The sequence below is a fragment of the Emydura macquarii genome, unplaced genomic scaffold (assembly GCF_026122565.2).
Source record: "Emydura macquarii macquarii isolate MOO-44397 ecotype Brisbane River unplaced genomic scaffold, CSIRO-AGI_Emac_v2 contig_2681, whole genome shotgun sequence".
Classification (NCBI taxonomy): Eukaryota; Metazoa; Chordata; order Testudines; family Chelidae; genus Emydura; species Emydura macquarii.
The window spans coordinates 2,119,913-2,192,001 of record NW_027132818.1 but is presented as its reverse complement, the minus strand read 5'-3'; the positions used below and the strand labels follow the sequence as shown (position 1 = coordinate 2,192,001).

The 72,089-nt window shown below is 41.9% G+C and overlaps 1 protein-coding gene and 1 long non-coding RNA gene across 6 annotated transcripts; one reads left to right on the top strand and one right to left on the bottom strand.

Annotated features, from left to right (window-relative positions):
* Positions 1–4,205: 4,205 nt before the first annotated feature.
* LOC137164704 (uncharacterized) lies at positions 4,206–9,002 on the bottom strand. Of its 2 annotated transcripts, XR_010923171.1 has the most exons (3): positions 8,849–9,002; positions 4,797–4,890; positions 4,206–4,292 (listed from the first exon to the last, which is right to left on the bottom strand). It is a non-coding gene; the product is annotated as an uncharacterized lncRNA (long non-coding RNA). The 2 variants fall into 2 exon arrangements; XR_010923172.1 differs by lacking the exons at positions 4,206–4,292; positions 4,797–4,890 and adding an exon at positions 7,455–7,789.
* A 19,597-nt stretch (positions 9,003–28,599) lies between these two features.
* Positions 28,600–62,469, top strand: IFNAR2 (interferon alpha and beta receptor subunit 2). Of its 4 annotated transcripts, none has more exons than XM_067565595.1 (9): positions 28,663–28,684; positions 39,044–39,136; positions 44,444–44,485; positions 44,825–44,954; positions 46,795–46,970; positions 49,902–50,062; positions 52,547–52,712; positions 53,063–53,184; positions 58,776–62,469. In XM_067565595.1, the coding sequence occupies exons 2-9, from the start codon at positions 39,097–39,099 to the stop codon at positions 59,430–59,432; spliced, it is 1,494 nt and encodes a 497-aa protein (XP_067421696.1). In that variant the 5' UTR covers positions 28,663–28,684; positions 39,044–39,096; the 3' UTR covers positions 59,433–62,469. The 4 variants fall into 4 exon arrangements, with proteins under 4 accessions (XP_067421698.1, XP_067421696.1, XP_067421697.1 ...); XM_067565596.1 differs by lacking the exon at positions 28,663–28,684 and adding an exon at positions 30,845–31,099 and having other exon boundaries at positions 46,798–46,970; XM_067565594.1 differs by lacking the exon at positions 28,663–28,684 and adding an exon at positions 30,846–31,099.
* Positions 62,470–72,089: the final 9,620 nt, after the last annotated feature.

Below are 72,089 nucleotides of genomic sequence, written 5' to 3'. Positions count from 1 at the left end.
TCTTAAAAAAACCAAAACCCACCGAACATTAGAAAGTGTAACCTTAATTTTCAACAAGCAATTAAAGGTTTCTTGGCTGAAGCAAGAGAGATTCTTTCAGCCCTAAATGAAAGTTAATGAAGTTTTTCTATCTAGTAAATTCCTTCATTTTTTCCAAATCCATCAAGTTATCCAGAATATCCCTCCTTCTTTTCTAATAAACTCAGTAGAATAGATGTTCTCCTTCTCCATTTTATGTAAGCATACATCAGAGTTATGAAAGGACACCCCACATAGGAAAATATATCAAATCAAATGTGGAATTTACAGGTCATTTATTAATTTATTTATTTTAGTTCCAGTGAGTCCAAAATAAATTGGGAAAATATCCAGGAAAAGAGCCCATCTCCCTTCTGGGACATCTTTTATCTCCCAAGCACCTTATCCGATTAGCTTCACATTTTCTAGAGCAATTTATGACATAAGATCATGATTTTGACATTTTAGGTGGATCTATTTCAGACTGGAAGCACTGGATGGAGTCAAAATTGGGTTTAAGTGAAGCCTTATTTCAGCCTTAACCATGAAGAAACTAGCATGTCTGCAATACATCAGAGAATTTCAGCTCTTCCATTTATCTTCCTCAGCATCCGTAAAAAGGTATCATACAACTCATGATCATTAAGGATTCATTATACGTACCTCTCTTCTTCTATCTTTTGTTTTCATTGTCACAGTGTAATTCTTTGTCTATCTATTTGCTGTAAATTATTGGCTAATGCACTTGGGGTCTTTAAAGGGACTGTTTACTCAGAGTCAATAATGCATTCATTCTGAAGGCATTAATGCTCTTACATATACTAAGAGGAACAATTTCAGAGTGCTGCACAAATCCCCCAGTATTGTTCATGGGATTTGTGTACAAAATTGTGTTTACACCTCCTTGGAAATATACCCTTAATTCCATTATGTATGGTAATGAGAATGCAGTATGCTAACACTTCTATGGTTAGTAGCCCAATGACTTTTAAGAGAATATACTTTTTATGTCATTGTTGTGTACTAATTAGGTAGCCAGTTGGCTCTAGCCTTGGATACAGGGAAAAGCCTAGCTGCAACTGAAGAATTTCCTTAGCTCAGCTATGGTGGAAGAGACATAATCCAGCTGGAACAATACATTGAAAACCACACAAGCACATGTGACAACACTGTAGGGACAAAGGAACTTCTGGCCCTTGTAGCCAAGAAATTCCTCCACCCCCAGTTGTTTGTATATTTCTTGTGCTATAGATTCAAGACATGTGGCCAAGTACCCTGAAGAAGAGATCTTGTATATAATAGTTGACATACAAGTTCTCTCTAAAAAACTTAGAAAGCTGTTTCAACAATTATTCCCCTCAGAATCATGGGAAAGTGAAGACATTAGAACCTTGCATACACTGGGAAGCTATAGGGGAAGTTTTCAAAGTATTATCTGATAAACATGCACAATGCCAGACTTGAAACGTATCTTTAATTAGAAAGGGGGCTGAGCTGCAGAACTCAGAGCCAGATCTGAACTTCTCCAAAATTCAGAGAGATCTGGGATTTTGGATCTGGCTCATTCCTTCTTTCAATATTGTAAGTTAAGCGTGCAATGCAGAAGTGGTGTTTGCAATATCCTAGCTGACCAAATAGGCACTTTCAACTCATACATCACGTGGAGGGGTCAGAAAAGCTTTTTCACAAATAGTCTACTCCTTTCTCTCCCTAAACAGCTGACACTGAGTGATGCTTTTTCTTCATTTTGCTGTTCCAGTTTACTGTGACTCCATATCAAACTCTTACATTCACAATGGAATTTGGAAGAGAATGATGGCCTTCTTCCTGAACACAGAACTGCTCATGTATGGCATATGAATCTAGGGTGCCAGATTCACTAGTAAATTAAACCTCTCTTAGCCAGCCTTGTGTCCCAGCAGAGACTCAACATCAGGAAGATGATGGCTGTTATGCCACACACACACACACACACACACGCGCGTGCAAGCTCACCCCTTTTGTATTTTAATGACAGGGATGAATGAGAGTGAAGAGGAGCAGTTTGGGGCGCTACCACTGGATCTGTACTGCCAGATGGGCAAAAAATTCTGCCCATGACGATTCAGTTGCAGAATCAGGGCCTTAGTTTGTGCCTGGGTCCAGAGCTGGTTGGAATATTTTTGGCAAAATTTAATTTAGCTGAAATATACTGTTTCATCAAAGCAGAAACATTTCACAGGGACTGTTTCAATTACATTATCATCGGGGGCAGGGGAAAAAGAGACACACACACACTCTATAGCAGTGGTTCCCTCCCTGTGGCCCGGGGGCCAAAAGCGGCCCACGGGGGCTTTCAAAGTGGCCCATGGCTCCCCTCCCACTGCCCGCAGAAGGGAGCCACTGGCCAAGGTCCCAGGTTTCTTGCCTATATTCAGTTTCCTCTTTGGTTGAAGAACCCATCTTCCTCAGCTTGCAAGGGCTCAGGCCTCTTGCATCTGCCTAGTGATGGATGCCGAAGATGGCTTCTGTCTTTGCTTCTATCTTCCAAAGTTCACAGGAAGTAGTGCCTGCTGTTGCCAGGTAAAATGCTACAGAGGCACTTAGATTTTTACATGACAACTGCACTTGAAATGTATTTATTAAAGGTAGTGTGTAAAGGCTTTAAAGGAATATTGTCAGCTTCAAAATCATTTTAAAAAATAAGTACATTAGATTATTACAATTGAAATAAATTGAAAAAAATCTAATTTATTTTTCACATTTTACACTGTTAGTCTATATCTATCATTTCTTCCAGCTTGGAAAACAGGTGCTCATTGCAGGATTCAGGCCTAGAAGATGTCACAGTTGGTTCCCACACACCAGTATGATGTAACATTGATTGCATTGCAAACACTGCAGGGTAGAGTTTATTTGTTAAAAAATCTTCTGCTTTCCTTTGGAATTTAAAAAAAAAAATAATTGAAGCTGTTCCATTGGTCTTAGGTTTTATAGAAATTTATTTTTACAAAATCCTAAATTTTTAGGCCAAATTTTACCTGCTAGTGTCCCAACTGAGGACAAAAATTAGAGGAATTGTCTACCCAAGTCAGTCCAGGGAAGGGGCTATAAGGAGTAGAAACATCTCTCAGCCTGGTAAACTCCTGGTACAGCAGCACTCCTGGCCTCTGTTATTATAGATACAATGTGACCAATCTAAGTAGCTGTTTGGAGGGTTTTTTCCCCCCAAAGTTTCTTCATGAGAAATTGTTGTTTAGTGAACATGGCACTGAGCTGGGAGTCAGGGGACCTGGATTCTATTCCCACCTCTACCACTAACCTGCTGTGTGACCCGAGGAAAATCTGTTTCTTTTTTAACCCTTCGTCTGTCTAGTCTACTCCAATTGTAAGCTGTCTAAAGCGGGAGCTGTCTTTTACTATGTGTATATACAGCAACGAGAATGATGAAGTCCCAGTCTCAGTTAGGGCCTCTTGGTGCTATTGCAATGTAAGATCTGGGGTTATGGTTGTTGCTTTTTAGTGTATTTTCTGTATAACAAGTAGAGAATTGCTGCATCCTTTACTTGACCAGAACCCTGCAAGTTGCTCCAGACCATTGAGCCTGCATGAAGCCCCTTTGGGGTCAATGAGGCTCTGTGCCAGTGCAGGAGCCCACCTAATTGGAGCAGCCTGGTCAGTGCATAAAGCAGCTAAAGTAAATGTGGAGTCCCTTGGCTACAAAGCCCAGGATTCAATGTTTCATTTTCATCCCCTACCTATGCTAAACTCCGCTGCTATGCCAGCTATGGGGAGCTAGTCCCATGTGAGACTGGGACAGGGAATAAGAAGATATACAGGGCTAGCGTGTGTTTGTGCAGGGAGGTTGGGACACTGGATAATGGTTTCCTTTATATTGCAACGATATACATGAGATTCCGTGCTGCGTATTTAAGAGGTGCAGCAAATGACTCACAGCCTAGGAGCAGGGAGGGATATGGTGGGTTTAAGGCACCTTTGTGCCCCCCTGATCCTGGATTGCTCTAGGGGCTGGAGAGGCACCTGGAATAACTCAGACAATGTCTGAGTCCTCTCAAAGGTATGGCAGCCTCCCCCTGTTGCCCTATGGACTATAGCACTACCTGCTGCAGCTTCTGGAATCTCTCCTATGCCAGCAGGGCCTTAAAGCAGTCTACCTCAGTGCCTATCCTCCCCCAGCCAGAACAAGAGCCACTACTGAGTTGGTGCCCCAGAGACTGCAGATCTGGCCACATTTTCTGAACTGGCCCAGATTCTTCATCACTGCACTCCCACTTCTCCACATACAGCAGACACCAAGATGATGAAGCAAGAGAGAAGGAAAAAATGGTGAAGGGTTTCTCTCCGAGTTCCTGCACCCCACCTTCCCCTCTTTCCTCTCCCTTCTACACCTGAGTTCATCATGGAACCAGGGACTCTTATTAGGAAAAATCATTCTTTCACACTTCTTCATACAGCCTACTCACAGGAAACATAAGCTATGAAGGAGGAAACAGGAGTTCGCCAGCCACTTTATTACCTTTCAATATTGGCTCTAGTCGGTCTGCTGCTACTGTGGGTCAGCCATAAAAAGCTGAGTATGGCTGCAAGAGGGACCTTGCTTATTCAGGAATCTACTCCTCACAGAGCTTGGTCCTGCACTCCTACTGGACAAAGAACTCCCACTGAAATTCAATGGGCGCTTGTGTGGGCGAGGACTCCAGCAGGGGTCTTTAATGGTCTGCTATTGAAAGATATTGAACACCTGTAGCTACCATTGGGAGCGGAGATAGTTTCAGTACCTCTGACTGGAGACTGCTGACTCGTCTGTGAAAAGAAAAAGTTTTCCACTGAACCATGTTTCCAGCTGTAGGTCTAATCTGTGAAATGATCTATCTGAAATAATAATAATAAAATAATAATAATAATAAATACCTAACTCTTATATAACATTTTTCATCTATAGGTCTCAAAGGAAATCCTTAATAATATCCCCATTTTACAGAAGGGGAAGCTGAGGCACAGAGAGGTTATGTAACTTGTCCAAGGTCATTCAGCAAGTCAGTGACAGAGCTGGATCTCCCGGGTTCTGGACTGGTGCTCTGTCCTCTATGCCACACTGCCTGAGAGGTGTTATCTTCATATAATACAAGATAGACATGTGCTCTGAGAACCCCTGATTTCTAATCCCAGATCCAGGGCTGGTTTTAAGGGTGAGTAGGCAGGATGGTTGCCCTTGGTGCTTTCTTCCAAGGGGCCCTTGAGCTGCTATTTTTTGCTTTTGCTCTACTCTGATGGGCTGGCCATTTTGGTTCAGCTGATTAACCAGACTTTTTTCAGGTTTTTTGGGGTTTTTTTTGCTCAGTCCCAGCAAGGAGGGCATTTCTGCCCTGTCCAGCCCTGCCCAAATGAATCTCTTCTGTAAATTTGGGAAAATCTATTAAACTCTCTGCCTCAGTTTCCTCAACTGTAATATAAGAATAGGACCTATCCAGTTCACAAAAACGTTGTGAGACGAGTGGCCTAATCCTGCAATTGGAGCCCTGCAGATGGATCAAGCTGCAGGACTGCATCCTCTATTTGCAAGTGTAAATGTAGATTAGAGTAAGATTTAGTCTCATTGAAAGACTTCAAAGCAAGGAGATTTTGATAAAACAGCACTTAACTAAAGTTGAGTAAATGTGTTTAGTTCATTCTTCTCTAGCTCCAGGAGTTGTAAAGCTTCAGCCCTTCAGAGTGTTCTAGTCCATCATTTATTTTAATCCTCTCTGGATTTTCATCCATTATTTATTAATGTAAAATGAGTTGTTTTATGCAAACAATTAAAATGATACTTTTCTAATTTAATATGCAGAATCATGACATTCCACTAAAACTGCATTATTAATATGATAATACTTTGAACTTCTATAGTTCCTTCTATATGAGGAATTCACAATGCTTTGATTAAATTGACACTTTTGCTTTTCAAGATTATGTTGCAGGATCAGTTAGGAAAATATGTATCTCCCATCATTTCCAACTGTTTTTAGTTAAATATACTGCATTTAACCAGTGTAAACCTAACGTCAATACTTTGCAATTTCAATTATTTCAAAAACAGTTGCTTTGGAATAAATGCGAATTTATGTGCAAATCAACATTTAATTGTATAGCACTCCCCTGCAGCTCCCGGCATGTTGTAACTTTACAGATGTTCCCAATAGCTCAGTGGATTACATAAAGAAAGACCACAATTAAGGGTTGTCTTATTAAAGGTCTAAATGAATCATTAGTTCCTGCTAGCTTCTTACCTACCTTCAGTCAAGCACAGATTTGATATGCATCTGCTTTTTTGAAGCCATCAATCCCAAAAAACAACAGGATACTTGTTTGTTGTTTCTTTTCAGAATTAAGAAACACTTGTTCCTTTTGTTCTCCAGATAATCATTTCATGGCTGGAAAACTGCCAGTTAGTTGTGCAGCCTGTTCACAGCCAGGAGATGTATTGCTTGAGTAGGTGTCTGTTGTGACCTGGACAGGAACCCTTCTGTTACTCTGCAACTGGCTAGCATTTGTCCCGGCACCGTGGATTGATGGTATTATCTTGGCACCAGCTTCTTACTATAGAGTTACCGTGTTAAGTTTGTGAATAGGTAGTTTCCATTTACTTTATAGGCAAATAATTAAGCATTTAAAGTGATGCTGTCAATTGTACATTTGATTATATCTATGTAATCCGGAATCTCCCTTGATGATCCAAAAGAAAGGGGCAGAACATATAAAGAGAGATTTTAAAGTGCCCAAAGGGCAGTCAGGTGCCCAACTCCCATTGACTTCCAATGGGAGCTGTGGGCCCAGATCCACAAAGGTACATGGGTTTCTATGTCCCAGTTTTGGCTCCATTGCAACCCACAAAATTCCCACCAAATTCTGTTGGTGTTCAAACTCCTTTGATTTCTAAAGTTCCCTCAGTTCCTGGGCAGGTGCCCTGCTACTGCCCTCTGGGTAGCTGGATACCTATCTCCCACCTAAGCCTCAGAGTAATTCACAGACAGAGGAAAGATAGGCAGCTGAACACCTAAGTCACATGTGGGGCCCAAGCTGGTCGGCATGCTCAGAGGCCTCTGATCCCATCAAAATCCTTCTGGAGGTGATGTGGCTATCAGCCATCTTGTAACTCTTAGACTAGTGGTTAGTACATTCAGCTGGGAGGTGAGAGACCCAGCTTCAATTCCCCCCTCTTCTGGAGAGGGAAAGAATTTGAACAGGAATCTCTTTCCTCCTAGGTAGGTACACTGACTACATAGTCTCTCTCCTGCCCTCCCTCTCTGTGGAACAGTCATTGGGCCAGAGAAGACAGTGAGAATGGTGGCACAGCTGCTTTCAGGGGGGAAGATGTATGGTGGCACAATAGGGCCAATCCTTAGATTGTTCTGGGACAGAGGGTTTTCCTTCCCCTTGAGAGTTCCAGGCATCAGTGGCATTATGTGCTTGTGCTCTGAGCCCCCATACAGGGGAAATTTATAATTGGACTGGATTTATAATTTATAAATTGGAATTAATTTATAAATTCCATCCCCACTCAGTCTTGTGGATCCTCTAGCCTACTCCCTTCTCATGGGTTTCTCCATAGGCCTTGCTATCTCTGCCACAAGTCAGAATCTGATCACCGCTCCTACTGCTACATCTGCACACAAACGGATCCATGAAAATCGAAGAGGAAAATTGTATAGGTCCAGCTGCCCTGACTTCTGTGCAAGGTTCTTCTTTCTGCTCCTACTTGGAGACTGCTCCTACAGTCCCTCCAAAGGACCTAGCATGTTTAATATAAAGTAAGGATTGAAAGTTAAAATAATTACCTACAAACCAGTGCACATGTTTCTTTCATCTCATTAGGTAATCTACCCAGCTGTTTAGCACCAAGGCATCTATGCCTTAATTGGAAAAAAGTCAAGAACAGAAACTAATTGGCAGCATTAATCAAAAGCAGAAGTCTAATGATAATTAACTGCATATTACCACCATAATCAGATCCCTTTATTATAAGTTGCTACAAAATAAAATACAAATTATTGGAGCTTTACAACAAATGTTTCCAACCCCCTTTTCCCAACTAAACTGCACATTATTTTTCAAAGGCAAAGAAAACCTATAGGACCAAATGTTGCCCACTTTACGCATAGATTGCAGAACTGGGTCCATCATTTGGCGCATATATATATATTTGATACTGCAAAATCTATCTCCAAGCATATTTTAGTGCTGGTCACCAGTACCACTAGGTAAAGGGCCTGTCAGCATTTTCGTGACAAATGTGTGGCTAGACACTGCTGTTCTTAATCAATCCTTATTCAGGTAAAACTCCCATTAGCAAAAATTAATACATGAAAAAATAAGCCATGTCAGTCTTGCTAAGATGACCCATGTGTCCCTCCATATAAGTATAGGAGAAAACAGATTTTACAAGAGTCTTGGGGAACATTTGAAACTTTTGCAAAGTCAGGGGTTTAGGTAAACTGGGGCCAGCATGAAATCCTGGCCCCAGTGAAGCCCCCAAAGAGGAGCAGAACTGAAGAGGGACTCAACTCCTTTTGGAGTCATCGCTTTGCAGGAGCTTTTAGCTTCAGTCCTGCAGAGCATAGGAGCTCCACAGAGCTGAAACTTAAGGTTCCTCAGGAGCTGAACTGAAGTCAGAGCAGCTCCAGGAAACATAATCAACTTTCAACTAATTGGGAATTTGGGTTCCCTGGAGTTCAGCAATCTGGGCTTGCACTATATTTATAAGCAGGAGAAACCATTGAGTTGTGCTGTTAAGTAAACTCTCCTCTTTCCTTTAAGTATCACTTCTCACACTTTCAGTATGACCTTTTACCTGAGCTGTTATTCAAACTCCACTCTTCTTTTAGCTTCACCTTGCAGAGCCAACAGAAAGGCTTGTGAGCTGAAAACCAGCCTTACATGTAGAAACACAGTCTGTGATCAGCTACTGCCAGCTGAGCTGCAAATGACATTATTATAATATTAGCAGTGATTTTTCTACACACTGGGAGACCATTAAGCAATTATTCACAAGGAAAGCCAAGCAAGAGGGAAATCATTAGAACAGTGAAGCTCAATCTTTGAGACCACCATAGGCATGTTCTCAAGATTAAGGCACTCACAGACAGACACACATTCCCATAACCTACCTCCCAGGACCCACAACATACTTATATGTGGGCCCTTTACCTGTTCCCTCATAGTACCTTTCCATTCCCATTCTCCCCTCCCTTCTCAACTGTTTCAGTTTAGTTTTATCATCTGCATGAGGCTGTGACTAGTTAGTCCTCCGTTTGTTCTGAGGAATTCCCACCAGGCCAATAATGCTCTTGTGATACTTGTGTAATGAGTAATTTGACACAAAGCTTAGATAGGCTGAATTACAAAGGCAGGCAAAAAAAAAAAACAAAAAAAACACCCTGCATGAAGTGGGTCAGTCACTGGTAAATAAAAATATATTTAAACACGATGTCAAAACCCTAAAATTTTGTTACAACTTGATTAAATGGAAAAATCTATTATTGGGCAATGACAGACTTAACCCTTAAAAGTAAAATATTTTAAGGTCCTGATCTTGGAAACACTTAACTGCACCTGCTTCACTGTACTCAACGAGTAATTTAATGAGACTATTGGCACAAGTAAAATTAAGCACATGTATAAGTGTTTGCGGGATCAGGACCTTGATGATCTGCAAGTTTCACAATTTCCTCTCTGCAAAAATATCATTGTTTGCTTGCATTTCCTCTTAGATATAGACCTATTATAGTATACTGAGAAAACCTCCCTATGTTCTAAACAACTTCGTCCTCCAGAGGTTAAAACTTAGAAACAGAAATGTATAAATAAAACCAGTGGTAATGGCCTTAATGTAATACTCAAAACAATTGCTTCATGATGAGTTTGTGGTTTTTTTCATTCTCCATTGTGGAGACCAGAGCAGTGCACCCCTAGATAGACAGCACACATCATTGCTGCCTAAGAGCTAAGTAATGGACTCATTACTGGACTAAACTCCACATATGGGCAAAGGAGACCGGATGTACAATAGCTGTACCTATTTGTAGTATGTAGTCCTACTACAGTACATATGGGGTTTGTTTGTTTTTCCTTTCAATATCTCTATATTTCAGGTTATCCAAGAAAAAGAAGGAAAACAGCCATTCCATTTGGTCTGTGCGCTAAGAATAATTGCCATCAATATTGATTAGCCCTGTGGGACACAACTGAATGTAAAAACTGCAGACAATGAAATCCCAGCTGAGGCATACACCACTTTGAGTAATACCTATTGTGAGATGCTTCTATGTTTGAACTTATCTGAGAAAACTGCGAAATTAATGGTCTCACATTGGGTTTAAAATTTTATCAGACTCTACAAGACTGCAGATTCTGCTGCTTTCCTTCCTAACCCTGGGGATATGACTATCACCCAAAAGAGAACCCCCGAATGTTGATGTTACCTGCATATGTTTTGGAGGACTGAGTGGTTTCCAAGAGTTCAGCAGCTGCAGAAGAAGTTTGTTAGTATTCCTGGTGTATGCTATATACTCTACAATATGCCTTTAATTTTTAACAAATACAAAACACTCGGGACCAAATTCTTCACTGACTTACACACTGGATGACTTCTTTGGGGTTCCATGGATCCATGCAGAATTTGGCCCAAGGTGTCATAACTGTGTTATTATTTGTGCATTGTACTGCAGTAAGTGAAAACAATGGGCCAGATTCCCAGCTGATCGTCAGCTCAACAGAGCTGTGCCAATTTACATCAACTGAAGATCTATCCCAATATATGGTACATCATCAGGATCATGGGCAACTACACGTTATTACATAGGGTGTTTTGTAAGTTTTACTAGCCAGAGTAATTAATATTTATATAGCTTCTGATTAATATGAAACAGATCCATGTTTGGAATGATTGTTTGACCAAATATAATTCATATTTAAAGCTCTACAACAATTCTTTTTCTGCCTTGCAGTATCTGCTAGAAATGGGTGCTCCATGGGGAGTCAGTATGAAGTTGTTTGTTTGTTTCTGTCTACATTCAGTAATGTTGTGAACTAATTGTGACCTGTCCATGCCTAGGGTAGCCCACCTGAAAATGCTAAGGTCAGGGCAGGCTGCAAAAGTAGAGCAGATTCTCCCAAACTGGTAGCTAACACTGAAGCTAGATTCACCAACCAATCACAAACTATGCTTTTAATCCCCCATATTGGTTACCAAGAAGCTAAAAACAAGAAGTTATCCAGTCCTCTTTATTGCTTTTCGGTCTCTGACTCCCAATTGGCAACCAGGTCCAGTAAAGAAATAAGTTATTTAAAACTCTATGCTCTTTACCCAAAGGTTATCCTGATCCCCAAAGGGTCAGTCACAGTACCAGATCAATATGAGTTTGGATCTTACCCAAAATACCATGCTGCCAGCCAATCCTTTAGTAACTAAAACTAAACGTTTATTATAAAGGAAAGAAACAAATAAGAAGAAAAATGTTAAATGGTCAAAGCAATCAGATACATACAAATGACTTCAAAGTCCATATATATCAGATTCTTAGCAGAATTGTGGAGTTTGCGGACTGGTACAGTTCTTCTGGTGTACATCCAGTATCTGTATGGGTCTCAGTCCTTTGTTTTGCAGCTTTAGTTGTAGATGAGTTGATCCAAAGGTAGGAAGCAGGAATGAAGACAAGATGGCATATTTGGTATGAATCATTGCAATTTTGTCATATTGGTATTAAATAATACTATAAATGATCACCCCTAATCCAAACAGCATCACACTAATATGTAGATGAATTTAATGTAATGTTAAATTTATGGCAGCATTCATGATACTGCCAATTAAAAATAGAAGAAATTCTGTAAATATCCTAGTTAAAGTAAATATCACAGTACAGTCATGTCCATTTTTTAAATGGTGACTGCGGTATTAGTATAGTAAACCTCTCACTCCCAAGAGAAAATATCTCATTAACAAGGCATGAAAAGCCATCTTGTATTAGATCAGCTAACAAAATGTTAGTATTATTTTAATTTAGAGTTGTGAACATTTTAAAAATGGATTCAAAGTGCTGATTTGGGGCCCAATCTTGCAAGCTGCTGCACATGAACCCAGGGAGTCACCTGCACAGAACAGCTTTCAGGATGGGAGCCTGAGGTTTCACAAATGATCTTATCTGAACAAAAATTGCCTTTGCCTAATAATATATTTTTTACAAAAAGTGTAATCTTTTCAGATCTGGACTCATTCACTCAGTACACTTACAGAGAATGAGTTACCAGAAACCCCCGAACCACATGATAAAGTGTTGTGTCATTAGGCAGCAGGCAAAAGTAAAAGCTTCTATCTCCCTGTGGTCTCAATCCTGCCAAGCCTTATGCATATGTTTAACTTTAGCACCATAAGTAGTAGTGTTCACTACTCACCATGTGCGTAAAAGTAAGTACATGCATCCCTGCAGAATCAGAATCTAAGTCTGCAGTGAGCCTACAATAAATTCCCTTGGGGGTATCTCATTGTGAAATGCTGAAGGGAACTATATTTTACTATGTGTTTGTAGTTTTATATCTGCTGCTGTTTACAGATGAATTATTAATTTTTTGCCAGATTTTCAAATGTGCCCAGGGACAGATTTTCAAGCATTCCATAGCCACAGCTGGGGCCAGATTTTCCTCAAGAGCTCAGCATCCAACATGCTGAACTCATTTGGAAACCTGGCCACATGGGATATGTCTTCACTGAATTCAGAGTCTGACTCAGGTGTTGCCCCGAATTCCACTCCAATCCCCACACAAAAACCTCTCACCCAAGTTTGGAAGTGCTTTCTATCCTGGCGAGCTGGCCTGTCTGAGGGAGTGAGTTAGTACTCCATTTGTCTCCCCTCCCCATCCCCATGTGTCCCTCTAGGAGATAAGGTAGAATTTCACCTTTTGCCCTTTTGTGGTTTTCTACATAACATTTCCACCCTTCAGGGACTGAATTAGATTTTGCAGATCGTGGCGTGCAAAGATCCAGAGTATGGCCCCCGCCACATTTCCTCCTGAGAGCATGCCAGAGCTTATTTAAGGTAGCAATGTTTCGAGAAGGGTTATCAAGATCTCTAGTATAGGCAGTGTTGAAATATTATTGTTTATTGTTTGAACTGCAGTAGTTCCCAGGAATCCCAATCAGGGCCCATTGTGCAGCTAGGCACCGTACACACACACATAACCAAGAAAACAGTCCTTGCCCCAAAAAGCTCACAATCTAAATGACAGACAGGATGCAATAGGAAGACAGGAGAAGTTAGAGATGGAAAAGACCTACTACTGGATCACTGATCCCATCCTCCTGAAAGTGCAGAGATAGTCCTTCGTTGTGCTATTTGAAACCCATCAGTCCTAGTTAATGCAAGTTTCACCAGTTTACATGTGCTGGGTTTTTATTGTTTGTAGTCTGGTAAAGCCTGCAAACACAAGTCCTGGCTCTCCGGGGCTTCAGCCTTGTTTGGATCATTTGGTGTTTAGGGCTGGCTTCTCACCTGACACTCCAAAGTGAATCTGTGCGGGCACCACCAAGGCTCATTTGTAATGAAACCAGCAAGTTTCACCCCAATTTCCAAAGGTCCCACAACAGGCCCTAGGATACAGACAGCCTGTACTCTTGTGACTCTACTGTCCTCTGAGGCAGCTAACTACTACCCGCTGCAGTCAGCTGGGAGCTATCTGGCAAGGCTCATTTCCCTCATCCATCCCCGATTTCTGATAATTTTCCTGCTCTAGAGAAGACTCCACCCACTTTCTTCCCATCCAGCAGCAATAGGATGACCAGATGTCACAATTTTATAGAGACAGTCCCGATATTTGGGGCTCTGTCTTATATAGGTGCCTATTACTCTCTACCCCCACCCCGATTTTTCACACTTGCTGTCTGGTCACCCTATGCAGCAGCAAGGGAGTAAAAGATCTCAGCCTAACTTCTCCTTGGCCCTAGATTCCTCCATGCTCCAGAGCTGACCAATGGTTTCCCTAGTTACCACACTAAGAATCTAGGGCATCTCAGGCCCCATCCCCAATGCCAGTAGGAGCCTTTCCCGGACTGCCACTGCAGGATGGGAATGAGGCAAGTTTTTTGCCACCAAGCATAACCTTTCTGGGATTTGGGGCACAGGATCTACCAGGTGGTCCCTGAAGACTGCAACAATGGGGAGCGAGGCAGCTGGTGACACACAGAAGCTATCTGAGACCAGGAATGGAGTATTAGACTACCAGACTCCTTATCAAGAAACATAACACTCCTTAACCAAAAAAGCAGTAGAGGACTCTTGAGGGGCCTGTAAGGACTATGGATGTGTGTGGGGCAACTGAACAAAACTTCTAAAATTTTACCAGTGCATGTCAATTTGAGCCAAAATGTAAGGGTTACAACAAAATCTGAAACCAGACAAGTCTCAGATATTACAGTAATACCAAAAATCTAGTCTGTTCTTGTCTTGTTTTGCCTGGTGTGGTTTTTAAATTAGTAGATCTTATGTAAACACTTCAACTGGGGCTTTTGACAGAAACCTCATATTAAAAAAAACAAAAACGGGTTTCTCCCATGAACAAATTTGAAAAGCACATCTGACCATGTAGAAAGACTGTTTAAGAGTTCTGCCTCAATAATTTAAAGAGTGATCTATGTTGTCCTAATTATGTCTTTCCAGGCAATGTGCAATAAGCAGGACGTTTTAATATAGTACATTTAAACCTTGATAAGAAAAGTCCAAGTCCTCTAAAATGATCATGGATTAGAAGTGGAGAAGCTTATTAAACTATCTCTAATAGCATAAATAAATGTGTATCAAATGTATATTCCAAGTACTTTTTGTGACTGCCAAAGCAATCTCAGCAAATGTTTCTTCTCTGATTTATTTTTTCCTAGAGCAACAGCATCACCTTCAGGCCACAAAAATATTTTTATTACATTCTAATTTCTCTAATTAGAAGGGATTTAGAAATTATTTCCCAAAACACTGCATGTTGTTAGTCCCCTTTGACCTGAGCACAAAACATAGAAAATGTTTTAAAATTATTTATATTGGTTGATTTTACATAATTGAACAAGAAATAGGCCTGATCCATTAGTCCTCACTCATATAAATGATTTCACATGAGTATGGTCTATAGAACTAGGTTCAAAAGAGAATATAAACAGAAAAACATAAACAGAGATTAAATGTAATATAGATAGACTTGTATAAAGAGTAAACAAGCTAGCATGTACATTCATAATGCTGTATTCCTCACTCATATACCAGTGCAAATCCAGAGTATTTTGCGAAAAATCATCGGAATTATTTGGATGCTTATACATACATAAAACAATAAAATGGTTTAGAGATGGCATATCTGCTACCAACATGCTATTTAATTATTTCTCTTTTTCATTTTTAATCAACAGATAAGGCAAACAATTATTGTCCGACAATAAGGATCAGAGATGTATTTAAATAAAACAGCAGTTCTGTAGCTAGTTTTCTTACTAAGACATCAAAGCCTAAAGAAGCAGGGCCAGATCCTCAGATTTTATAAATCAAGATAGGGTTCACGAGAGTGATCCTAACTTCCCACAGTAGAAGATCTGGCTCTGAGAATTCAAAGAGTCTACCGATAATAGTAATGGTGATGCTCAGTAACAAATGTTTGAATGATTTACCTGTGAAAATAGTTTTCATGCCCGAAGAGACATAAGAGTCTCAGTGTATTGTGAGGGAGAATTTTTATTTAATCTTTATCTTTTTCTTAGGGTATAGCAGGACAGTTACAAGACTGTATCTACACCAGAGAATTTTACAAAAAACTTCCCACTGATGCAACCACTAGGTCAACTGAATCAGTGTTGGTGCTGACAGGAGCTCTAGAGTAAATAAAAAAGGCTTCCAACACTTCTGAGTAGTTTTACTCAGTGGTAAAAATGCTAGAGTTACCAAGCCTAGTGTGTACTGAACAAGTGGTATCACCAGTAAAGTTGGATGACATTTTTTGGGCAAAGATTTTATTTGCCAGAAAATTGAGTTTTGGTTAGCCCAAAACTATTTGCAAATTTCAAACAATTAGTTTTGGCCCAAAAAATGTTTGGGCTACAGTCACAAGATGGGTTTTGTGCCATTCACAAAACAAAGGTGGAAAAATGGGGTTGTAAATTTTAGTCCAGTGGTTTGTACACTTATCTGGGATATGGTAGTCCTTGGTTCAATTCTCCCCTCTGTTTGATGTGGAGTAAACATTTGACTTTGGGCTTGCTACCTCCCAACAGGCTGCACTAACCACTGAGCTGTTGGTTATTCAGGGGTAGATGCTTCTCAGTCTCTCCCGTTGAAGCTGTTTTACCTTGTCTGAAATACTTTAATAGTTATTGGCTCAAATAGAAAGAATAGGAACTACTCCGTAGCCTAGATGTTCAGACATGATCTTAGGCTGTGGGAAGCCCAAGTTCACATCCCTGCTCCAATCACTATACAAAGTGAAATAGCTTCAACAAGACAGACTGAGAGTCCCCTGCCCCACAATACCCCATAGGTTATCACATTCCTTGGAAGGTAGGAGAGATAAGTTCACATTCCTTTCCTTTTCAGGCAGAAGTGGAATCCGAACTCAGGACCCTACATCCCAGATAAGTGCTTTAGCCTCCTGGGCAGGGGGAGGCTCACCAATGCCTCCCTCTCCTTTGCTTCCTTCCCCTATCCCCTCATTTTGTTGAATGTAATTCTTTAAAAATGCCTGGAAACAAAATGGGTTGTGTCTAGAAATACATTTTCTTCAACCCCAAATGGATTTTGTTGCTTTGCTGAAATTTTCAATATTTTTCAGTTCAACCCAAACTGACTACTTTTTAATTTTTCAGAACTGCCCAAACCAAAAAATCAGGTTTTCGTCCAACTCTAACCATCAGTGTAATTTTTTTCTATTAATTCCTTCGTGTAAGCATGGCCATAGAGTGGAAAGAGAAGGCCCGAGATACCAAAGGATATGAGAAAGTGTGGAATATTTTAGATCTTCATATGAAAGATTAAAATAGTGCATTTTCGGTGCATCAAGGCTCACAGCACAACTATACTCTGCTGGCTCTCCTTCTTTGCTTCCAATAGCATGGTCCTGATTTTAAAGGCATTCACCTTGCCACACCTAACTCACCGAGATAGTTCACTCCTCTGTGATAATACACCTTTAAAACCCTGGCTAAACCATGTGAGATCCAGAGTTCAAAATCAACAGTTTGTTGATAAGTGACAGTACTGGGTCAGACCAATGGTCCATCTAGTCCAGTATCCTGTCTTCTGACACTGGCCAATGCCAGATGCTTCAGAGGGAATGAATAGAACAGGTAACCATCAAGTAATCCATTCTGTCACCCATTCCCCAGCTTCTGGTAAACAGGATAGGGACAATTCAAAGTGTGATTCTAAATCCCTGCCCATCCTGGCTAAGAGCCATTGATGAACCTCTCCTCCAGGAACTTTAGTTCTTTTTTGAACTCTGTTATAGTTTTGGCCTTCCCAGCATCCTCTGGCATATTTCCACAGGTTGACTGTGTGTTGTGTGAAGAAATACTTCCTTTTGTTCGGTTTATACCTGCTGTCTATTCATTTCATTTGGTGACCCCTAGTTCTTGTGTTTTGAGAAGGAGTAAATAACACTTCCTTATTTACTTTCTCCAAAGCAGTTATGATTTTATAGACCTCTATCATATCCCTCCTTTGTTGTCTCTTTTCCACGCTGAAAAGCCCCAGTCTTATTAACCTCTCCTCATATAGAAGCTGTTCCATATCCCTAATAATTTTTGTTACCCTTTTCTGTAACTTTTCCAATTCCAATATATCTTTTTTGGAATGGGGCAACCTGATCTGCACACACTATTCAAGATGTGGGCATACCATGGATTTATATAGAGGCAAAACAATATTTTCTATCTTATTATCTATCCCTTTCCTAATGGGTCCCAATATTCTGTTAGCTTTTTTGATGACTGTTGCACATGGAGTGAATGTTTTCAGAGAACTATCCACAATGTCGCGAAGATCCAATGTTCATTCTTTGCATTTATCAACATTGAATTTCATCTGCCATTTTGTTGCCCAGTCATCTAGTTTTTGTGAGTACCCTTTGTAACTGTTAGCAGTCTGCTTTGGACTTAACTATCTTGAGTAGTTTTCTATCATCTGCAAATTTTGCCATCTCACTGCTTACCCCTTTTTCCAGATCATTTATGAATATGTTGAACAGTATTGATCCCAGTACAGACCCCTGGAGAACACCACTATTTACCTCTCTCCATTCTGAAAACTGACCACTTATTCCTACTCTTTGTTTCGTATGTTTTAACCAGTTACTGATCCAGAAGAGGACCTTCCCTCTTATCCCATGACAGTTTATTTTGTTTAAGAGCCTTTAGTGAGGGACATTGACAAAGGCTTTCTGAAAATCTAAGTACAGTATATCCACTGTACCTCTGTCCATATGCTTTTGACCCCTTCAGAGAATTATAGTGGATTGGTGAGGCATGATTTCCCTTTACAAAAACCATGTTGACTCTTCCCCAACAAATCGTGTTCATCTGTGTGTCTGATAATTCTGTTCTTTACTATAGTTTCAACCAATTTGCCTGGTACTGAAATTAGGCTTACTGGCCTATAATTGCCAAGATCACCTCTGGTGTCTTTTTAAAAAATTGGCGTCACATTAACTATCCTCCAGTTATCTAGTACAGAAGCTGATTTAAATGATACCACCGTTAGTAGTTCTGCAATTTCACATTTGAATTCCTTCAGAACATTTGGGTGAATACCATCTGGTCCTGGTGACTTATTACTGTTTAATTTATCAATTTGTCCTAAAATCGCCTCTAATGAAACCTCAGTCTGGGACAGTTCCTCAGATTTGTCACCTAAAAAAAATGGCTCAGGTCTGGGAATCTTCCTCACATCCTCAGACATGAAGACCGACACAAAGAATTAATTTAGTTTCTCCCCAATAGCCTTATCTTCCTTGAGTGCTCCTTTAGCATTTTGATTGTCCAGTGGGCCCACTGGTTGTTTAGCTGGCTTCCTGATTCTGATGTACTTAAAAACTTTTTACTGTTATTTTTTGAGTCTTTGGCTAGTTGTTCTTTAAATTCTTTTTTGGTCTTGTTCTTCCTAATTATATTTTCTTGCCAGAGGTTATGCTCCTTTCTATTTTCCTCAATAGGATTTGACTTCCACTTTTTAGAGGATGCCTTTTTGCCTCTAACTGCTTCTTCTACTTTGTTGTTTAGCCACAGTGAAACGTTTTTGGTCCTCTTACTGTTTTTTAATTTAATTTAGTATATTGAAATTGAGCCTCTATTTATGGTGTCTTTAAAAATTTTCCATGCTGCTTGCAGGGATTTCACTTTTGGCACAGTACCTTTTAAATTTCTGTTTAACTAACTTCCTCATTTTTGTGTAGTTCCCCTTTCTGAAATTAAATACTGCCATCGTGGGCTGCTTTAGTGCTTCCCCCGCCCACGGGGATGTTAAATTTTATGATGTTATGGTCACTATTTCCAAGTGGTTCAGCTATATTCACCTCTTCAACCAGATCCTGTGCTCCACTTAGGACTAAATCAAGAATTGCCTCTCCTCTTTTTGGTTCCAGAACTAGCTGCTCCAGGAAGCAGTCATTTAAGGTGTCAAGAAACTTTATTTCTGCATCCCATCCTGAGGTGACATGTACCCAGTCAATATGAGGATAATTTATTTTTATAGCCTCTCTAATCTCCCTGAACATTTCACAGTCACTGTCACTATCAAGCATGGAATTACTATCTAGAGATTTTATGGTACAGTTTGGTTCATTTAAGATTTTTATTTCATTTGACTCTATGCTTTCTTTCACATATAGTGCCACTATCCAACTAATGACCTACTCTGTCCTTACAATATATTTTGTACCCCCGCATTACTGTGTCTGATTGATTATCCTCATTCCACCAAGTTTCTGTGATGCTGCTTATATCAATATCTTCATTAAATATGAGGCACTCAAGTTCATCCATCTTAATGTTTAGACTTCTATCATTTGTAAATAAGCACTTAAAAATTGTCACTTTTTAGCTGTCTGCCATTATGTGATGTAATTAATGGGACTCTTTTTCATTTGACTGTTTCTCATCATATCCTACCCGTATTTTATCCTCTTCCATCCTCTCCTCAAGATATAGAGAATCTCCATTAATAGATCCTCCTTTAAGGAATGTCTCTGTCCAAACCATATGTTCCTCTACAACTGTCGGCTTTCCCCCAGTTTAAAAACTGCTCTATGACCTTTATAATTTTACATGCCAGCAGTTCCAATTATGGAATAAGTGACTAGCGGAAATTAGATTAAGCCAAATGCTGACCACTTTTAGATACCCTACGAGACCCACCTACTTTCTAAGGATTTCCCAGAAAGAGAGACACCATCATGAATATCTTTTATTTAAGCTAGCTGATTTTTCTAGAATTTGGGACGGCCAAAGAGTGGGATCCTCTAGGAAGCCCAGTATGGACGCTGCCATAGAGATATAATTTATCTAGTCAGCACTTAGGGCTAGAGTCACAAAAGGACTTCACTACCTAAATGTTCCTTTAGGTGCCTGAGTCCAATATTTAGGTGCTACTGAGATCTTCAAAACTCCCATTCAGCTGCTGTCTGCTATGTAGGCACCTATATTTGCACTGTGAAAGGCCCAAAGGTGCCTAAAAATCTGCCAGCAAGCATGCTCATTGCCCCTTCAGTCTAGGCACCCTGGCACCAATCTCATGCTTAAGCCCCATCAGGCTCCTCACACCTAACTCACCTGAGGGCCTAATCCAGTAAGTGTTTTCAGAGCATGCCTAATTCCACACAAAACAGTCAAAGGAGGGAGCCGGAATGCTGAGTAGACCCCCTAAAATCTTTAATCCAGTGGTTAGTGTATTTACCCAAGATATGGTTTCAATTCTCCTCCCTCTCTGATGTGGAGAAAGCATTTGAACTTGAGTCTCCCTGCTCCCAGGGGAGTATCCTAATTAATAGACAATGGGGTATTCTCTTGTGTGGCTCCCTCAGTCTGCCCTGTTGAAGTTGTTCCACTCTGTACAATTATTTAACTATTCGTTGGGACAGAAAGAGTAAGCGTAACTCCACACCTCAGTGGCTAGGGCACGCATGAGGAATGTAGGAAATTCAGGCTCCAATGCATATTTAATTATTTATACACATCCTGGGTAAGTTCTCTGGCCACTGGGCTAAAAGTTACAAGTGAAGGGTCCTTGTCATCCAATGTTTTGTGTGAGAGAGGGCTTAAATGTCTAATTCAAGGAGAGGGTACACGACTATGAATCTCATGTGGAGATAAGCACCGAATTCCCTCTAAGGGGTGGAGCTTAGGCCAGACCCTTCTTTCCAGCATTTTCTACTGGTTAGTTTAGGTGACTCTGCATGCTGGCTTTTGTGGATCCCACTTTTAGGCACCTAATTCTCCCCATCTATTGGATAGGGAGGCTAGGTGCCTAATTCAGAGATGTGGATTCCACTGGGTCAGAAGGCACCTAAAAGTTAGATGTTGCAATGCCTAAATCCATCTTGCCATACTACAGCAATGGGTGCATCCAGAAGGCTGCCCACCATTTGTAAATAAAGAGCACTGTGGAGCATGAAACTGACATCTGTAAGTGGTTTGTGGGCACAGAGGACCTGAGCAGCAGGGGGGCCTGTGCGAACCCGCTACCGGCAGGAGATGACACCTTTTGTGGAAAACTAGTATTTCACATTGGGTAATACTTCTCTTCTGAGTGTGGGCATTTCCAGTTTCATAACAAACACTTTTATAGTTACAAAGCAAACACTTAACTATTACCGTATAACATGGGAGGCAGATAATATAAGTGAAATTAATACATGCAGCAACCCACAAGCATTTCATAAAGTCCAAACGCTAAACACATCTCGAGAAATCTAATACCTATTTTAACAATACTAACACACAGGTGAGTCAGATTGGTTTCCAGCTGTGCATTTGTCAGTGTTCAGTGAGGCCTATGGGTCTTGGCATGAGCTGACACCTGGTCTGCCAGCATCACAGCATGATTAGTGTTTTCCTATTACTTTAGTTCCAACTTCTTCCTACTTTTCATTTTTAAAATTATTTTTGAGTCAGGTTAAACAACCTTGGTGTCTGAAAGATCACAAACACAGAGTTTTCATAGGTTAGGAGCTGTATGCTTAATCTTGAGAAATGATGGTTTTTATCATAATTTTGTCATTTGAATATCATATATAACGAACTGTCATATAGAATTGTAACGGAATGTTTCATATGTTGGTGGAGTGGGGGGAACTGGCTGTTACCTAATCCCAATGATTTGGATAGGCTGCTTTAATTAGCCTCAGAGCTGTAGTCTCAACATTAGTTTCAACCTGAGAGTGATTCAACACTCCCTGTATCAGCTATTTGGCTGGAATATATATACTTTATATATATATATATATATATTATATATATATATATATACTTTTTATATATATACTTTTATTTGGCAAGTTACACCCGGTCAAGGACTACCTTCTGGCCTGGGGACTCTCCAAGGAGGGACCAACAAAGTAATGTAAAAAATGTCCATAATTGGCTTGGCGGACGTATAGGCCGGAGTAGAGATAAAAGGGGTTGTCAGACGAGCCCAAATCGGAGAGCCTCATATCAAGAAAGGAGTGCACCTGTATACCTGTATTGCACTGCGCAGAGGGTCTGATCAACCGTCACGCCTCTCTCCGGCCCGTCGCCTCAATACAGCATTAGAATAGTCAGATAATTGGGCTGATAACCCGTTGGGACTCATCCCGCGGATGATAACCTGGGTGTGAATACGATAGAGGTTCCACCTGGATGAAATATAGAGCTCTAAAATAAATAGACCAGGTCATGAAATATTTGATGTTTTTGCTGCAGCTGTGTTGTTTTACATGTGGTGAGTATTGCATAAATATTGGTTGTAGAAGTAATTATTATAATAAGTATTGTAGTTATTTTTGTGATTTTTGTAGTGTTTTGTAATAAGTTTTGTAATGATTTTAATTGTTTTTTTTAGTTTAGTTGTATATTAAGATTTGTGAACCATTAAGAAGGGACCAAGTAAAAGTGTTTTAAAACTCACATGCCACTAGAGGCCGTTCCCGGTGTTTCCCCAATAACTAAAAACAAAGGAGCACTTGTGGGCATCCTTCAAACTGCTTAACAGTTTGCCGCTGGAGGCTGAAGCCTCCAAAAGACTTGGGTGTTAGTCAATTAAGTGCTCCTCATACGTCCACAAAAAAAAAGAAGCACTTGCGGGCATCCTTCAAACTGCCTAACAGTTTGCCGCTGGAGCCTGAAGCCTCCAAAAGACTTGGGTGTTAGTCAATTAAGTGCTCTTCGTAATCTCAAATTACCGGGTTAGGCATTCCGGTTCGTGTAAATGTGTTTTATATTTTTTAGTTGTTTTTTATGTTTTGTTTGTGTTTTAAGAATTTGTGAGAGAATAAGGGAATAAGACTTATGGTAAAACAATTCATTTAAGTTGTTAGTTGTTGTATTAGTGAGTTAATAAATAAAGACTATTAAGTGGTTAAGAATTTGAGTAATTTGCCAAGTTTTTCCAAGTAGTTTGCCAAGTTTTTCTGAGTTAGCGTTTCCAAGCCTCACACTCTGTCTTAAAAGGGAATATATACGAACCGCCTTAGTGTCTTGAGGCACCCTTCAAACCGCTCCCGTAATTTGGGGGGGCCGTTTGTCCCTGGTGACCTTATTACAACACGGTACTTAGGCACATCAAGTGCTAGGTTGATAGAAGAACTCTTCCATCGATCTATCTACCACCTCTCAGGGAGGTGAATTACCTGCACTGAAGGAAGAAGCTCTCTCATTGCATTACAGCACTGCAGCTGTGCCACTGTAACGTTTTAAGTATAGGCATACCCCCCAGATCTAAACCTTAACTTCCAAACATGGTCAGAGAGGCTGCACTGGTGACTTCTAGCCCTTTTGGAGGTGCTAGACACAGTGGCAACTGAATCAGTCACTCACTAGTGATACTCCTTGATCAAAGGGATAGCCTGTAGTAGCTAGAACCTAAGGCCACATCTACACTGGCACTTATGTCAGCAACATTTATGTCATTCAGGGGTGTGAGAGACAAGTTTTATTGGCATAAACATTCATGTGCAAAGCACTATGGTAGTGGGATAGCTTCTCCTGCCAACATAGCTATCACTGCTCATTGAGGTGGTTTTACTATGTCAACGGGAGAGCTCTCTCCCATCGGCAATGAGTGGCTACACAAGTGATCTTACAGCAGTGCAGCTGCATTGGTACAGCTGTGCTGCTGTAAGTTTGCTAGTGTAGACATGGCCTAAGTAATCAATAGGAGGTGGGAAGGGACTGTGGCCTAGGTATAAATCTAGAGGCCATGTGTGAGAGCTCCTTCTCAAGCAGAGAGAACATAGCAACTACAAAATTAAGTCGACCTAACTTATGTCGGCATACAACCACTGCAGTTATTAAATCGTTTGTGTGTGTGTACAAACTTGGCTCCTTGTGTCAGCAGTGCACATCCTCACCGAGAGAACTTGTATCAATTGTATTGTCAGTGGGGCGCATGGTGGGAGAGCTGCTGAAAGCAAGCAAGTTGATATAAGCAACTCAGTGCTACATTGACACTGCATCGACCCTAATTACAACTGTAACTCTACGCCACTTGGGGAGGTGGTATTACTAAGGCTACAGCTACACTGACAGTGGCAAATTCACTGCCGTCAGATTGATTTCTCTGGATCAACTGAGCGGTCAGTGCAGACCCGCTCAGTAGATCCAGAAATCGACATACTAAGACCAGCTACAAAAGTAGCATAGCGCTGCGTTGACGGGAACTCTGTTCCCATCGGCACAGCGCAGTGCACACAGAGCACAGAAGAGAAGCTCAGCAGTCGACAGGAGTTATGCAAGTTTTTTGCGTACTTTGCGTAACTCCCATCGACTGCTGCCGAATCTCACAGGTAAGTGTAGACAGCGCCTAAATCAGTGTAGAAAGGCACTTCAGTCGGTGGGAGCCAAATTTAAGTGAAGACACTTCCACTGCTAGGTTGACACAAGGCAGTTTATGTTGTCCTAACCCTATAGTGTAGACCAGGCCTGAGTGAAATGCCAAGGTAAGGAGAATCTGACTGCAGTGAGCATTCGGCTGCAGGGTGAGGAGTTTGAGGGATTATTGCAATTAGAAAGGCCGCAAAGTCCTTCCAAGAAAAGTAAGTGACAGAATAAAAAATCCCCAATAAACCTGACAAACATACCCTAAACTTAGTCTACGTAAAAAAGCTTGAAGAGTGAAAATGCAGGCAGAAGACCAGCAGCAGGCAGGGGGCTACTCAGCTTATTGCACTAAGTGCAACTTGTATGATTGCCTGCCTCCTGGGTAAGTGGCGTAGGTGTGCATGCAATGTGAACAACTCAGGGCCCTCAGAGACAGAGTATGTACATGCGCTTGAGGCCAGAATGGCTAAACTAGTGGAGGAAAGGGAAACAGAGGTACATGGAGGAGACTTTCAGGGACCTGTGCTGTTAAGGAGGATGAAAGTCTCTGAGCAGGAAAGCATCAAGCTGGAGTGCAGGGAAACAATCCCACAGTTGCGCCCACCTTCCAAAAGATGTCATGATATCTTCTCACACTGAGGCTATCCCTCTGGGAGCAGGGACCTTTTAGGAAAAGACAGACAATAGTAGTGGGGAGTTGAATTATTAGGAATATAGATAGTTGAGTTTGATTAGCAGAAGAAACAGATGGTAAATTGCCTGCTGGGTCCCAAAGTAGCAGATCTCATGAGACATTTAGATAGCCTTATAGGTATTGTTTGGGAGGAGCTAGTGGTCATGGTACATGTAAGTACCAAAGACAAAGGGAAAAGTACAAGAGAGATCCCGGAGGTGAAATTTAGGAGATTAAAGTCCAGGACCTCTATGGTAGCATTCTCTGAAATGCTTCCAGTTCCACGCACAGGGCCAGTAAAACAGGCAGAACTGCAAGGTCTCAATGCATAGATGAGATGATGGTGCAGGGAGGAGGGATTTAGGTTTTTTAGGAACTGGGGAACCTTTTGGAGAGGGAGTGGCCTATACAGAAGGGATGGGCTCCACCTCAACCAAAATGAAACCAGACTGCTGGCACATAAAACTAAAAAGTTTGCAGAGGATTTTTTAAACTAAGGGCTGAGAGAAAGCTGACATACAGAGCAGGACATGGTTCGGATGGAGACATCCTTTAGAGATGAATTAATTAAAGAGGGAACTCTATGATAAGGAGAATGAGGATAATCAATGGGACACAGTAATACCAGGGTACAAAATATACAGGGGTGACAGAGTAGGTCATGCTGGTCAGGGAATGGCACTGTGTGTTAAAGAAAGCAGAGTCAAATAAGGCAAAAATCTTATATGAATTAAACTGTACCACAGAATTTCTATGGATAGAAATTCCATACTTGAATAAAAAGTGTATAGCAGCAGGAATATATTATCAACCACCTGAATAGGATGGTGACAGTGACTGTATATTGCTAAGGGACGTTAGAGACGCTACAAAAGCAGAAAGCACAATAATAATGGGAGCTTTCAACTATCTTCATATTGACTGGATACATGTCACCTCAGGAGAGGATGCAGAGATAAAACTTTTAGACACCATTAATGACTGCTTCTTGGAGCAGCTAGTCCTGGAACCCACAAGGGGAGAGGCAATTTTTGATGTAGTTCTAAGTGGTGCACAGGATCTGGTCCAATACATGAATATAGCTGAGTCACTTGGTAGTAATGACCATAATGTAATTACATTAACATCCTTGTAGCGGAGATAATACAAAAAACCCATCATGGTAGCATTTAAAAAGGGGAACTACACAGATATGAGGATGCTAGTTAGATAAAAATTAAAAGGAGCTGTCACAAGGGTTAACTGCTTGCAAGCAGCATGGGAACTATTTAAAAACACCATAGTAGAGGCTCAGACTAAATGTATACCCCAAATCAGAAAAGATAACAAGAGGACCAAAAGAATGCCACCATGACTAAAAAGCAGAGTAAAAAAAAAAGCCATTAAAGGCAAAAAAAAGCATCCTTTAAAATTAGGAAGTCAAAGTCTATGCTATGTCTACACTACAGCCTATATCAGCATAATTTATGACACTCTGGGGTGTGAATAAACCACCCGCCTGAGTGACATAAATTACACCAACATAAGCGCTTGTCTGCCGCTCATGGAGGTGGGTTTTTTTATGCTGATGGGAGAGGTCTCTCCGATTGGCATAGAGCATGTTCACCAGATGCACTGCAGTGGACCAGCTGTATCAGTACAGCTGCACTGCTGCAACATTGTATGTATAGACGTAGCCCTAGTGAGGATAATAGAAAAGAGCACAAACTCTGGGAGATTAAGTGTACAAGTACAGTAAGGCAGGCCAAGAAAGTTTTTGCATCTTTAGTAAGTTGCTTCTCAAATTGCAACAGTAAGAATTTTTTAAGTACATCAAAAGCAGGAAATCTACCAAACAGGCAGTGGGATCACTAGACGGCCAAGGTTTTAAAGGAGCACTCAAAGAAGAGAAGGCCATTACAGAGAAGCTAAATGAATTCTTTGCATCGGTCTTTGCTGCAGACAATCTGGGGGAGATACCCACATCAGAGCTATTCTTTTTGAGTAACAGATATGAAATACTGACCCACACGAATGTGTCAATAGAAGAGGTGTTATTCACTCAAGAGTTCTGAAGGAACTCAAATATGAAATTGCAGAACTACTAACTGTAGTATATAACCTATCACTGAATTCAGCCTCTGTACCAGGTGACTGGAAGGAAGCTAATGTAACACCCATTTTTAAAAAGGGATGCAGAGGCAATCCTGGCTGTTATAGGCCAGTAAGCCAAACTTCAGTACCAGGAAAATTGGTAGAAGCTATACTAAAGAACAGAATTATCAGACACATTGATGAATATGATATGTTGGGGGAAGTGTCAACACAGATTTTGTAAAGGGAAGACATGCCTCACCACTCTATTATAACTCTGGGAGTGTCAACAAGCATGTGGATAAGTGTAATCCAACTGATATAATGTACTTGGATTTTCAGAAAGCTCTTGACAGGATCCCTCACCAAAGGCTCTTAAATAGTCATGGGATAACAGGAGAGGTCTTCTCATGGGTCAGTAACTGGTTAAAAGATAGGAAACAAAGGGTAGGAATAAATGGTTCGTTTTCACAATGGAGAGAGGAAAACAGTGGCATGCTCCAAGGACACAACACTGGACAGGAATTAGCCTAGGCCAGCTAATGTGGAGGAGGCTATGTAATGGGGTCTACCCCATAATGACCATAGACAGAAGTGGGAGGACAGCCTCACTTGTTTACAAGCAAGCAGCTTGATCACAACCCCATGCAGCTGTCAGAGCTACCAGTCATGGCGGTAGGCACCACAGCTGCAGCCAATAGAGGAAACAAGACTCACTATAAATGGGAAAGCACAGAGACAGAAAGGCCTAGGACAACAAAAAAAGGGGGAGGGGGTGTGCACCGCTCAACCATGATGTTGCCACAAACGCAGCCAAGAGACTAAAGAAGACTGAGACTTAATTAAAAGTAAGAGTCCAAGAACTGCCCTGACAGAGGGCAAACTAAAGAGGGCCAGTCAGGAGTAACAGAAACCCCCCCAAAAGAAGACCGCTCCAGGAGCTGCAGAAACCAACACAGAACAGTATGTTGACTCAAAACTAAGACTGCCTTTATTTGAAAGAAGTGTTTTCAGTTTATGCTCACATCCTGTGCAAGCATTTAATCTGCACCTGTAACCACTTATCTGCTTCATAAAGCCACAGAGAAGTGAAGAGAACTGTTCTCTGCCACTTCAAGTGGCCTAAGAACAGACTAAACTGTAACTGGATGTTGGTTAGATTGTGGACGGAAAAGCTACAAAAATTGCATCAGAGTGGTGTCGATAAATCTTGCTGAGATCAGCAGTTAGGGACTGAACTCTTACTAGGAAAATACATCATGTTTGAGAACACACTAGCTAACGCTTTACAAAGAAACTATTTTATTAACATACATGAACTTTCCATACAAATATTAAGAAATCTTACTCCTAACTTGTATTAACTTTAAAGGCCAATTTATGTTTGGTCAACCTCTTGTCTGTGTATTTATTTTGTTCAAATTCCAAAAATAACCATGTATTATAAAAATCTACTTGATCCAGATCAGTCTCTCATTTTTTTCCACTGGAAGTATTTTTCATACTTTATTTCTCCATGCCACTAATGTTGGAGGATCTGTCACTTTAAAAAAAAACCTCACACAAACAAAATGAGCTATCCTACAGAGGGGTGTTTATAGTAATTATGAGTATCAAAGGGTCCTCCCCCTGGTTAATAATCTTATTTGGACTGGAACTTAATAGAACCAAGATCCATTCTGTGAGAAGCTTAACTTTAATTATCTTGTTAATTCTGCTATTTTCCTACATAACACTATTATCTTAGGGCACTCCCACCATGTTTTATTCAATATAGCTTCTTTTACCATGCTCATCACCATAGAATTTGCCTATCTTCCAGTAGTGTATTAAGCAATATGACTATACACCTGTCAGGTGGTGGTAGTGTTCTCATCCTCTCCCAAAAAACAGAAGAATGTGCAGTAGACTATCCTTGTTTTGGTAAGGAGCGTGGGGGTGTGTGTGTGTGTTTCAATATAAATATACCTGTTACAATGGGTTTGTTAGAGAAGGCAAGGTAAAAAAAATGTGACTTTGAGGGGAAAATGTTGAGGTATGTGATGGTCTTTAGTTTTTGGGGGAGTTTTCTGCAGAAAGGTCTCCGTTCTTCCACATCCTCTCTAGCATTTATGACTCTTTTTTAAAATATGTATTTCCCTGAGATTAAATGGAGTGAGTTACCATTGATTAAAATACTTTGTAATAATTTTCATTAATGGTTACACAAATAGATGAGATGTTGGCCTTCTTCCAGATATTCTCACACTGTTCCAAAGCGGTATCTATTTTAACTAACCTGATGTTAAACATTACTTGCCTTTAGTGTGGACAAGGACAATCATGTTTAAAAATGTTAGCTAGTCATGATTAAACTTAGGATCTCCTCCTACACATATGTCTGATCTAAGGTGGACTTTAGGACCCAACCAGTTAACATGTTTTTAAACATATCCTTTTCCCCACAAAGGGAAAATATTTACCATCATATAAGTTAAAACATGTCATTCTTGTAATTAGGACACAAAGCTAGCAATCAGAAAATTCTTGAGACTTCCCTTAAATACTCTATACCTTGGGTTCCCCATCTGTAAAAATGGGGGCATATTTTCCTACCTTGTAGAGTACTGTGAGGCTTAATTTATTAATGCTTGTAAGGCACTCAGACATTACAATGACAAGCACCAAATTTACTTACCAGTAAAATAACACTAATGGAATGGGTCTTATGTTAACGACAAAGGTCCAGATCGGGTGTTGTGTGGAGGGGTGCTCCTGGCTGTAGGGCAAGGGTTTGGAGAGGCGTATGGGGGATTGTGGTGCTGTATGTGGTCATGGGGATGTTGGGCGGTGTGGTGAGGGTCTGTAAGGGGGTGCTGAGGGTTGGTATGTAGTCAGGGGGCTGTAGATAGATAGATATTGGGGGAGTGTGATGTGTAGTCAGAGGGTCTCTGGGAGCTGTGGCGGATGGCCCAAGGGAGCTGGCTCCCCCCCAGGGAAGCGATGGGCTCGGAGCGCAGCAGCACCGGGGAGGGGACGCGGGAGCCCGCCGGGCAGGCAGCGGGGGGCAAAGGCAGCCCAGCCCGAGGCGCTCGCTCGTCCTTGACCTGCTGGGGGCGGGGAGGCAGCTGCGGAGGCCCGGCCCCGGACTCGGCCCCCGCCAGCCGTGAATGAGGCGGAGCCCGCCAGACGCCCCCGCCGCTTTCGCTTTCACCGCTAGCGGCCCGACAACCATGCAGAGCTAGCGGGATCCCCTGCTCCACGCGAGGCCGAGCCGCCGCCAGGTACAGCTGCCGGCTGGGGGGAAGCGGGCGAGCGGATTTCCCGGCAGGGAGCAGGGCAGTGCGTGGGCGTGCGGCCGCCCCGGCTGGGTTAGTGCCAGGCTCTGATAACTGCGGGGCCGGGGCTGGAGCCGGTTCCCATCCACAGCCGTGGGAGAGAGGCGGGCCGGGGTCCCACGGCTCCGAGAGATCGGCGGCCTAAGGCGTGGGGGGCGGAAGGACTGTCTGGGGCTTTCCTGTCCTCTGCAGATAGCCCTCAGATCTCCGCGGGGGAAGAGCAGAAGGGATTGAAGAGGAGGCAGTTCGGTCCCTTGATTCGCACTCCTCGCTGTGGCGCTCCGGCCCTGAGGCCTGCCACTGCCTGATTGGGTGGGGAGAAGCCAGCCAGCCCCCCTGCTGCCAGCGTTAGGGGGCGTGTCACCGCCCACTCCCATGTCCCTGCTGTGAACCGCCCTCGGGCCTTGTCTACACTTGAAACTGGAGAAGGGCCCAGCTGTGTCGGGGAGACCCGACCTATGCCAGTGGGAGAGGTTCTGCCCGCACTGCAGTTAATCCATCTCCCCAAGAGGCCGTAGCTAGATCGATGGAAGAATTCCTTGGCTGACCTGGCGGTCTGCAGTGTGGGGGTAGGGCAGTTTAACGAGGACACTCAAGGCATGGATTTTCCATAGGCGGAGCAATCTAATTTTCTATGTAGCCCAGCCCTTAGGTTCACCGAGGCTACCCCAAGTGGCCCAGGGGCCTTAATAAATGTGTTCATCTTTGACTATTTGCCTGGGGGCTGATGAGCTAATAGAGGTTGTGGGTCACTAAAAGTAATGAACTGGTGTGGGGAGGAGTGGCCAAGCATCCTAAGGCTCATGGGAGTTGAGGAAATGATGAGCCTCTTAAGAGCCTAAGATGGACCAGACCTCATAAGGATCACAGGGATAAGCAGTTGTCAGGAGGTTGAAGAGCTTACGAAGGCCATGTTTACACGTATAGCACTGCAATGGTGCAGTTGTGCTGCTGCAGCATGTCTGGTGAAGAAGCTGTATGCCGATGGGAGAAAGCTCTCCCATTGACATAATAAAACAAACTCTGCAAAAGGCCGAAGCTATGTCAGCGGGAGAAGCTCTGTGCACAGGAGCGCTTATGTCAGTGTAACTTATGTCACTCAGGTGGGTGTTTTATTCATACCCCTGAGTGACATGTTATGCCGATATAGTCTGTAGTGTAAACATAGCTTAAGTTTTAGGGGAGTCAGATGCAACAGGTAAGGGACTCCCTGGGACTCCTTTCATGGAGACTAAGGAGCAACACAAGGAAGCCTGATGGAACGTGACAAGGGTTCAGGAATCTCTTCCTGGGGAATTGGCAGAAGAATATGGAGAGAACTCTTCCCCTGATTCTGCTGATCCTCCAAGTCTCCTGGTAGGCATATTTCCACCCAACTTTCCCTTTCTACAGGAGAGCCCCAGTTCTGTAGATATTAGGAGGCCAACTGGAGGGGCATCCCCTTCCTATGCATGTACTGATTCTGGGGTCCTGCGGAGGTTTAGAGGAATGGGATTTTTCAGTAAGTCTGCAACAGGCAAATCTTTGTTCCTCTGGACATCTTTAAGTGAGAGCAGTCAGTTAAGAGGTGATGGTGGGTACTATTCACTTCATTTATGGTCCAGCTATCCACCTCCTGTTCATGACCATTTGGCCTGAAATATTGCAGGCATATAGCTATTACTATTCAAGGTCGTTAAAGTTAAAAGCAGCCAACATTAGAAACCCAGGAAATTCAGAGTTGAGTTTGAATTCTCAAGTAGGACACTGATTTACAGTCAAACAAGAACCATCCCTTTAGTTTTTTCCCAGCAGAGACTGGGGCCTCAACTTCACTAAAAAGTTAGGTTGACCCATCTACATCACTCAGGAGAGTGAAAAATCCATACCCCATAGCAATATAGGTAAGCTAAGCTTACCCCTGGTGTACACAGTGCTAGATCAATGGAAGAATTCTTCCACTGACCTAGCTACTGCCTCTCAGGAGGTGGAGTAACTACAGTGATGGAGAATCCTTTGTGTAGCAGTAGTGAGTGTCTACACTGTGAAGTGCTACAGCAGCATAGCTGCAGCTGTGTCCTGTATTGAGTGTAGACATAGCCTGGGCAAAATTCAATAGTTGTGGACATAACTGTCAGTATTCCATTACATAGAACAGTCATCAGCAAGTGTGAATGCAGTGGTTGCAGTGCTATTGTAGAAGTGAGACTGTGGAAAACTTATTTCACCATTCTTTCTGTTGGAACTGCAATGTGGCTATACACATCCTAACCCCCTAGTTTTACATTCTGTCATTGTGGACTTAGGGAAAACCGTTTTAAAGAAAGTAATGCTCTATTCTTCCAAGTGTTAGAAGTTAAAAGGGAAAGCATTAATGATTGGTAATTGACAAGTTCTTTACCCTAAAGTACAGATTTTATTAAAACTAAACAAAGCTCATTTTCAAAGTCAATTTGCATTTTTAAAGCAATTTCTCAAACAAAAGTTGTATGCCCAATAATGTGTGGCTAAACATGAAAAAACCACTAGCTTACGGTACCATGCCTCTTCCCATTATATTTTTAGATTTACAGATCTCCACAGCAATGATCTCTAGACTTTTTTCAGCTTATTTTTAACACATACAAGTCAAGGCCAGATGTTTAGATGGAGAATTGTAGAACTGATCCATAAATAAGTAATCTGTGGCAGATTGCAGTTTTCCTCTTCCAATAGACTTCTCTTCCTGAAAGAGATCCAAACCAACAAATAGACTTCCATAAGCTTAATTATGGAAAAGATAACACTGCAATACTTCAGTTCCATTGAGAGAATATAATATGGTTGCAACTCTAGTGGGGCAGAAGTGTTATTTGAGTGTAAGTCAAGTGGCTTGCTCAACAGATTCCATTTTTTAAGTTTCTAGTATTTGTTGGTGGTTGTGGGTATTTTTTAAATTATAACTTTTAAAAGTTTATATGCACTGTAAGAACATGTGCCAGAAAGCTCCTTCATCAGCCCTTAATTTTTTTGGCGTGGAGGGTTAAGAGAAATGTATATTGTCAGAGGGATTGCTCTTGTTCTCCTGAGTTTTTCATTTCTGTATCAAAAAAAATCCAGTTAACAAATAATATTTAGAAAGTGCCAGAGAAAGAAATAGAATGGTGAAAAGATGGCAATTTAAGTTCATGAACAGTGAAGCAGATTAATATTAAATGCTGTAACAAGTCTTTTTATATTTGAATTTGTCCCATTTTACAAAAGGCCAGATAAAATTCCATTTCAGTAAGAATTTTCCCAGGTTGATGTATAACTTCAGGAGGACAGAATTATCCATATGTAATCCCTTATGTTACATCATAGATGATAACTACAGTATTATGCACTATATAATTCCACAAGCAGTGGAATTTCTGCTGCTATTAAGCACTGGCTGTTTATAAGAGACGCTACATCCAAACAACTGAATGATCTGAGTTGTTGTTTCTTAGGTTGCTACTGTTTCATTAATACTTGAAAATACAGGGGAAACTACATTCTGTCAGTGCTTGGGGAATGTTTGTTTGTTTGTTTGTTTAAGATGATCTGTCAACATCAGGGATGGACTCTAGAAAGTAAGAATTTACATTAATACTTGCATATTTCTCCTCTTCATACTAACTTGGAGTGTAGTGTACCAATGTAAAATATAGCAGTACAGTGATGTAAATTTAGGTGATGTCAGGTATGTGGCATTGTACTGAAGTTTAACTCTGTATTATGTTTCATATTTTATTTAATGTTTAACTCTTTTCATTTATATAAAATTTTGTGTAATATATTTCTTCTGTCTGCTAAAGGCTCCTTTTTCATTCTTTGATATTCCCATTTTCATTCCCTTTACTTCCTTTCCTGCCTAGTGGTTGTATGTGTAAATAGACCTTGCAGGTACAGAAATGTGTATATGTTTAATTTAGTTCCCTGGATTAAAAAGTTTCAACACACCTCGACATACCTGCTTAATACAGCTGGCTGGTAAAGAGAAATTCAGTTAAGGAGGAATTTGAGATTTCAAAATTTGGTTTCTTTTTGATGTGGAACGAAACCCCATAATATCAAAATTCTCCTCAAAATGGAGATCCAAAAAAATTTTGTTTCAGAAACATTGAAATGTCATTTTGTTTTGACCTTTCAAAATGTTTCTGCAACTCCCCCACCTGCCCAGAGCACCTGCAACCCAGTAGGCAGGCAAGCTTGCAGGAAATCTGCCTGGTTTCTGTCAATGTTTCATCAAGATGACACAGCTTCATAGAGCCTTTAGATTTTGATGAATATGCAAATTCTGATGAAAAAATATTTAGTTGAAAAATTTCCAACAAGCTGTATTACTTAACTACAAAATACTGCATCTTGTTAACATGTATCTTGATTTTAAACTAGTATCATTTTAAAGGTAAATTTATTATTCATTGTATCATTTGCATGGCTGTATGGATATGCCTGTTACTTTAAATTGTAAATAATAAGTTACTTAAGTTATTCGGCCTAATATTTAGAGTACAGTCCTCCAGGTGACTATACATCTACTTTTCTTGGTATTAATTACTCAGTACTTTGCATATATCTTGTGGCTTATTGTAAGGACCAGGACTAAGAGACAAATATATCCATGTTTTGGAAATCATTATGACATTAACAGTAAAGCAAATGTTGCACAGACTTGAACAGTGGTTTCATTCATTAACTGATCATATCTTGGCTTTAAGCTTTCTGGTGAAGACTGTTCCACCACTTTTCAAAACACATATTCCATTGCTGTTTTAGGCACTGGTCCTGAAAATGTTTTACATATATGCCTGACTTTATACACAAGTAGTTTTACTGACTTCAGTGGGACTACTCGTATATAAAGCTAAACATGTGCATAAATGTTTGCAGGATCAGGGCCTTGGGGCAAGATCCTGCAGAGATGGTGCCTTGGGGCAGCCCATTTTGACTGATACCTTTGAAGGATTGGATCCTTAAAATGACATTCTACTAAAGTGTACTTCTTCTCTTTAAAGTGACTGTAAAAATGGCATTGTGAGGTTCCATTTATTGTCTTTCAGTGGCATCTGTATGAAGTTTACTTATTGCTGTTAAATATTTTCATTGGTGATTTGGAAAATGGAATGGATTATAAAATTTGCAGATGACACCAACTGGGGAGGGGTTTCAAGCAGTTTGGAGGACAAGATTAAAATTAAAAATGTTCTTGATGAATTGGTCTGAAATCAATAAGATGAACTTCAGTAAAGACAAGCACATAGTATTATGTTTAGGAAGGAAAAATCAAATGTACAAATATAAAATGAAAAATTACTGTCTAGGCAGTAGTATGGCAGAAAAGGATATGAGGGTTCCAACTGATCACAAATTGAATGAGTCAGCAGTGTGATGCTGTGGCGAAAAAGACAAATATCATTTTAGGATGTATTAACAGAAATGTCGTATGTAAGACATGGGAAGTAATTGTCCCATGCTACTTGGCATCAGTGAGGCCTCAGCTAGAGTACTGTACCCAATCTGGGCACCCCTCACTTTCTGATTTGTTCATGCATTTCTTAGAGTTAGAGAAGAGCAACACCAATAGGAGGTTTAGAAAACATGACCTATGAGGAAAGGTTGAACATATTGGACGTGATTAGTCTAGAGTAGAAAAGGCTGAGGGTGGGGGGAAATATTTCTTTAAATATGGGAAAGGTAGTTATAAAGAGGACAGTGATCAATTGTTCTCTTTGTCCAGCTAGAGTAGGACAAGAAGTAATGGGCTTAATCTGCAGTAAGGGTGATTTAGGTTAGATATTAGGAAAAGCTTTCTAACTGTAAGAGTGGTTATTTCTTAGAACAGGATATGTGTTGAGGTTGTGCAATCCCTATTCTTGAAGGTTTTTATGAACAGGCTAGATACAGACCTGAATACCTATAAGGAATGGTCTAAGTATACTTAATTCTGCCTTAGCACGGGGGATGAAGTTGATGGCCTCTCCGGGTCCCTTCCAGACCTACATTTCTAGGATTACTAAAAGTAGAAAGTTGTTTTTCCTAACTGTTTAACTTGTAAACTTCCCCTGAGACATGACAGTCAAATGGTGGTGTTTCTGGCTCAAGCATTATCACCAGAAATAAGGATTCTTCAGGACAAATTAGGCCCTCATTTTTACCCGTTCAGTAAAAGCAATCAGGTTGCAAACATCTAACTTAGTGCACTGTTTGGAACTAAAGGCTACATCCTGCCAAACTTATTTTACCAATATTAAGATGGTAGAATAATTACATCTAAGGCCAACAACAGTATAATAGACTTCATAATTTTGTGCATCTTGAGTCTCTCCTCTTGTTCCAGATCTTTCCAGAAACATTCATTGCAATAGGCACAAATTTTAATAGCATTTCACGTACAGTTGGACATTTTTAATTTTCACCTTTTTTATATTGGATCCAGGGGCGTAGTGCTCCCAGCTGCTATCTGTCACAGCTCAGGGCATCTGCTCTTCTATTTCCCCTCAGTGTTCCACCAAGAGCACCCACTCTAAGCTCCCAGGTCCACAGTAGTCCCCCTCTTGGATGAAGACTTGTGACCCTCTTCTTTCTAACGGGTATTTCCAGGTTCCATAGTTTCCTGCCTACACTGTTATTTACAGCAGAGACAGGCTGTCCAAGCAAAACCTGCTTGCTTTCTTTTCAGACACAATTACAGCTGTAATTTCTACAGCCTACTTTATTCTCAAGGTAAAAAACATGACTGAGAAAGCATGTTAAAAACAATAAAAGAACCTACACGCATGCTAATTGGCTTATCAAAGTGAACTCCTGTTGTCCTTCATTACCGATGATGTCTCTGGCAACTGTTTTATGTCTTGTGAGTACAATTGTGGCAGAAAGGCCAACTGTGTATGTAGCTCAATACTGAGGAAGGGATTATAAAAAGGGATTACGATCTGTGCCTCCTGAGTCTGCTGCACTTTACAGCTCAGCCTCTCTGTCTCAAGGTCCCTGCAGCAGTTCATCTCAAACTGGGTAACCTCACCATTGGCTACTGCTCGCCAGTGTTATCCATCTGTGTGTGACCCCTCTCAGCTGTCAGCATTAAGGTTGCATTGTTTCCAGCTATGCTTCATTGTATCCTTGAAGTGTTTCTTCTGGCAACTTTCCCAATTTCAGTTTGCCATACAACGACTACTTTGGCATCTTGGTGATGTCCATCCTCCACACATGATCAGCCCAATGTAATTTTGATATAATAAGTATGGCTTCAATCCCTGTGGAGCAACTAGTTCCAGAACCTCATTACTGGCCACTTTTGGTAATTAGTGGACAATGTGCGTAGTTTGAAAATGGAGGATTGGAAGTGGGTCATTTGCATTCCCCAGATACTTTATAGGAAATCCAGTTCACAGGTATTGTTTCAAAAAGTCCTCTGAAGTTCATAAAAGCTTCCAGAGATTGGTCAGTCTCCAAGGGAAGGTGCATACACACAGTCCCACAATAACACATATATAATTGTGTTCTTAATACAATGGACCCTAAAGATGTTAAACTTAATTTGATCAAGTTCATTCAGGGTATTGCAGGATATTATCAGTCTGTCACACCATTTTCACATACACTCTTAAGGAAAATACTTATTCTTTAAAAATGTTTGCCTATGTTTATTTGAAACACTACAAACCTTTTTCTAGTTTAATAACATTTTCCCTTTATTGCAGAAGTGTCCTTTAAACCCAAAACTCATTTGGTAATGACAATGAGCTACAATAACACTGCGCATATTATAGTTAAAGATACTGTTTCATCTCGGTTCTCATATGACTTTAAAGGTAGCAGCTCTTACTACAGAAGCCCTGTTTTGCTTTAATGTCAATCATCAGTAATTTGACTTGCTGAGGTTGATTTTGTTTGGTATAATTGCAGATACAGAAGTAAAATGATACTTCGCAATCAATAGAATGTCCTTCTAAATCATTATGGCGGTACTGACTGGACCACTATGTTTTTGTCAGCTTGGTAAGTTACTTAGATGTTTATACAGTACAAAGAAATAGCATTGCTGGTCCTTCATTGAGTAACACTCTTCCTTCTGAGTAATTACTGAACTAATGTACAGTACTGTCATGCTATTAGAGGGCATTGTACCATTGGAAGTGCTGTCTTTTGAATAAGACACAAAATCAAGGTTCAGACTGCTAGTGGTGAATAAAGATTCCATGGCATTTTAAGAAGAGGGGTGCTGTGGCATTCTGCACCCTAAATACCCCCATACTTTCAGTTGGATTTTTCATTTCCTGTCCTAAACTTTTGTACTCTATTGCTGTCTGATTTTAAATTGTTGGAATTTAGCAGGGTCAATACCCAAACATACACAACTAAAAAATCTCTCATCTGCCATTTTAACAGGAAACTGCTTTGGCAGATTCATTTAACTCTAGAAAAAGCAAGAGAATAAGCGGTGAATGTATTTGCCCTGAAGATTCCCTGTTTAACTTGCGGATCATATCCCTCTGCAGTCTCAGTCCTCCTCCTCTCATCTAAACCAAGATATAGCTTCTTTCTGTTTGTTTCCTCTCTTGCTATCTGAGGACAGAAGTATACACAGATTTTTTTTATCAGTATCACTATTTTGGTTAAGGGTGTGATTTTTAAAATATAATAATACTGAAATAGTTTTACTGGTACAATCCCCTGTGTGAATGCAGTAATACTGGTGTAAAGATGTCTTATACCAAGATAATTTATTCCCCTTCCCATATGTGAATAAGCACTTTTATACCAGTATAACTGCATCCACATTAGGAGGTTGTACTACTTCAACTATCCCAGTATAGATACAAAAGTATACATAAATAAATATATAATATAAATATATAAATAAAATACAAAACTATACTGAAAAGAGAAAGGAAAGGTGTAGCTGACAGCTGGTGCTGTTGCACAGGTGTAATTTATAAAGCTGTGTGTTTAAAAAAAAAAGGGGTGGACGACTGAAAATGTCTAAGAACTTAAAAATTGGACAGTAATAGTAATGACTGAACCTGGCAATAGAAAGAGCTCTCATCCATGCTTGTAGCTCACTTGTTTTGATTCATGTTTTGAACACTTCACACTGACTCAACAGATGTTCTAAGCTTCAGAGTGAGGTTTGATGTCATTGTGTTTTCTACTTGTGTTGTTGTGTCTGGGGGATGTTGTGCTGGGACATTTGTGTTGATTTGTGTATGGGATGAATGAGGGTGAATGCTGTAGTGAGAAAGTCTGTGTGTTTGGAATTATTGTATATGCTTGTTCAATGGGTGATTGTGTTGATTTGTGTCTAGGGGATAGTGCTGGGAGATTTGTGTTGTCTTGTGCGGGTGGCAGTTGGTGCACAGGTATGGCAGTTGGGCCAAATAATTCACCAATGATGCAGTGTCCTTCATACAACTAATGAAATTGCTGCATGCAAATTAGCTGTGGAGGATGGTTGGTGTACTTTACTGCAGCTGTACACCATACATGTGTAATTTGTAAAGTCAGAGTAGCTGAGAATTTAATAATTAGATGGTTACAGACTGAAAAACCCAATGATGATTTAACTTGGTGATATTCTGAACAAAAAGAGCCCTCAACCATTATTGTGGCCATTTCCATTGCTTCACATTGGCTCAGCAGACATTTTAGGCTTCATAATGACACCCAGAGTGATGTTCCTGGAATCTTATTATATTGATGACAAATATGATGCAATGTTAAAGCTCATCAAGTTTCTATTGACATAAGGAAACAGTACTCAGTTGTTGAGGGAGATCTGAATGCTCCAAAATAGGAATTTCAAGCACTTTGTTTTCCAAATAAGTTACACTTTTTAAAAAATATTAACTGTTGAGGACTGGGGAGGTCTAGGTTGGACATTAGGAAAAAGTTTTTCACTAGGAGGGTGGTGAAGCACTGGAATGGGTTACCTAGAGAGGTGGTGGAATCTCCATCTTTAGAGGTTTTTAAGCTGAGGCTTGACAAAGCCCTGGCTGGGATGATATAGCTGAGGTTAGTCCTGCTTTGAGCAGGGAGCTGGACTAGATGACCTCCTGAGGTCCCTTCCAACTCTAATATTCTATGATTCTATGACAGACACTAAACCTTCTACAAAATTGATACGTTTTATAATTGTATTTTTAGTTACTATTTTTTAAATTAAAGATAAGGACTACGAGTTATCTTCTTACAGAAGTGGTAGGGCCTGATCCAATTCCCACTGAAGTCACTTGAAAACTTCCTATTTATTTCATTATCATAATCGAGGCAGTAATAATATTATCTTATTTGTATAGTGGAAGCACCCAAAATGTACTAACTGCTGTACACATGTATGGGAAAAGAGTTCCTGCCCCCCAAAAGCTAAACATTTTAACTTATATGTTACTCTATGTATTATGAAAGTTATAGCAATTATTTATTTTAAAGTAATGTTTTACTATTCATCCCACTTGGCCAAACGTTTCTAAAATAGCTGATAATCTAACACAAGAAATAAATTGTTCTATTTCTTTTTATTTCTCTGCTTTTTTTAACCATAATTCTGTTGCAGATATCTGTTGTGCAATCATAGGGAGGAAGGATGTCTTGTGGTTAAGTCACAGACTGGGACTAAAGCTAAAAGGTTTCTATCAGGCACCAGCACGTGTGATCTTGAGTAAATGGCTTAATATCTGTGTGCTTCAGTTCCCCAGAATACTGGGAGGACACATTTAATATGTGCGAGGCATTTAGTCATGATGGTGAGCAACACTACAGAAATGTCTATAAATGCATTTGTGTGCAGTTTCAAGGATTCTAAACTGATATCTTATTGTTTTAATTTCAGTAATTAGGACACTTCATTTGTACTATAAGAAGAAAAATTAAATAATTCTTGTATCAGTTTTCTAACATCAGATTGGAAGTCTTCCCCCATGTACAATCAAATGTTATACTGAATTACATTTAGCATTGTAAGCACACATGATAGAGTTAAAAGCTTGTCTACAAGCAATTTGCAGTTTCAGAAAGTATTTTTAGATCTCTGAGGACATTTCACTTTATATTGTATCTCATTTGTCTGCATTGTGATTGTGTAGTTTATTTCATTGCTAAGTTGTACATCACTCCTCTTGTAGACTGAAACTTTTAAAATTAAACAGAAACTACTTTCCCTAATAGAACATTCAGACAATGAATACAAAATTGTTACTCGCTTATACCAGTGCTGGAAATTCCTTCCATTGTCCAAGCTTATTCACTTCCTTCATAACCTGGGCTGATGTCCCACTAAAATCTTGCAGCCACTTTGACTTAAGATGGGTTTGTGGTCCTGATACACACAGTCCTAAGACTTATTTGAACTCCTCCATTCAATCCTAATTTTTCTGGATCTTAAGTTTTGTCGCAAGACTCCTTTCATCCTTTCAAAATCTTCACTGCTGTGACTTTGTTAAAAGCTTAAAATGGTTATATTATTATTTATTGTAATGCCTACAAGCCCTGGTCATGGACCAGAACCCCATTATGCTAGGTGCTATACAAACAAAACAAAAAGATTGTCCAAGCTCCAAAAAGCTTACACGTTAAGTATAAGATAAGAGAGATAACAAAACATGCAGGGATATAAGATAACAATGAGCCAATCAATGTTGGTCAGCCTGATAGGCACTGGTATCAGTGCAACAGTGGCCTATTCAGTATCTTTTTTTTTGGCGGCATCATGGTAAAGGAGAGTTTTGAGGGATTTGGAGGGGGACAATGAGGTAACTTTGTGGATTTTTATGGGGAGCTCCTCCCAAGTGTGAGGGGCAGGATGGGAGAAAGCACAAAGGTGCTTGTTTGAAAATTTAGTAAGTGGGCAGTGGAGGCTGTGATTATTGGCCAGTTGGGATTTTGGGGTGGGCCCATCCTGCATGTCCGCTTTAAGGAATTTCTAGGAGCGATACCCTATACCCGCCATGGAAAAAAAGCAGCCTTCTGCGGAAGAAGGTATTGCTACTTTAAGACTCTCTTAAAGTGGAAATGCCATCCGCAGAGAAATCTCTTAAAATGGCAATGCAGCCAGGGACCACCTGGAAATAAATTGCAGCACGTGGGCCAGATCGAAAAGGTTCGCGGGCCAGATGCAGACCGCGGGCCGTATGTTTGACACCCCTGCTCTAGGTGATGAGGTCTTTTCCTGAATAGGAAAGGCCATATGTTAGAGATGTTCTGCAGAAAGGATCTGCAAAATTTAGACATAGCCTGGATGTGGGTAACTAGAGAGAGGTCCGATTTGAAGATGTGTGTCTGTGTGACAGACAAGATACTGGTGGTGTCCACAGTGATTGAGAAAGGAGGGAGCATGGATGGCTCTTGCGGAAATATTAAGAGCTCCATTTCAGCCATGTTGAGCTTGAGCTGGCAGCTAAACATCCAAAAGGAGATGCCAGAGACAGTTGAGATTTTAGAAGGAGATAGGGATTAAGGTTAGTGAAAGCAGTGAATTACATGTTAAAACTACTAATAAGCTACACTATCAAAAGTCCATACTCCCAACTTGTAGCCACCACAGCACATGTGAACATATCACACCAATATTCCTCAAGTACTACTGGCTTCATGTCCCTTTCCAGATTGAATTTTTAAGGCCTGGGCACTGACTTAATAGGCTGGGGTCTGAGCTACCTCAAAAACCAATTATCCATTGCCAACCCTCCATGACAGTGCTCTAAAAGAACTTTTCAACTAGGCTGACTCAAGCTAAGATTGTTGGGTCTATGGAACAGAGTATATTCAGCAGCAGGAACCTGGTTATGGAATACCTTACCAGGGAGATCAGAGTGAGCCTGAGTGACAATGTACTTGGATTGAATGATCAAGGAAAATGCCATCCCACGTTCTGGAAGATTGGAGGGAAGAAAGACGAAGGCAAGAAGAAGGGGGAGAAGAGTAAGAAAAAAGCACCCACACATACATAGTTGGGAACAAGGGAGGCTGTGAGAACATTTCCATTTACTGGGGCTGTCTTTAATTATTGTATAGTGCTTAGATATCGCAATGATATGTGATTCAGAAACACCTGAGCTATTCCTGATCACTTTTTTACAGATGTAATGGAGAAGCATTTGATACAAAAAGGAAATAATTCTAGTGCAGTTTCATCAAGAAAAAATGGTATAATCTGGAAGGAAAATGAGCAGTTCTCCACATGATAGAGAACAAGATTAGTATCACTAATAGTAAATGAACAACTCTAATTTATCATTGACAAATACTGTAAAGCACACAAGTATACCATTTGTCTAATGAATAAATATATATACATATTTTCATTTCCAGTGTACTTCAGCAATCTGATCACTGCTTTGTACAGCTTGCCAGGTAAGAATTTTTATTGTATTTTAAGCAAAATCTCTGAAATAGCTCAAAAGATTTGTATACTTCATCTGGCATCCTTTTTTAACTTCACTATGCATTTCCATGTAAGAAAGCTGTATGATTAATATCCAGCAAAACAATCCCATGCATTTGTGCCTCCAATGCTATGAATGTGCAAAGTAAAATGACTTCATCTTCAATCTTGTAGTTTTCTTATCTTTGGGGGGGGCTGATATTTAACTAATTGGTGAGTAGACTTGCCATATACAATGGTATAACACTGTCCCTTTGCTTTCCTTTTTGAATGCTTCTTAAGTTTAGCAACTTTTTCTTTTAATCTAGAAACATCTGTGATAAAGCCACCTCAAAAGTTAAAAATGAACTCTCAGAATTTCCAGCACATTTTATCATGGGAAGCAGGAAGTAATACAACTGTGCCAACATATTATCGTGTGATATACATAGATATCAGGTTTGTTTCCTTTCATACTGTACATTAATTTGTACTTTTTCTTTCTTACTAGTCAGAATATTCTATTGACTTTTGTTTTCTCAACAGATTTTTCTGACATTTGCTATTCATCAGATACTAGAGAAAGAATTAGATTTTAGGATATGTAATTTTAGATAAGTGCACATTAATTCCTAGAACAAATTGGTACATGGAAGAAACCTGTATTTATCAAAGGAATGATGACTTCAGCTTCTGTTGATAATTTCTCTTACTTTCTGTTCTTATTCTTTCATCAATGCAGAGTGCCGTACCTTAACAGAGAGACTGGGCCACAAGCCCTCTGGGGGTGTGATGAACTGCCTGACTGGTGCTGAGCCATACTGTATTTGATAGTGCATGTGTGCAGTGCACACTGAGCTTTAAAGCAAATATTTTTCAAACTGGGGATAACATATATGCTGAATGCCCCACATAATCTGGGACACTGGGCATATAACAACACTGAACAAGGGGTAGATAACTAAATAAAAATAAATACATTTAAACTAACTTTTTGTTTCCCTTTTCAGAGCCTTCCCCCTCCCCCCGAACTCTCCCCTTCCCCATTATAACACTGCGCAGTTCCCTTCCGCCCACCTCTGCACTCCAGAATGCATCATTTTGTGCCATCCCAGACATCTGAAACTTCGGCAAACCAATAGACACTTCCAATAAGAGGTTACCTAAATGGTATTTAAAAAAAAAAAAAAGACATCAAAGTTTAAAAAAAAATTTTTTTTTATAACCTTAAGAATATAAAATGAATTAAACTTTTCAAGAACATACCATGTTATTTTTTAAATGCTACTTACCTTTAATGTGTGGCTTCCTGATGTTTTTGTCGTAACAGAAATATGATCTGTGTCATTATCACAGAACTGGAGACTTGGGAGGAGAAATCTGAAATGGGATCCCATCTGGGTTCTCAAAGTTATGTCAAATGCTGTTCTGTCCCAGGCTGTCTTGAGACATGCAAACTTTCAGGGTGAAACTATTTTTTTAAAAGATTCCTTTGCAGGTCGTCTTTAAGTAAAGAGGATTCTCCCCCATTCCATTTGTTATTTGTATAACAATAGCATGTAAGGACCCATTTTAGATTGGAGCCCTATTGTGCAAAGCAGTGTAAAAACATATGATAACAGAGTCCTTGCCCCAATGAGTTTAGATTTTAAATAGAGAAGGCAAAGGGTTCAGGAGAAGCGGAGCATAACATACAAGCAGAGTGAACAATGTGAGGGGCTACAAACATCAAATTAGTTTCAGAATTTTGTTTTGGTATTTTGGTTTAGGGGTAAGGCTTTGTTGTGAAGAAATTAGTGTGTATATATGTATGTAAAGTGTGTGGACCAGGAAAGGAGCCAATATGACCATAAAGGAAATTAACCCTACTAGATTGAGTGGACTGGGGTAGCTTTTTGAGAAGAGAAGCAAGTGGGGTTCCTCTCCAGGAAGTTTATTTTATGTTGCTGAGGTGAGTGGGAGATCCTGTGCAAACCTTATGGCTGACATTTCTTGTATATCGTTTTTGTTTTTATCCCCTAATCATTCTGGTTTGTTGTGGTTTGGGATTTTGGGTTTTTTTCAATTTTGTTTGTCAAAAGTATGCTTCTCCTCCACTTCCCATATGGGTACACTGTAAATAAACCACTTGGATTTTACTAGTCTTTGTCGTTTTGGTTATTTTTTACACTGTTTAAGATGAGAGCAGAGATCACTTCATCCAGTGCATCTGTCAGCTTTCATGCCACTCTCCAGAAGTACTGTCACAAATCAGAAGATCTTTTTAAACAATACTGATTTTTTTTCTTTCAACTTAAAGTAGATCAGAAGAGGAATGGAAAATTGCTAAAGAATGTTCAAATACCACACACCTATTTTGTAACCTGACAGAGGAGTATGAAAATTATGTTGATAAGCACCTAGCAATGGTACAGAGCTTCACAGAACATGGAGTATTTAATTCATCTATATATGATTTCAATCCATACTTTTCCAGTAAGTTCTCTGTTACTACTATATTTTATCTATGTTCGTTCATTTTCTTGTTTTTATTCTCTGCTATGCATATCCAAGTGTTTTACTAATGGTACTGTAAGTAACTACAAAGTAATTTAGTTGGTGATACATTAATTTATGTAAGATGTGAGCTGACATATCATCTATAGTATATTTGTTTTATAAGCTATGGAAAGCTATCTATACAAAATACATGGCTTGACTAATTCGTATGAATAGAAGCAAGCAACAATTTGAAAGAAAAAGCAAATGTTGGCATAGGTTTCCTTCCACTGTGCATATATAAAATCAATTTATTATGTGTATTTATTACAGAAACTCTTTTTTTTTATGATAGTTAATTGGTTAACTGTTGAACAGGCAAAAACAAAAGGTGAGAGGTGGAGGAGGAATGTCTGCTTCCATTCTAGCTGTCATTCTACCTTGATTTCCCCCCTCCCTCCCTCATTGGTATGTCTCACATAAACACCAGATGCTCATTAACCATGATGGTCTAATACTGCTTCTCCCTGGAGTCCTATTAATAACATCTCCACATCAATTTCTTTTTTTCCTCTCTTGAAATAAGGACCATTCATATTGGGGAGCAAGTAGTTAAACTGAATAGTGAGACTACTGTCCCTAATGTTAGGTACGAGGTTACAGAAAAAGTATCAACTCAGCTCAAACACTCTGAAATACTTTAACTGTAATAGTAACAAGTAAAGGTAATATTTTTGTGAATGGAAGTTTCTCCATTAATTTTAAGTTTCATGGCTGTGCTATTTTGCATCTCAAATTTGCAGGCCTTCAGGGAATAGTGTAGCCCTTATTGCAACTTGAGTTGTCCTGTATAGCTTCCTCCCCACACTAGCCCTTGTTCCTGCCCTGTCCTGTCCTGTCCAAAATCAATGCCCATTTATTTGGGAAAACAGAAAACCCTAAACTTAAAAATAATTAAACACTTTTCCTCAGCTGACCCATCAGCATAGTGCCTTACAATGAGATTGTTCTAAAAAATTGGAAATGGCAAATAGTACTTTGTATTCAGACTTCATTGTTCTGAACTCATGTTTTCATAGATACATATCAGAAAAATAAAAACATTACTCTGTTACAGTATCCTCCAGCTGTTTCCTTATTTAAAAGTACGTTTGCGTGGATGAGGGTGCACTGGCATCTTTCCCATGCCATCTCTGTGTTCACTGTTTTGTAAAGTTGCCAAAAAGTATTATCAGTTGACTGAACAGCCAGGCTCAAATGGTTACTGTTTGAACAAGGGAGGCTTATCTCTTTCTTTACTTTTCTTTGTACCTATTTAAACCAGGATGACTGATAGGAATGCAGGGCTGTTCTGATCCATTACCCTACTAGAGCAGGGGTGTCAAACTCATTTGCTATGGCGGGCCAGATTTGAATTAAATGTACTTCAAGTGGGCCATACATACCATAAATCGAAATATTAGGCACTTACGGAGCGCTGTGTCTCGTGCTCCACGCGCTGCCGCCAGAGTACACCGATCTCATGGCAGTGCGCGACACCGCAAGATCTCATGGCGTTGTACCCTTGGGCGGCAGCGCACAACGCTGCCAGAGAGTACAATGCCACGAGATGTCGCGGCAGCACACGCTGCCACAGGGGCCAGACCAAAAACGTTGGCGGGCCATATCCAACCCATGGGCTGGATGTTTGACACCCCTGCACTACAACATCTGATTTACTCCTACCCATAAAATAGGAAGGGTTGGAGCCTCCCTCTCCTTGGCAGAGGGATTTGAGGCAGAGACAGGCAGCTCTTGCAGTCAAAAACCATGGGAACAGCCAAGTTCAGATGAAATTTTAGGCTGAGGTTTATTGTTTTGTATAAATGAAGCAACAGGCAAATCACAGCGGGGGATGTAAAGATTTGGACAGTATCAAGTATGTGCATGCTCCTGTTTGGAACAGGGTAAGAACTCCACCTCTTTAACATGTTAAACTGCTTATTTTACCTGTATGATTATAGAAATGAACAGTACAAGTAGTTAGCACTTACATAGCACATTTTACATTTTTCAAAGCACTGTCCAAACAATGACTAATTAGATCAAAACCCAGCATTTGCAGAAGGATCAAAGTGAAGCGCAAAGCTTTTGACCTTCAGGCTTTGAAGATTCTGCTATATTGTGCAGTGGAGAAAATGTCTGCATAGTTTTGAATATCAGGGAATTGTCAAGGTTCATGGCTTTCCAAACTCATGGACGTTCTGAGAAACTGGATTTCCAGGCATTGTTTTGAAGGCAAAGGCATTCACACAGAAGCCCAGACTCAGGATAATATTCCTCAGGTCCTGCTTCCCAGTCACCTCCTGTGAGAGTGCATCACCTTTTTGAGCTCTGCTGCCAGTGATTGTGTGCCAGCAGCTAGTCCCTTTGTCTAATATCAAGGGGTATTTGTGTATGGAGGAGCCACCACAGGGATTAGTTTGTATGGTTATTTCCAGTGTTTTTAACTAGAAGATGTTGCCACAGAAAACAATATTCACTCCTTCCCCATCAGCCTGTATTCCCCTCACAACCATAAGAAAAGAGCCGCAGTTGCACAGAATTCACACAGAAGGACTACTGTGGAGCTGGAAAAACAAGGGATGCTACCGTTTTGGCTCAAAACCCCTTTCTTCCCACCTCCTCCTCCCCCGATCCTCTTTTCTCCCTTGGTAGTTTTTTTTTCTCTATTTTTATTCCCTCTGCTTAAAAAAAAAAGTTGGAAGGATTATTTTCTCCTGAATCTTTGATCATTTCAAGTTTTGTTGGGCAACTGATTAGTCAATCATCTATCACATGGGAATTTAGTTGATTTTTACGGATTGTCTAACTGATGTTAAAGTATAAATGTAGTTGATAACAAAGAAGTTATGTTTAGGAGTTTTGTTTTCCTTTTTCTTTAAACAGCATACTTGGGTCCACCCACGGTTAATCTTACCGCTTGTCCAAACTGTATAAATGTGACAGTAAAACTTCCAGCTGTGTATTTAAAAGAACGTTCTTTAATTGATATATATGAAAATCTTGATTATACGATAATGCTGGAATCATTTGATACAGAGGAAAAGGTAAGAAACTTATTGTTTTAAGATTTAAAGAAAAAATGTACCAAGCCTAAAATACAAATTGGCTTGAGCAGTAAGGAAGCTTGCTGAAGATGAGTTCTGCCATATCTTATTCTAGATCTTTATAAGAATAAGACTATCATCAGCAGTTTATACCATATAGGATAAATATGATCCTTCTTGATGCATGAGCTGACCATTTGCATACAAGAGGAAATCCTTCTGCCCTTCTTTCCATCCAGGGGATGCAGTATTCAACAGTAGGTGCAGTGTAGGGGATTCTCTTCATTCCTTTGAAGCATCTGACATTGGCTACTGCTAGAGACAGGATATCTGATTACGTAGACCATTGGTTTGTTCTGGAATGTCAATTCTTATGGTATCACATAGTATTGATAAAAAAAGTAAACTCAGTGCTGGAGTATCCCAAAGGTGCCTTTTTTCCCCTCTAACAACTCCCCCATCCCAGTTTCAAATTGTAATGGGCCTTTCCTTCAACTCACTTGAAAAGTACATAACACATTTACATTGTGATCCTTCAGGATGACAGTGACAGAGTGAACTGTATAAGGAGATCACTTCTCCCACCACTAAAATTAAGTTGCCTCTGAAATGAATCTTGACAGTTTGAGAATTTAGGGTGCTATCCCGACCAGTGTGGGGCTGTGTCACCCCTGGCCTGCAATCCTGGGTGCCTCACAATGCTTTGTTGCTGTAGCTTCCACTTGGGCTGCTCACAAACAGCCTTCCAGCATGCGGGTAACATCTTGAGTATCTGTGTATAGCTGTAGCCTGCCAGCCATACATCAGTCACACTCTGGCTTCCACCAGCCTTTTTTACTACTTGCAGGGTGATCCCAACACACTCCCAGTCCCAGATTTTCCCCCAAAATCTGTGTTCTGTACTATCCAGCCCTCTTCTGGACAGTCCAGATGTATTAGGCCCATTGCCCCTCTACACAACAGTCTGTTACCTGAAAATGGAGCTACACACACACAGTTCACAACAATGGATTACTTTTGATTTAAAGAATAAAACCAGTTTATTTAACTACAAGGAGATATATTTTAAGTGAGTATAAATATAAGGCATTAAAGTCACAAATGGTTACAAGAAAAATAAAGATAAAACACTTCCTAGTACTAAAACTTATCATACTAGAAGTTCAAGGTGAAGTCCCTTACCACATGTTCCCAGTGATATTGCTAACCAAATTCTTAGGCCAGGATCTGCTCCCACAGTGCAAAGACTGTTTCTTTTGTCATCTTAGGTGAAAGAGAGAGATGGATACGGAAAGAGAATTTGAAGTGTTTTTGCCCCTCACTTTTATAGTTCACTCACCTTCTGAAATGCATTTTCCTAAGGGTTACCCCTAGATAAAGTTAATTTCCACTGTGAGGATGGAGACAAGAAGTCTGGTGAAAGAGGTTACATGCTTTTGTTTGCTAAGATGCAGATCTGTTTGTTCATGCCCCCCTTCCTTGACAAAAAATGGCCACTTGGCTGGTGATTGCCCATCAACTTTGATGACACCTGGTTAGAAGTGTTAGCTTGTCTTTTGTTTTTGAGAAACTGGTTTACCCAGACTTTTCTGGTAAACACATTTCAGATCTAATTTCAACTCATATTTATAACTCTACATATAATGTTGCTACTCACATTTCACCATGATATTATTGACCAGCCAGTTATTAGTTTTCAAATGATATGTTACAAGGCATATTTTGTACAAAGATTATTACAGTGGTGTACAGGGTGTGAACACAGGGGAGCATTTGTTATATGACAATCAGTTTGGACAGACAGTGAATAAGAATTGTTTCCAGATGAAACTGCTTGTTGAGTTTATTACTGGCTCATAGAGAAGTGCAAGGCTGCCTATAGGAAGTATTTCCACAGTGCCTGTCACAGTGGTATCTAATCACCAAAATATAAGTGATTCAATTAGTCAGTTTTCTGCAGCATGTAGGCCCCCGCCTAAGTACTGACTCAGCCCAGTTTATCTTAGCTTGTGACATCAGATATAATGAACAATAATAACTCTTCTACAAGTCTTTAATAATCCACTGAGAAGACAGGTACATTTGTACTTTTAAAGAAAGAGGAAACAAATGTAGATATGAAACCACTAGCTATTCTACTGAATAGTAAAAGTGCTATTTTATGGTGCACCAACTTATTGCTAATGTAGAACTTGTAAGATTGTGTTATATGTAATGATACCCTTCTAATAAATTGAATCCAATGGGCAGAAGTGTAGGGTCAGTCCTTGAGCTCTAGTAACTGCTTTCCTTCTCTCAAAAATGGAAAAAGTGCAATGCCTCTTCCCCACTCCACCCTCACCCCCTACTATACGACTCAGTTGTACTTGCCACTGTACCATTTCACAATGGGATATTAAAATAGCTATTAAATGCAATTTTTTTATCAATGTTTAACAACCGCTTTTAGACAAACAGGTTTCAATAACATTGTTTTCATGGCAGATTCCTATTACGAATAAAACCTCCAAAGAAAGTTTTAGTTATGTTGTTAGCAGCTTGCATACAAATACAAATTATTGTGTGTCTGTTGCTGTGGCTGCATCGTTAAACCCTAACTCCATCCCTTCGGCCTTGAATTGTATAATCACCGGATCCATCACACAACCAGGTACCACATATTTTATAGTTGGGGGTAGGGTGGGATCAGGTAGTCAGTATGAGTTTGGGGGTTTTTTTAGTTTTTAATAGTATTTTCAGAATAGGGTTACTGGTAAATATCCCAGTAAGAGAGAAAATATATTTTCATAGACATTTGGTTGGACCTATAAATGACATATGAGGTAGTTTGTATTTTTGGCTAATCCTGCTGGCTGTACAAATAGCTCTTTGTTTGTTTTCAGTGATCAAAAGTTGTCCTTTTCAATCTTAAATAAGTATGTAATGTAAAATAAGATAAATTGGAAATCTCTCCTGGATCTATTAGGTTTCACTCAGTATGTTTTTATTTTTCACTTGCAGGTTATTCTATAACTCCAATCCTAAATGGCGGACTTGTTTCATTGGTAATAGGCATCGTCCTAATAGGACTGTATAAAGGAGGTTTCATTTGCTTAAAAAGTAAACCATGGCCAAAAGTCTTGGTATGTCTTTTTTCATATTTAATTTATCTGGAGGGGGAGGGAGAAAGCCTCTTTTTTATACAGCAAGTAGGAAGATATATTGTGCATTAGATAAAAGTTAAGCAACAAATATTTGAATTGAAAAATTCCCTTAAAAGTGAATTGCAAAGCAACTTGAAATTCTATCCACTTTAGATATAGGATGTTAAATACCCTCAAGGAGGGATGGGGATTGGGTGGTCTGTAAATGTCCTAAACATTCACTTTTGTACCTTTTCATTTTGCCTTTTCTATTCATATGATTTCTGAAATTGGCTCCCAGTTAAATGTCAGCTCTCTGTGCACCATACTGGGGATCCTATATAGAACAGAATGCTATAAGTGCCATAGAACTTCACTAGACCAAAGGGGCAGCTACCAGGAGGGAGGAAATAAAGTAGTTTTTATTTTTGTGTTTTTCTTAAATATTTTCCATCCTATGGGATTTTTATTTTGAAAAAACACAAAAAAAGGCATCTTTAGCCTCTTTATAGGCAAACTCTGTTCTCCAGAAGGGTTTCAAAGGGTATTGTGGTGTTGTCAGCATGGTGAATGCCAGAGCATCACAAGAAGCCTGGACATTTTGTTTCCACAGAACTGAAGAGTAGAAAGTGAGAATTTAATGATGTGTTGCCTGCCACTATCAGCCTGGGTAGTTTAGGACATATTGCTAATGTGGGAAGAGTGTTCGTTATTCTATTTGTAGCATACCTTGGGGGGGAAAAAACTAAAATAATTATCTGTAGGTTACTAAAATGTTGTAGCTTAAATTGCTTAAATACTGTATGTTATCAAAACAATTATTTGCTAGTTCTACTATAACATACGTGATTTGAAACTGACTGACTGTTGATTGATAAAGTTATGGATTAAAAGTTAAAATCAAGGTCTTCTGCTCATTTCTGACTTTTGTCCTGTTGCAGGGCCAAAGATCACTTGTAACCTTAAGCTATGGTTACTAGGTGTTCCTGGTACTCTAGCCAACACTGGTTTAATGTCCAAAGCTGCTTTGTAAGCTATTGCTGCATATATAATTATTGCCATGTTTGCCGGTAGAGTCAGGGCTTTTCCAATAAATTGTTGATTTGCACAGAATTTTGGAATATCTAGAATATGAAAATGGTCTTACAGGTTTTGGAACATAAGCATGTATATGTTTGTGTATATTACAATAGGATGGTTTCCGTAGTACAACTATTGAAGTTATGAATAGTAATGGTTGAAAAGTTTCCATCAAAGCTGTTTTTTGTTTAGAAAATTGAGATTTCAATTAAACAAATTTTTAGCAAAAAACTCTGCTTTCCACTGAAAACTTTGAAATCAATGGGAAAAAAAATCAATATCCTAAACTCAAAAACTGAAATATTTTTATTTAGATATCCTGCCATTGTGCCTCATGGAAGTTGTAGTTTGGTTTCCTCATGTCCCCATTCTCCACTGTGAGTTGGGCTGGGCTCTCTGACCAGATGCTATCTCATTTAATCTCATTTTATCTCACCATGACTATGGACCCCCATGATGTAACCCTCCTAGGGGGGTGTACAAGAGAACCAGTCTGTAGAGGAGAATGGGAATGTGAGATACCCAATCTACATTTCTGATCAGCCACTAGGGTTTTTAGACAAAAAGTTCACAAGGAAAAAGCCCATGTTCTAACCAGCTCTAGTTAGGAGTGCTTTTAAAAAAGGAAGATTTGCACATGTGCTGCTAGACTCTTTCCATTCTCTCTTTGCAGCATGCCAGAGTGGCTTCCACTATTTGGGATGCTTTGAACTATCTTAGGTGGTGGTGATCATGGTGGTTGTGCCAGCCTACTTAAGGCTTTAACCATTGTGGTCTGCCTAAGGGCCTGATCCAACTCCCATTACATTCAGTGAATCTTTCCAGTGACTGCATTAGGAGTTGGATCAGACCCTTAAGCTCTGACTATGGTTCATGATTCAAGGACACCACTGAAATAGATATATAGGCTTTAACATGCCTGTAATGGTAGATCAGCATATAAGAAAGCTTAGGTTTTTTTCTTAATTAAGAAACCAGGGAAATTTAAATGACAGCCATTTAATGCTCAAGCTAGACATACCCATTCTTTGAACAGATCTTCACCAGTCCTCACCATTGGTTTGCCTTCCTCTGTCTGTAGACTGGGGCCGGAAATGTAGAGGACTTTGGTCCTGTCCACCAGGCAAACAGCCAGATGTTCTACCTCTGCTGGCAGGAGCAGTCATGGAGGTCCTTGCTCTCTTCCTTATTGATTTTCAGGTTTAACTTGTCCACTTTTACAGTAGTGTAAAACTTCCCTTTCTAATTTATGTTCTCTCCTTTCTGGGGCATGTTTTGCGAAAATACTTTTTTGGGGGACCTCTGACAAGCATTTCCTGAAAAGCAGATTCTCCCTGCTCCCCTCAGGGACTCTGTCATGATTGCAGAATAATCCAACAAGGCAAAGGCACTCTTCTTTCTCTGAGACTGTCCTCCAACCAGCTGTTGAAAGAGACCTTTGCCTTCGTTGCACCAAGCCACCTGACTCTTGCTCTTCTAGGAAATGGGCTTCTGAAGTCAGCTGGTGTGGCTCATCTGCCTCTTTATGCTGCATCCAGCCTTCAATGAGAAAATCTCTGGGACAAGCCAAGGGAAGCCTCACTTTTAACTCTAGCTCAGAAAATTGCCCCCACTCCATCCCTGTCATTTCTGATTTTCTTTTCCTAGGAAAGGCTCAATGAGCAGTGCTTCAGGTCACTTTAAAGCTCTACTTCCTTGTGAATCAGAACACTAACACTCCTTGCCCAGTTCTGAAATGGGTACTGACCTCTCTTGGCAAGAAGGCTGGGGTTTTCCTTTTCCCTCCTCCACAGAGCATGCTCCAAAGTGCTCTCCCCTGGGGTTCTTTCCCCAGACTTAGAGAAGACAGCAATTTCTTGACTGAAATTCTCTAGATGCAAGGTAGAAGAGAAGTTTGAGGGAGTGACATGGAGGCCCCTGCTAAAAAGGCACAGAAAGGGGGTGGGGGGAACAAAATCTAAGAAGCCCAAGAAGTTCAGGGAGGCCAAGGGGCAGCCTAAAAAGCACTGGGCTTCTCTGTCTGGTTTCTCTTACACAGAGAACAGTAAATTGTCTGTGCTTTAGTTTGAACAACTGGACTGTGAAAAGCAAGAAACATTGTTTTCTTGAGAGAAGAGTTTAAAGCCATGAGAAGAAAAATGAGCAAATGCCATTTACAAACAGTCAGCTAAACCTGTTTCTGAGAAGATGCAACAAAATCTCCCTGGCAACTACCTATCCTGCAAAGTCAAATTAGACATGCTTTTGCACTTTTACTTCCTTCAAGAATATGGTAAGATTTGAATGGGCATTGCCAGACAAAGGTAAGAAGCTAAGCAGGCAAGCCTTAACTTTTGAAAAGATCCAGGAACACAAATGTTCTAAAAATTGAAGCTGAGGTGGCTTCTTTGCCAAAGAACGTAGGTATTGTCTCAGATGGAGGGTGTGCATGAGAGAGAGAGAGACAGAGTATGTGGAAAAACCTGTTCTCAGAGGCAGAGAGCTTCCTTAGAAAAGTTTGACTCATCAACTGCCCTGAAAGTGGCTCTGTTTCTACTGTACTTTCTGCTATAGCCTTTGTGAGATGGTGTTACAATTTAAAATCTGTGGACACCTTGAAGAGTTTACACTCTAATTAGACAAAGATACACAAAGATGAGGAGGAAAAATGGAGAGGGGAAGTAGAAAAGTAGAACACAGCTCTTCTAGGTCCCAGTTTGCTTCCCTACCCATTAGAGAATGATGCGCCTCTAGTACAGTGTGGATATGCCTAGAATTGGCATACCAGCCTATGATGTCCCAGTCCTCAATGTTCAGAAGTCAAGAAAATCACATGCTAATTATGCAGGAATCTCTTCCCTTGTCATTCTGGAGGACCATAGAGCTAATCCCAACACCAGAAAAATTCCCAGAGCTATACTTCATATGGACAGGAGAGGCACTAAAAGAGGCACTAAAAATTCAGCAACTTCACAAGAAAAGCAAAACTCTGGATGGAATGTGAAAGTGAGCCCTTACAATTGATCCTATCACATGCTGAATAAGAGCCCAGTATCTTATTTGTGTCTTTACACCTAAGGTGTGAAGGAGACATGTCATCAAGGGCTTCTGTGGCCAGATGGATAAGATGTATGTTTCCTCAAAACAAGAAGTCTTCAGGAAACCTGAATTTGCTCCACAATGTCAACAGCAGCCTCCCAAGCAAAGAACATCTTTGCTGAAATAGATTTACATAGAAGAAGCCTGGATTTCAATTTCTTTGTATACCAGATGTTGTTATAAACTGGATCTGCAATCATCCACAGAAGCTTCCCTTGTCAGGAGTGTGCTCTAGCTAGTGGTTCTAAAATAGATATGCCACAGGATTCAGGATTTTTCTCTCATCCAGAGTCTCTCTTACCTCCTCCCTCTCTCTTTCATCATTTATTAGTACATTTGCATATCAATGAGGATATTAGTGGAGAGTTTATGCAAGAGGATGGAATGAAAATTTAACTAGAAGAAAGGAAATTAGCATGTGAGTAATCTAGAACTGATATGTTTTCTCATAGCCAACTTCAAGTGTATGACCAAATCTATCTAACTACCAAGTGTCAAAGCTGGAAAACACTTAAGTACTTATAGGTTTAGAAAAACTCTTCTGGTGGTTGGCCAGGTAGGCAAGGTCAACATCCCGTGCATAGACTCTAAAGTAACTGTCTCCAGTCACTGTACAGATGAAGACAAAATACATGATTGAGGATTAATGGTGAGACTAGTAGAAGAAAGGAAATTTAATTGGTGAAATAACATTTTACACTTTCTCACATTTTGACTCAAAGAATTTTTCTCAGGCTTGTTATGTGAGAGAATGTCTTTTAGGGAATTTATACTGCTAGTATATTATACATAAATTCAGGATTTTGTACAGGTGACAAATATTAAATGGGTTTTAAAAGTTGATCCTTAACTTCCAGGAAGGAAATAGAAAGTGTTAGTTAAGTAGGGTGCTGAAGAGTTTCAGGACTATCCTCTGAACCCATATTCTTTTCAAAGATAAGCGTTTAGTCCTGGAAATTTATCTCTCAAAGAAAGCTGGAATTTTTTTTTTCCAGTCCTTTTTCATGTTCTCCAAAACCTTGCAACAAAATATATTTGACACTCTTTGACAGTGAAAATCCCACAAAAAGTACATCTTGAAAACACAGTGCCTTCCATCTTGGGTGGTCTTTGGCCAAAAGCATAAGGTCATTTCTGATCTTATTTGGGACCAATACTCAATTCCATAAGACTATTTAGCTCTCTGTGTTTGTTTTTTGGAAAAAGACGTCATACTTTCGAGAGCAGGAGAGGGAAGATTTCTGGATTCTCAGAACTTTGTAGACAATGCTGAAACATTGATATTGGGGTGATCCATTGATTTCTGAACACTCTTGGCTGTGTACTAGTATAAGTGTAAAGTGGTGAGGGAGTTAAAGTAGATAACAGGGTTACTTTCTTATACTCTTATCTATGTGTAATTTTTGTGTGTGTTTGGTTTTGTTTTTTTTTAGGAAACCACAAATAAATTACACTGCCCAGTGCACAAACTTGATCCTGAAAAAGTGTGTTCTGTACAACTCATCTATAAGGAGATTAAAAAAAAGGAGTGGAAATACAGTTATGGTGATGATAGCGAAAGTGATAGTGAAAACTCTGATGAATATACCAGAAATGGCATCTTAGGCACAGTTCCAAAATCCTATGCCAAATCAAACACCTTCGTGCAACAATCTATAGACTGTACATCTGCAGAGAGTAGCAGTCAAGCACATGAACTTCTGGCTTCCAATGTTGAAAATTCTGAAGAGCATCAATCTGTCATTAGAGAAAATGAAAGCACAACTAGAATGTTCTTTCATCCTTTATCTGAAGTAAACAGTTCTTCAACTTCTGGGTTAAGTAACAGTGCTTGCTTTAACATAAACTTAAATACTGTGATGCTGGGAGACCCTGACAAGACCTGGGATGATTCTGCAACATTAATCTCCCACCAAGAGAATGCAGTTGACTTGCAAGATTCTAGTGCTTCTGATGCACTTGAATCAAAAATTTTTACTAACACAGTAGATGTTAAGAAGCCAGATTATCATAACATCTCACATGAATGGCAAAAGCCTAGTGTCTCTGATGAAAGTGATATATCAGATTCTGAATACATAAGGAGGTGAATCAGTGAAAGCAAGAACCACTTTTTAAAACATGAATAAACAATTGTTTATGTTTCAGAGTATCCATTTCTTGTTTGAACATACAGTGATGAATTCTGCATTTTGAAAATTCTAAATATATGTCTGTACATTATAAAATCACACAGGACTGTCCATGTTTTGAACCGTGTGTTGGTAGCTTAGGAATTGTCTACAGCAGTGTTTCTCAATTAAATTTGGCCATGGAATCCTTTTGAACTCCATAAATAATTGCGGAACCCCCCAAACTCTTAGCAGTCTTCAAATGTCGAAATAAGCAAAGGACAGCATTTCTCACTTAAATTACACTTACACTGGATACCCTCCGCCGGAAAATCCGAGACATCTTCCCTTTTTCGGCGGCGCGGAGAACAGCTGCTCTCGGCGGCGGAGAAACCTAACAGTGTTCCCGCGGAACCCCAATTGAGAAACACTGGTCTACAGGAAGTGTTTAGTCCAGACGAACTCAAGTTAGTGCAGAGTTAGTGAGGCAAACCCTAAAAGTGCACTAACTCCTTACTCGATGCAAATTCTGGAGTCCTCTTTCAAAGTGTAATAAGTTCAGTGCAAATTGAGAGAGTGCAGACTATCGCTCGTGTATGCACAATGTTGCTGCACACTGCTTTGGCAATTCTATCTCTATCCCACACTGTTTTGCAGGGTCAAATGATAGGCATGTGGATCCCATCAGTTGCCCCCATACAATTCAGGAAATCCATGCATGCAAAGCCATCAGTAATATCCTGAGCATCATCAAGATTTATAACCCAGGGCAACAGTACCTTCTGCATGGCAGCACACACCTGTATGACAATGCCCCCAAAAGTCAATCTCCCCACATCAAATTAGTTGGCTATGGATGGGTAACAGCCGGGGTGGCCAGCACAGCACCATGTGGAGCTGCTCCAAGAAGAGTACAGTAGAAGTTGCATGGTGTCCTCCTCCTCCCTCTGCTATTTCTACTGGGTAGCTACACCAGCTGCTTGGTGATGTGGCTGTTGGAGTTCAAAGCTGAAGCCACCCAGCCCAGAGAGCTCAAATAAAGTCCGAACAGCCTCTATCTATTCACAGTTGCCAGCACAGTGGCATGGAGCATTGTTGCCCCTATGCTGGCCAACAGTACTTTGAAAGTGGTGCTTGCCTTCCCAGATAGAGAGGAATTGAATCAAGGAAGTGGGAGCAGAATTTTTGTAATTTTATCTCAAGTCCCAGAATTCCACCTGGTTTGTTTCTGCAATGCATTTCACAGTGTGCAGTGAGAAGAATCCCAGAATGCACACAACTCAACAGCAAAGCAAAGGACCATGGGATACTCAACCAAAATGCCATGTGCTTAGTACACACCAAACCTCCACAATGTGTACACAATGATGCAAATAAAAAGAGGGTACAACTGAGCCCTGTGCATGCTGTTAGAGCTAAATATGTATTGTGCATCAGCTGGTATGCATCAGCTCAGAGCAAACTAAACCCCTTGTGTAGACATGCTTTTAGTATGCAAACCAGCTGTATTTCACACACACAAAAGCAAAGTACAGTTCTGAAGGTAAATATATGTAGCAACAGTATAATGCCAGTTATTAAACTTTGTTATTCTCACACGTTGTGGTACACAGACAAGTCCACTTTAAGTGTTAATGAACAATAAACCTTTTCAAAAACCACCCCACCCCACACACACTCCGGAAGCAGAAATAATGATGTTACCATATAGTGATCTCACTACAAAGTATTCTCCACAAGCAGTCTCTCGAAGGCCTGTTCTGTTTTGGGGGTTGCTTTGAAATGTGTTTAAACCATTGCAACAATAGAGTAATGATGCATTCCTGTAAATGAATTAATGTTACACAAAACCTGTTTGTGCAGAGAAAGCTGATCTAGTGAAAGCCATGCGAAAAGAAAGAAAACTGCCATTATTTCTGAATTGTATCTCCTTCTATAATGATATTTAAACAGATGTCAATGCTTTACTGCATCTGCCAGCTTGTTGGTAATAGCACATTTTATGGGGTCAGACCCAGAAAGAGCATTCTATTTTAAAAGTCTGAAGCATAAAATAAGGTATTAGCATTTTTCCACAAAGCATATTTCATTACAAAACACTGAAGCTGAAATCTTTGTCCCATTTAAGGCAGCTTACATCGACCTAGCTATGGAAGTATCTACTCTTACATTTCTCTCCCACCAATGTAACTGCCCCGTTACACTGACTTAATAACTTCACCTCCAGAAACGGCATAGAGTTCAGATCGATGTAGTTAGGTCAACACAGAGTGAGTGTGGTCACTGCGCTGCTTATGTTGACTGTTACTGGCTTTCAGGAGCCATCCGACAATGCCCCACACTGACAGTACAATCAGTACAAGTACTGCTGGTGAGGACATGCACCACTAACAAAAGGAGCAAAGTGTGGATACGCACAAGCGATGTAATTACTGCGGCGGCTGTGTGCCAACGTAAGTTAGGTTGACTTAAATTTTTAGTGTAGACAAGCTTTAGTCAGTGGGAGTTTTGCCATTTGTTTCCTTGGGACCAGGATTTCACTTGATGAGTTCACAAATACTGTACCAAACATAAGAATGCTTGTAAAGACTGGCAGGAACAGGAAGGAGTAATTGTAGAGCAGTTTAAAATAGTAGTAAGGTATTAAAATATATTACTGAACATATCTAGACTTGCACCATAGGTACAAAATCTCTGTCAGAAGTCAGTGTGAACGTCTAATGCAATGTACGATGCTGTGTGGAAATATTCCTTTTTGTAATGAGAACTAGGAACTGTATATGAGCTATAAAGTGTATAATGAAACCAGGAAACACAATATTTCATGAGCATAGTTCAAGCCGCTAAAATAATGCAACTGGTCATTCCTAATGGGGAATGGAGGTGGATGTTTTGGGGTTTGTTTTTTTTAATTTTAGTTACCTTATTACCCTGTGTAATTTTTTTTACATTTTTGTAAAATTATAAGCTACTACGTTATATTTTTTTAAGTGTAATAAATGCCTTTTTTAAATCAGTGAAGTTTTTGAAAATGTGTAACTATAGCTCTGGAATACTTAGTGAAACTATATGTGCGCCATCAAATCTTGGGATAGGTTTAAGAATGAAGATAAACTGTTTGACTCAGATTCTGTGTTGCATTCTGGCCCCTTTGTGCCACTGGGAAGCCACCAGCTCTTACCAACTGAGAATTTCCTCAGCATAGGGAAGCTTTTAGCTGATGTACAGCTGACATACCCAGCTCCTGTTCCAATCTGGTTCTGGCATAGGGGACAAAGAGGTGCCATGTCCATGTGCACTGTGCTCCAGCTGTGACTATGGTCCCTTGGCAACCATTGCCAGCCAGTCATGGGATGAGAGGGAAGGTCTTCTCATAGATTGGTAACTGGTTAAAAGATAGGAAACTGTAGCCCATAGAGCTAGCTTAGCCTTTTGTTTTACCCAGCAGTACCTCAAGGAACCTACAGGCCTGTATCCTGTAAGACATTTTCTTAAGCAAGTTAGCATAAGTAAAGTAGACCTATGACCCTTAGCATAGATAAAATGGCCCAACAGTTATCCTAGATTTTAGGGAATTGGGAATAGATTGGTCAAGAGAGACAATTGGTCCATAACGATACCAGGTAACGGCAGGAACACTGAACTGGTACTGGGTTTGACTATTTCAGGATAGAATCACTGGCAAATGTTTAAGCACAAACTTGCTTTAGCAATAGGTGACATACATGATAGAGTTAAAAGGCATTAATATGTTAACCTATAGGATAAGCATACCCCAATATTATGAGGGTGAAGAAAACAGGGTTACTTACCAGTAACTGTTGTTCTTCGAGATGTGTTGCTCATGTCCATTCCAATATAGGTGAGTGCGTGCCCCATGCACTGGTTTCCCCTTAGCAAGCCCCGTAGGGCTGGCTCAGGCGCCCCCTGGAGTGCTGCGCTCATGCCATGGTATATGAGGCGCTGCTAGCCCTGCGGGTCTTCAGTCCCTTCTTTCTGCCAACTCCGACAGTGGGGACAGAGGATGGGTGCATGGGGCGCGCACTCACTCATATCCATTCCAATATAGGTGATTAAATAGCCATACCTTGGAGGTGGGTAGGAGTCAGCATCAAGCTGCTCTTATCAGCACGACCCTGCCGAAGTCCGCGTCCTCTCTCGCCTGCTGCACGATGGCATAGTAGGACATGAAGGTGTGGACCGACGACCAGGTCGCTACCCTGCAGATGTCCTGCAGGGGCACCCTTTCCAGGAAGGCCACCGACGAGGCCTGGGCTCTGGTTGAGAGTGCTAAAACAGCTCCTGGAAGCGGCACCTTCGCCTGCTTGTAGCAGGTCCTGATGCAGGCAGTGATCCAGGCGGAGATGTGTTGGGTGGAGACAGGTGAGCCCTTCATCCAGTCCGCCACTGCCACGAACAGCTGCATTGACTTCCGGAACGGCTGCGTCCGCTTGATGTAGTAGGCCAGGGCTCGTCTCACATCCAGCGAATGCCATCTCCGCTCCTCCTCCGAACCGTGCGGTTTAGGAAAGAACACGGGGAGGAAGATATCCTGGTTATAATGAAACTGGGACACCACCTTAGGCAGGAAGGCTGGATGGGGTCTCAGCCGCACCTTGTCTTTATAAAAGATGGTGTAGGGGGGCTCTGAGGTAAAAGCTCCTATCTTGGAGACTCTCATAGCCAATGTAATGGCCACCAGGAAGGCTACCTTCCAGGAGAGGACGAGCAGCGGTCATGTAGCCATGGGCTCGAAGGGGGGTCCTGTCAGCATTGCGAGGACCAGGTTCAAATCCCAGGGAGGCACCAGGTCACGGACCTGCGGGTACAGCCTCTCCAACCCTTTAAGGAACCTGACTGACATAGGGTGGGAAAATAATGACCTCCCTTCCATCGGCTGGTAGAAGGCCAAGATGGCTGCCAGGTGCACCGTCAGGGAGGCCAGTGCTAGACCTGGAGCTTCAGATGGAGCAGGTACTCCAAAATCACCTGTATAGGTAAACAGCTCGGCAGATACCCCGGGACTCCGCCCAACAGGTACACCACCTGAGTGGAAGGTTTTCTGTTACCCAGCAGAACCTGTTGGACCTGCACCGAGCAGGCTCTCTCTCCCTCTGTCAGCCACAGAGTCTCTAGGCCATCAGGTGGAGGGAGTCCAGGTCCAGGTGCAAAAGGCGACCCTGGTCCTGGGAGAGCAGGTCGTAACTCCTCAGGAGCGGCACTTGCGGGGCGATGGACAGATCCAGCAACATGCTGAACCAATGCTGTCTCGGCCAAGCTGGGACGATCAGAATGATGTCCACTTTGTCCCTCTTGATCTTCAAGAGGACCTTGGGCAGCAGCGCAATGGGGGGAAATGTGTACATCAGGGTCCCCGTCCAGTCTATGAGGAACGCGTCGGAGATGGAGCCCGACTCGCGACCCCAGAGCGAGCAGAACCTCAGGCACTTCTTGTTCCAGGACGATGCGAACAGGTCCAGTTGGGGAACACCCCACTTGCAGAAAATAGAAGTTAGCACCTTCGGGTGCAGTGACCAGTCGTGGCGGGGTAGAAAGGACCTGCTGAGGCGGTCTGCCTCGTCGTTCCTCACCCCCGGGAAGTGAGAGGCAGATATGTGGAAGTCGTGCCTCACCGCAAAGTCCCAAAGTTGAATGGCCTCCTGGCAAAGGGCCGAGGAGCACGCCCCCCCTTGCCTGTTTATGTAAAACATGGCCGCGGTGTTGTCTGTGAGGACCTGCACCATTCTGCCCCTCAGGAATCTGAGGAACACCTTGCAGGCCAGGTGGACTGCCTCGAGCTCCCTGACTCTGATGTGCAGATACCTCTCCTCTGCCGACCAGAGCCCCTGGGTGCTGAGGTCACTGCTGATGTGGGCCCCGCAGCCCACATCCAAGACGTCCATGATGAGGGTTACTGATGGTGCCAAGTCTCTGAAGGGGACTCCCCTCAGTACCTCCCCTGGGTCCCTCCACCAGTCTAGGGAGGTCAGTACCTGAGTGGGAACCATGACTACTCTGTTCAAAGTGTGTTTGGCTGATGCATACACGATGCCAGCCACGCCTGGAGAGGCCTGAGCTTGAGGCGAGCCAGCCTCACCACGTAGGTACAGGCTGCCATGTGTCCCAACAGCTGAAGGCAGTGCCCGGCTGTTGTCATGGGGGACCTGTGGAGATTGTTGATTATGGCAGCCATCGCCTCGAAGCAAGGTGGGAGGAAGGCTCTGGCCTGGGTGGTGTCTAGGGTGGCCCCGATAAAGTCTATGCACTGCACTGGGGTGAGAGTGGACTTCTGCTCATTGATGAGCAGCCCCAGTCTGGTCATGCACGTGAGTTCCAGGCTGTTCCTCACATGGGCCCTGGACTTGTACCGGATCAGCCAGTCATCCAGGTAGGGGAAGATATGAACCCTTCTGCGGCACAGATGTGCCGCCACCACCGCCATACACTTTGTGAACATCCTGGGGGTGGACGAGAGGCCAAAGGGTAGGGCCAAGAACTAGTAGTGGCAGCCAGCTACCACAAACCGGAGGAAACGTCTGTGACCGGGAAGGATGGTAATATGGAAATATGCGTCCTCTGGATCCAGAGTGGGAATGATGGAGGCTAGGGAAACCATACGGAACCTGAGGCGTCTGATGAATTTGTTCAGACGGCGGAGGTCTAATATGAGCCTCAGGCCCCTCCTTTGCCTTGGGAATCAGGAAATATGAGTAGAACCCTTTTCCCCTTTCCTGTGGAGGAACCGCTTCCACAGCCCCGAGGAGGAGGAGAGAGTTCACCTCCTGTATGAGGAGTTGCTTGTGAGAGGGGTCCCTGAAGAGGGAACAGGGTAGGAGGAGAGTCCGGGGAGAAGTCCATGATTTGAAGGGCGTAGCCCCTGAAGACTACACCGAGGACCCAGCGGTCTGAGGTGATGTTTTGCCACTCGGTGTAGTACGGCCTGAGTCCATGAGTGAACAGTAGGGTCAGATCCAGAGGAACGGTAAAAGTGCCACCCTCAGGCGCACCATCAAAATTACCATTTGTTGTTTTGTCCTTTGGCTGGGCCTTGTTGGGGGCCTGCCGAGGACCCCGAGCGGTCACGTTGGTTAGGTGCCCTATACCTATCCTGACCCCTCCTGGGCTGAGCGGGTCTGGGAGGTGGCCTAGGGGTAGGCTGGGGCTGGCGTTGGGCTTGAGGCCAAGACTGACGCTTCGAGGCCTGTGGGGTGTAGAGCTCTAATGATTTCAGTGTAGCCCTTGAGTCCTTTAGGGCGTGCAGTTTGTCATCGGTCCTGTCCGAAAAGAGACCAACGCCATCGAAAGGCAGGTCCTGGATGGACTGCTGGACTTCTTGAGATAATCCTGATGACTGCAGCCATGAACACCACCACATCACAATGGCTGAAGCCATGGCCCTGCTGGCGGCGTCTGCTGCATCACTGGCCATTTGTTAGGCCGCTCCTGCCACCGCAGCGCCTTCGTCCAGGACCATCACGAAGTCTGCTGCTTGGTCCTGTGGCAATCCCTGTGCGAACCTCCGTAAGGAGGACCAGAGGGTCAAATTATATCGGTTGAGGAGCACCTGGTGGTTGGCGATCCTCAGTTGCAGGGCCCCCGTAGAATAGACCTTGCAGCCGAAAAGATCTAGTTTCTTGTTGTCTTCATTTTTGGGGGTATTGCCCTGGGCCCCCTACCTGTTTCGTTGGCGGCATCAACCACAAGAGTCCCCGGAGCAGGGTGGGTGTATAAAAATTTGAACCCCTCCGCAGAAACATAGTACTTCCTCTCGACGCCCTTGGGCAACCAAGGCAGGGGTTTGCCAGACGGCTTTGGCCAGCTTCAAAACCCGCTCGTGTACTGGCAGGGTGACTCTAGATGGCCCTGCTGACCTTGACACTCCAAAGAGGGGGTCCTCCTCCTCCTCAGAGAGCTCCTTGAGCTCCAAATTTAAATTGCTGGCCACCCTCTTGAGGAGTTCCTGGTGTGCCTTGAAGTCTGGCAGGGGTGCCCTATGGTCCCTGGCGGCCACATTGTCAGGGGAAGATGAGAAGGATTGTGGGAGGGGCCCCGTGGAGGGACCCTCCTCAGGGTCCAATTCCTCCTCCGAGGAATGGCCCTTGTCCGGCTGGCTCGGGGTGAGGGGGGTGCTGGCTGGGCCACTGAGGAGTGGACCGAGACCGTACCCTGGCCCGTCTGGGTCCCCCAAGCCCCACAGTACGGCCTCTGCCAAGGCCCTTGTGGCCACGCCGATGCTGGCATCGGTGCCGACTGGGCACCCTCCTGATGGCGGGCATGGGATCCCGAGCCGCTGGATCGGTGCTTGCGATGCTTATGGTCCCGGCCAGTCCTCGTCGATGACCTGCCCTGAGACGATGTCGATGAGGAGGATCGTTGGTGCCAATGCCGTCGGTGCCGGCAGGGGGGCGAGCGGCTGGAGGAGCTGGAATACGACCTCCGCCTCCGTGCCGAGGTCTTGCGACGACGCTTGCCCCTCAGGGACTGGGAGCAGTGCCGGCTGTGACATCTCCGCACTGGCTCCGACTCCGAGAACCTTGATCGGTGGCGCGGTGCCGGAGTCGCTGTCGGTGCCAAGTCCTTCAGCACCAGGATCCACGCTGGACTATGGCCCGGGGATCGGGACCGGTGCCGTTGAGTCTCTGCTGGTGCCGGGAGTCGCGCCGGGATACGTGCTGGGGATCTGGACCGGCATCTCTTGGTTGTGTCGTCGGGCCCTGGGATCTGCACTAGGCAGCGTGCCGGGGATCTGGATCAGTGCCGACCACATGGGGTCTCCTCAGGCACCAGGATCCGCGCCGGGCTGCGTGCCAGGGATCTGGACCTGGGCCGAGCATGTCGGGTCTCGTCAGGCACCGGGATCCATGCCAGGCTGCGTGCTGGGGATCGGGACTGGTGCCACACTGGACTCGGTGCTGGGGTGCGAGACCCCGAACTGCGACCCGCGCGCAAGTTGGAACTGTAGCAGCATCACCTCATGTGTGAACCTCTAGACCGCCCTCGATGCCGCGGTGTCGAGGAGCTCGACAACTCAGTGTCAGAGCTGGGAGGGGAGCCCACACTCTCTACCCTCCGCGACCGTCTGGGGGGAGACCTGGACTCCTGTCTCGGCCACCCACCGGGGCCTCCCAGCATGGGTTTACCCCGAGACACCAGTCTCTGCACCCTCGGCCGAGGGGGGGATGGAGGCGTGGGCATACCCATGAGGGCGCGTGCAGCAGCAAACACCTCCAGCGTCGACAGCCCTTGCAGGGGCCTCCCCCACCCCAAGGAGTCGGGGGAGGCTCCCTGTGGGGAGATGCCGGTGCCGGAGTACTCTCCACGGCACGGGGCTGGGGCATCTCCTGACTGACCCCCGGCCAGACAGGCAGTGTGGGGGAGTCTTTGTGGGCGGCGTCCTGCTGCTGCTTCTTTTGCGGCACTGAAGGTTGTTGATGCGTTGACTCCGGTGCCGGTGGGGCACTCTGCACCAAGGAGACACTCAGTGCCATAGGGGACCGCGCCGGTTCGGAGTCCAGCCGGAGCACGGACTCCATCAGGATGGCCTTCAAGCGTGCGTCTCTCTCATTCTGTGTACGCGGCTTGAAGGCCTTGCGGATCTTACATTTATCTTTAAGGTGCTGCTTCCCGAGACAATGGAGGCAGCGGTTGTGAGGGTCGCTCACTGGATATTCCTTGCCGCAAGTGGCACAGGACTTGAAACCGGTTGAGCCAGGCATGGCCCAACCTTAAGCCCCTGAGGGCTATCTATCTAATCTAACTATCTTAACACTTAACACTATTCAAACTTAACTACTATACTTAACAACTATTTAACTAATAAACAATGTGTAGAACAACAGGCAGAACAACTTGCTGAGCAAAAGGCAGACGTTCCAGCAACCGTCAACAGGCGGAAAGAAGGAACTGAGGGCCCACAGGGCTGGCGGCACCTCATATAACGCAGCATGAGCGCAGCACTCCAGGAGGCGCCTGAGCCGGCCCTATGGAGCTTGCTAAGGGGAAAAAAGTTCCGGGAACCAGTGCACGCAGCGCGCACTCACCTACATTGGAATGGATATGAGCAATCACTCGAAGTAGAAGTTAGATTTGGACATAAAAGGCTGGGCATCTGAACAAATATTCATGATCGTACCCAGACCGTATCATAGGCTAAGCCACCATGTAGCAGTGGCTAGTTTTCCATCATTGACCCTTCAGCTCTTCATTGTTATCTACCACAGACCTTTGGGGCATTGGGGTTCTGGACCATTGGACTCTTTTGGCATGCCAGGGGCAGGATTGGTCATTTGTTACCACCATGTCCCGAAGAAAGGATGAGTATATAAATATATGAGCATATGCAGAGGATGACACCAAAGACAGCAGTAATGCAGTGTTAGGGGTATTTGTTTATGTGGTTTGGAGCTTTCCTGCCTTTACTGATTGTTTTGCTTTGCCCTTAGTGTGAGTGTCTTTGCCATACACCCTGGGGTTCCCTACAAGATATTGAGCTTGTTAGTTTTAATTCTCTGGAGCCTGATTCTGCTTTGAGACCCTTATTACCCCCAGCTCATACTAAGGGCAGGTCTGTACTACAAACTTGCAACTGTGCCACTGTAGTGTTTCTGATGAAGATGCTCTAAGCCAATGGAAAAGAGCTCCCACATCATCTTAATAACTCCATCTCCAGCAGAGGCAGCAGCTATGCTGGCAGGAGAAGCTGTCAGTTTGACAATGCTGTCTACACAAGGGGTAGGTCAGTATAACTACCTTGCTCAGGGATGTGGATTTATCACACCCCTGAGCAACATAGTTATACCAAAGTAAGTGTGTAGTGTAGACCTGGCTTGAGAAGACTGAATCATGGGATTTCTATTCACCAAGGGCAAGTCATGCCTGACCAACCTGATTGCCTTCGATGAACAGGTGACTGGCTCTGTGGATGTGGGGAAAGCGGTGGACATGATATACCTTGACTTTAGCAAGCTTTTGGTACAATCTCCCACGGTATTCTTATCAGCAAGTTAAAGAAGTATGGGTTGGATGAATGGACTATAAAATGGATAGAGAGCTGGCTAGATCATTGGGCTCAACGGGTAGTGATCATTGGCTCCATGTCTAGCTGGCAGCCAGTCACAAGCGGACTGCCCCAGGGGTCGGTCCTGGGGCCAGTTTTGTTCAACATCTTCATTAATGATCTGGAGGATGGGGTAGATTGCACCCTCAGCAAGTTTGCAGATGACACTAAGCTAAGGGGAGTGGTAGTTACCCTGGAAGGTAGGGATAGGACAGAGTGACCTAGACAAATTGGAGGATTGGGCCAGAAGAAATCTGATGTGGTTCAACAAGGACAAGTGCCGAGTCCTCCACTTAGGAAGGAAGAATCCCATGCACAGCTACAAACTGGGGACCAACGGGCTAGGCAGCAGTTCTGCAGAAAAGGACCTGGGGGTTACATTGGATAAGAAGCTGGATATGAGTCAGCAGTGTGCCCTGGTTGCCAAGAAGGCTAATAGCATATTGGGCTGAATTAGTAGGAGCATTGCCAGCAGATCGAGGGAAGTGATTATTCCCCTCTATTCAGTATTGGTGAGGCCATATTTGGAGTATTGTGTCCAGTTTTGGGCCCCCCACTACAAAAAAGATGTGGATAAATTGGAGAGTCCAGCAGAGGGTAACAAAATGATTAGGTAGCTAGAGCACAAGACTTATGAGGAGAGGCTGAGGGAACTAGGTTTGTTTAGTCTGCAAAAGAGAAGAATGAGGGGGGATTTGATAGCAGCCTTTAACTACCTGAAACATCCAGGGAGGATGGAGCTAGGCTGTTCTCTATAGTAGTAGATGACAGAACAAGGAGCAGAGGTTTCAGTGGGGGAGGTCTAGGTTGGATATTAGGAAAAAGTTTTTCTCTAGGAGGGTGGTGAAGCACTGGAATAGGTTACCTAGGGAGGTGGTGGAATCTCCATCTTTAGAGGTTTTTAAACTTTGGCTTGACAAAGCCCTGGCTGGGATGATTTAGCTGAGGTTAGTCCTGCTTTGAGCAGGGGGTTGGACTAGATGACCTCCTAAGGTCCCTTCCAACTCTAATATTCTATGATTCTACATCTAATGAGGCTCTTAGTGTTTTTGTATTTCCATTCCACGTCTGTCAAATAGGGATATTTCCCCAGCTCACTGAGGTGCTAGGAAGATGAACTAAAGTTGGAAAAATGAAAGTCCTGTAGCACCTTAAAGACTAAAAATTTGTTACAGGACTCCCGTTGTTTTTGCTGTATACAGACTAACACGGCTACCTCTCTAAAGTTTGCAAGGAACTACAGTGATGGGGGCAATATAAGTATCTAGCTGTGTATTGATGTACTGTTAACTCTTCCATTGATTTCAATGGTTGCTGAAGGTGCTCTGTACTTTATAAGGTCTGACCCATTGGGAATAGCTACAAACGTATAATTGTTAAAAGATACTTTTTATATATGTGTGCAGAAGGTAAGATTGTCATTATAATAAATATATCTAAAAATCTCAAAAAGCAGGGACATATGATCCCAGAAAGAATATACAGTACTATATTCATAAAGAGGATTATATTTCCTCTTTTATTAGTAATGAATGGCTTTTTGCCTTGGCATGATTTATTCCTGGGGTGGATAAATGGAA

Bases quoted from the DNA above. Each gene is read 5' to 3' on its own strand.
- IFNAR2 (XM_067565595.1), top strand. From the start codon at position 39,097: ATGGCGGTACTGACTGGACCACTATGTTTTTGTCAGCTTG. The intron at 39,137-44,443 runs GTAAGTTACTTA...TTTCATTTCCAG, and splicing joins ACTATGTTTTTGTCAGCTTG to TGTACTTCAGCAATCTGATC. The intron at 46,971-49,901 runs GTAAGTTCTCTG...TTCTTTAAACAG, and splicing joins TTTCAATCCATACTTTTCCA to CATACTTGGGTCCACCCACG.